At 44.7% G+C, this 66,771-nt stretch overlaps 2 protein-coding genes across 2 annotated transcripts; both read right to left on the reverse strand.

Annotated features, from left to right (window-relative positions):
- Positions 1-456: 456 nt before the first annotated feature.
- Bcas2 (BCAS2 pre-mRNA processing factor) lies at positions 457-8,241 on the reverse strand. The gene is made up of 7 exons (XM_032897603.1): positions 8,110-8,241; positions 7,934-8,026; positions 6,535-6,605; positions 5,878-6,039; positions 3,412-3,462; positions 1,595-1,675; positions 457-951 (listed from the first exon to the last, which is right to left on the reverse strand). The coding sequence occupies exons 1-7, from the start codon at positions 8,200-8,202 to the stop codon at positions 825-827; spliced, it is 678 nt and encodes a 225-aa protein (XP_032753494.1). The 5' UTR covers positions 8,203-8,241; the 3' UTR covers positions 457-824.
- Positions 8,242-10,253: 2,012 nt separating this feature from the next.
- On the reverse strand, positions 10,254-49,155 carry Dennd2c (DENN domain containing 2C). Its single transcript, XM_032897607.1, has 18 exons — positions 48,182-49,155; positions 47,117-47,247; positions 46,574-46,686; positions 44,377-44,547; positions 41,295-41,391; positions 34,178-34,222; positions 31,749-31,936; positions 28,643-28,752; positions 25,832-25,901; positions 24,911-24,988; positions 23,260-23,400; positions 22,531-22,679; positions 21,661-21,838; positions 18,027-18,068; positions 17,031-17,136; positions 14,673-14,909; positions 13,546-13,632; positions 10,254-12,189 (listed from the first exon to the last, which is right to left on the reverse strand). The coding sequence occupies exons 1-18, from the start codon at positions 48,976-48,978 to the stop codon at positions 12,158-12,160; spliced, it is 2,772 nt and encodes a 923-aa protein (XP_032753498.1). The 5' UTR covers positions 48,979-49,155; the 3' UTR covers positions 10,254-12,157.
- Positions 49,156-66,771: the final 17,616 nt, after the last annotated feature.

The raw sequence follows: 66,771 nt of genomic DNA on the forward strand, positions 1-66,771 counted from the left end.
CTACTTTGTGGGTTCTTCTTTCTCCCTTTTATCCTTCTGGGTTTCATCCCTATCACTGTTTAGGAGAAAGAAGGGGAGAGATCCTTGAATTTAATTTTAACTCTTGCTTCTTCTTCGAGCATTGACTACTAACCACAGCCACCAACACTGCCTGTCCCTCAGGGCCCTAGATTTACATCCCTCCGAAGCTTCCATTATTCCAACGTCACGCAATCCAGAAACTATCTGCAGCTGGCAAACCGGAGCTCTGCTAGAGCACGACACAAACCAGCTGCTTCAAATCAGCCTCATATCTCCACACCTGGGATTAAAATGAAAACATATTCTTATATTTCTGCATTTTTAAAAAAGAAACCATAATGAATTCCAGAATTTCACTACACCGATTTATCATAGATTCCTAGGAGGGAGCCCTACCCTTTAAATACCGCCCATAAAGTCCACAGAAGCCACACACACAAATGCTTAGGCCTTTATTCAACAAAAACACAAATTAAGGTTCTCAGCTTCCTGAACACCTTGGAAGCCTTAAAAATAAAGAAGCTTCATTACAAAAATTGAAGCCTAAAAAAAAAAAAAAAAAAAAAAGACTTCTACAAAATATGACAGGATTATTGTAAAGTCACACTCACTTTGAAAACCCGGGTTTTTATAGCTATAAAAATAGCAACATGTTGACAATCTTTATTTTGCTAAGACACACACAGAAGCAATACAACAGTTTACATAGCCCAGTCTCTGAACACTGAATCACCAACAGTCGCTTTGAGAAAGTCCGTGCTGAGTCTCTTGGAGCCCACTTCGCTTCCTTGCTGCCCACGTCATCAGAAGTCTTGGCGGATGTTTTCCTTGTTTGCCTCACCGTGCTGCTGCTTGATTTGATAGATCTCGTTCTCCAACTGTACAATAGTGCGCTCAATCTCATAGTTCTTACTCACCAGCGACACCCAACTAGGAAAGAAAGGAAAAGGAAAAAGAGAGAGGATGGGAAACTGAGCTGATGGAAAATCTCGTGCAGTTCATCTTAAACATTAGTTTAAGGGACAACACTCGGGATGAAGAGGGTGGGAAGAGAATGCTGTGGGAACAGAGGGACAGTGGAGGAGATGGCGTAAACACTCATCCCTGCACTTAAGGAAACGGAAGTCACTCTGTAGCCAAGGCTAGCCTTAAAGTCATGATCTTTCTTCCTTATTTCCAACATGAGGGGTCTAACGTGTTCATGGACACACAGTCCATAGTTAGGGATTTCTATAAATGTGTGTGTGTGTGTGTGTGTGTGTGTGTGTGTGTGTGTGTGAACAATATTTTTAAAATATGCATTAACTGGAGAAAACAACCAAGGCATAAATTAGGCACAGTATGGAGTTTTCTTTCCTACAAGATTGCTGGCCTCGAGCTGGCTGCAATGCCAGCACAGAGCAGCAACTCAGCCCGAGTCATGGTCAGTTACTCTGCATGCCTCCCCCTCAGCACACAGCAGACACACAAATGACCCTCTGGGATTCCCATAGCTGCCCATGTACACAGCAAACACAACGTGGTGGTGAAACACGTAAACCTGATGGAAAAGCCGACGGAAGGAATCACTCACTTTGACTCCATCTCTCTCAGCTTAGCCCCAGCTGTAAGCTGCATGTTCTTGCGCTGCCAGTTTAAATCCTGAATATGCTTCCTGTGAAAAGTTATTAATACAATCCAGTGACATTTCAATACGTTAAAACTCAACAGGACAACAAGGCAATAAAGTGTCTTTAAACTCTTCAGTGCCCACAAACACAAGCACGGCTAATTCTAGGAATTATCTTTACCTTAGTTGTTTTTACAATTACAAATTTCATAAAATTGTTCATTGTGGGAGGAAACAAACGAACAAAACCCACAAACATACACATAGATTACAAATTCCTCCTTCCTGGTAACAGCTATGGGGTTTTCAGTGAGTGCTATACTTCGAATGCTTACCCTGCCCAACGTTCACACTGGAGTGTAGCAGCTGTTGAGAGATACTAAGAGCATGAAACGCTGATCCAATGACAGAGGCGGACTTTAGGGTGGTGGTTGGATTAGACAGGGTTATCAGAGCAGAACTCCAAACTCTGAATACTAGTGGCTTCATAGAGACTAGATCACACACACACACACGCACAGACAGACAGACAGACAGACAGACAGACACACACACACACACACACACACACACGCAGCCCTCTTGTCATGTGTCAAGTACCATATTGGGATCTGTCCCTAACTGTCAGCAGACCCAGTTCTTCAACCTTGAATTCCCATGACTGTGAGTCAAAATGAAGGTCTTTTCTTTCCACCTTACTGAGCCTGTGGTATTATTAGCAAGAGGACATGAACTGAGACAGTGGGAGGCCTTCAAGGTTCTTTCTCCTATGTGCGTATGTGTGCAGTGTCATCCTAATGCCTGCCTGACTCACAAGGTGTTCTCCTCAGGTTTGCAGACTTGTGAGTTGTAGAGAACGTTTTCAGGTTTCAAGCTTAGTTTTCCCTCCACTTTGGTACAGCAAACCCAGTGCCAGATGCTAGACACAGTAGATCAAAAATATCACAGTAAATTCTATTAACATCACTTAGTATATTAACAGCTATTCGTTATATGGTTTACTTACTGTCTAAAACCACTTTAGAAACAAAAACACAAGATGAAGACAGTGTCTTGCACTTGTACTAATACACCCAGTACTGTATTACAGCATATGTGACGCTCGGCACTACCCGGCCACTCGGTCCTGTCAATCGGAATCTGCCAGCCCCTACTGAGCAGATGGCTCGTCAAGGGCGGCTCCTCCATGTTCTAACTATGACGGTGCGGCAGCATCTCTGGTTGGAGGCCCAGTCAATTTTGGGTGTCCATGTCGACTGCTCAATGACCCCTGCTGACTGAAGTATGTTCAGGGACAAACCCTTCAGACCACAACCACGTTCCCTTGGATGGTTTTTCAGTTTCTCTCCATGTAGCTGAGCTGTGAGCTCAAACTCCCCCTGACACAGCTTCTGAAGCACCAGGGCTACAGCTGTGTTCCACACCCCTGGTCAATCTATTAGTTGTTCCGAGACTTCCTAACCCACTCCTCATAAACCAGCAAAGCTTCAACACATGCCACAACATACAAAGCTTCCTTCAACACATGCCACAACATACAAAGCTTCTCTTCAATACATGTCATAAGATACAAGCTTTGATTTTTGCTGTTCCTTGATATCTACCTCTTAAGTATTATGAATTTCTATTTTTCTCAAAGGTAACTATTTTACACACACCAACAACATACATGATTAAAAACTGCTTAACAGAAGTGGAATTTTACTACATAATATTAATAGTTTCTCTTTCCCTATCAGAGTTTCATCTACATTTTGTTCAAATAGAAATAAACAACTTACCTTAACTTCTGAAGCTCTTTCTGTGCATGTTCAATCATGTGAACAAGGTTTCTAAGGAAGGAAGAGAGCACAGACACCTTGAAATCTGGTAACACCGAGGAAAAGTGAATTGCCTATTTATAACAAGTCAGGTTTTTCTGCTAAAAACCTAAAATCTGGGAATCTGTGTCTAGAATGTCAGATAATTCATAAACATTTGTTTAATCCAGTACTTTACTGGGTTTGATTTTAGATAATGATGTAACTTATCATTTTTCTGTTTTTCAAGACAGGATTTCTCTGTGCAGCCCTGGCTGTCCTGGAACTCACTCTGTAGACCAGGCTGCCTCTACCTCCAAAGTGCTGGGATTAAATGTGTGCACCACCACTGCCTGACCTGATGTTACTTCTTAAACTCTTAGGACCTCTGTTTTGGAGACAGTGTCCCACTATGCTCTCCAGGGTGGCCTTGAACTCTTGGACTCAGGGAATCCCTTTGCCTCTCAGACTGTGTTAAAGTAGCTGCAGAACTAAAGACAGTGCTGCCAGACAAGTCGTGACTCCTTTTGGCTATGAAGACAGAAGTCACATACCACATCGACCTTCTCTTGTGACAGATGATCACCATTCAGGTCTCCCTGAGCAACCCTGGCCTGACTGTGCCGCTCCAGACCCAGTGTGTATGGTGCTGGCAGAGACACCAGGACTTCTCTAACGATCTTTCCTCCCACAGCTGTACCTTTCTAGTTCCCACCCTCTGCTCTGCTCTTTCCAAGGCCTGCCAATCCTGCACTGGAGAGTGTCATTCTCACGCTTGATTCTGATGTTTCTGTTTGAACTTCTCGAAACTTTACTTTGGTAACATTTGCTTCCTGTGGAGAAGTAGCCACTGGGTTTGGAGGCAAATACGCTCTGAATGTTCAGAGTGCTGTCTGGCTGAAAGGCAGACAAGTGACGTGCACACAGTTGGTGAGCTAAAGACAAGCAGACTAGAGGCTGTTCTCCAGACTGTACGGTGTACTCCTTTGTTCTCCATACTGCCGGTCTCTTGTCTGACGGAACTATAAGGTGTAGGCCAGCTTACACAGTGTCACTGTGCCTAGTCCCCTTGCTGTCTTAAGAATCCAACTGTACAGATGTAAGAATGCATCTGGGTGTAGGTGTTAGGTGTCAAATCCACACTGCATGCTTGATGCACTGCAGCACCGGGCCACCCTCTGACTCCACCGTTCTTTTTAAAATCTGTTTGAGAAAGGGTCTCAATCTAGTTTGGCACTGACTCCTGGTCTTCCTCAGGGCTTTGATTAAATGTTCTACTAGGTCCAGTTCTACCAACCTTTTAAAAGGACTTTCTTCTTTTGTGACAACCACGTAGACCAGGCTGGCTAGGAACTCACACAGACCCACCCACCTGGCTCTGCCTCCCGAGTGCCGAGCTTACAGGTATGGGCATGTAGCACCAAACCTGGCTAACGGTCATCATTCGAAGGATCTGTCCTCCATCTCTCTAGCTTGTCAGCAGAAAGGGCCTCTCACTGAGCCTGGAGCTAAACTGGTGGCACCAGTAAGCCCAACTCAGCAGAACCCTTTTATAATTTCGATTCTCATTATTTGCATATTCCACACTACTCGGCTTGCCTAAACCACTGTTTACTAATTTATGAGAATCCATAAACACGTCCACAGCAGTGAACAATCTGGGTTTCTGGCCCACAACTAAGGCTACACAAGGCCCACTCCACTCTTTAATTTTAGTTCTCCAGTGAGCACCAGAGTATAGAATTTAAGTGTTGGGTATTAATCTATTAATAAGAAGGGACTAACTTTGTGGCTTGGGGAAGCTGTGTGCCTAGGCTAGCCCCAAATGTAGCCATACTCCTGTGCGTCCAGTTTACTGTTTAAAGTTGTAAGAGGTATGTGTGAGAGGTAGGGGTGTGTGTGTGTGGGTGTGTGTGTGTGTGGTGTGTGTGTGTGTGTGTGTGTGTGTGTGTGTGTGTGTATAGATACTTCCCCTAGGAGAAATGGTACAGTATCCCTGAGTCTGTGTTCGGGACTTAAGTACCATGATACGTTTATTATTTAAGCACTATTTAAGCATCCACACGTTAAGGATTGCATTCTATCAAGTGGTGCTCTGCACATCACCCCCAGAGCTCATTTTCTTATACCGCACAGTGAGCGTGGGAGTTATGTGGACGTAAGAGAGCTCAGCATTAGTGAACTCTAAGGCAGGACTCGAGGTGCAGCCTTTCACTCTGTTCTGATACAATCCCAAGTCAAGTCTAGCACAACTGCTACTATTATTTTGGACACCCAGTTTTGCTAGGTGAGCCTAGGGTGACTAAACTCAAAATATAAGCCAGGCAGGCCTCCTCCACAGCCCAGCTTCCCAGCCAAGTGCTGGAGTGATAAGCATGCGCGTACCACACTTTAAAAGACAGGAGCAACCCTGGGTGGCACAGGATAAGAGAGCCCAGCGCCTCTTACTCGTTGTATACTTTCCAGGCGTTACATCCATGCTGTGACATCAGCTCCAGATTCTCAATTCGCACTGCCTGATGCTCCAGCTGGGCCATAGAATTGTTTACACAGTCTTGCCACGCAGTGATGTCATTTTTTTGACCCGAGGAAGGGGCTGGCAGTTCATATCTGAAATCACATAACAAATAAACCAATGTATCTTGCAAAGACTCATCACCCCTTTCCACAGACATATGCCCACTACATAAAGGCAGAAACACAAATTATCAACCCCTGACCACGCATGTGCAAAAGACCAAGGACACAATGTAGACCAGGCAGTACAAAGAAACCTGTTAGTTTGGAAACTGACTGACAGATAAAACACAGTTGTATACTATAACAAAGAACTACTTCCATAAATGTGAACTAGGTAAATAAGCTGTGAGTCACAGAGACTCTCAGTCCCTTGTCCTTGTTCATCTACCATGACCCTTCTTACATAAAGTCTGCTTATCAGCTTTTTAAAAAGTTGCTTAAAAATACTGTATTATATCTGCTAGCATTTTTTTTTAAAAGTAGTAATGATGATTACAGTTCTCTCTATTCCCACATCCTATGCCCAGCAGCACTCTTCCCAACCTCTGGCAGCGCTGCGGTTACCACAGCTTAGCCTCATCTTACCGCTTCATGCTGAGTAATTCAATTGGTTGTCGAGCAGCCAGTCTTTCAAACTCATTTCTCATTATGTCTGTCTGATGCACAAACAACACAAAGAATTAGTGACAGGATCATGTTGAAAATAACGAATGTAATTTACTTATATTTTATACTTTATACTATACATTATAGTGAATCTTTTCTCCTCTCTCAATTACTTCTCAAATAAAAAGGATGCGAATATTTGAACCCAGGACCACTATACTACACCCTCACACACCCCTCATTTTGCTCTGAGGTTAACGCTATCTAGAATCTGAAGAAATAGGCATATTCTTTAATTCCATATTCTACCTAGGTACGATAGGAGGTGAACCTAGAAGAGCCCAGCTGTCAAGGATTAACCCTACATCAGCAGTCTTCAATGTTCTGCAATCAGTTGTGGAACTCTGAAAACAACTTTAACCCCAGTCCCATGTCACGTTATAATTCACAACATAAAGTAACAGTCTTGAATCATTTCAGGAAGTCTCTGGTGCTGCATGACGGTCTGACACAGTGTAACCTGTTAAGTCACATGATGTAACATGGACCAGCACTTGGATCTGGGACTTGATTTTTTTCCAATTAATTTTTGGGTTAGTACTTTTTACTCTTGCCAAATTTCTTGCAGCTCCCACATCAGTTATGAAACCCCCACTGAGGAGTCACAACCCAGTTTAAAAACCTGGGATCTGGATCTGAAAGAATCACACATCCCTGTACATGGAGCAGTCTTTCTCTCTCTCCTTCAGCCTGAAAGTATTTTAACATCTTCGTAGTATAGCAGGGTGGGGGTGGGGAAAAACTCTGAACAGGTGTGGACTGAAATTTAACAGAATTCATTAATCTAGAAACGACACCGCACATTTACTTGATTAGGGCCTAAATGGTGTTTTGGTTGCACTTTGAGGATAACCATTAAGACATACTTGTTCAGGCATTCATACACCTGCTAACTATCGGAGTCTTGGTACAAAAATCTCCCTCCAGTGGTGGTAAAGAGTACAGGCACCTAAGATTATAAATATTAAAGTCTCGTAATACCTGTTTTTGAATAGACCTTGGAGAATAAAGGGTCCTTTTGTGAAATATACTATGACTCTATTAAAACACACACACACACACACACGGCGGGGGGAGCACTCTTAAACAAGTCTGCAGAAACCAATAAAGTCATTCGCGGGTTATTGTACTACAGACCCTATGAAAAGCTCATCTGGTGGTTTTGAACCGACTGATACCTATATGGCACTCAATATGAGCAGCAAGCACCAGTTAGCCTGGAAGGTGACGTTCATTTTACACAGCTAAAGCTCTCAATCCGAAATCAAAGTCCGCAAGCCTCCTGGTCAGAGTGCAGGGCCCAGGATACCACACTTACTTCAAAGGCAGAATAATCTGGGGCTGTCAGGTAGCTCAGGTAGTTCTTGGTAGGTCGGTATCTGCGCGTTTCCTCCTCCACCAGGGCCGCAGCCTAAGAACGAGAACAGGCCGGGGTCGCGGCGAGAAAAGGGCAGCGTGCCTCCGGCGGTCCCGCCGCACATGCCCTGCACTCACCGCTTCCCGCACGCCAGGCGCTTCATAGCCTTGGTCAAAGTAGGGTAGCGCATCCACCACCACCTCCCCGGCTACCAAGCCCGTGCCCGCCATCGCGCGGCACTGTGCTCCAAGAGCGCCTTCTGAGTCTGCGCAGGCTCGATTCGGTTCTCTGCGCCTGCGCCTGGAATGACGTCACGCTGGCTCTAGCTTTTCGCTTCCGGCGCCAGTGCAGTTGGTAATTGTAGCCGCTAGGCTCTAATATTAGGTATCACATGCTGACATGCCAGGGTGACTTTCTTTGTATGGGTACCGCGTGGGTTATTTTCGAAGGAGTGGGTAGGGTAGACTTGGGAAGAGGCGGTTGCTGGACTTGGCTGGAGGGGAGAAATAGATTTCCACATCCTTTAACCTTCCATTGTTTAAACTCGCCATAGTGCTGGGCTTCTAAGAACTCCCATGTTTTATCCTCATTTCGCAGCTGGTCCCTTAAGAATGTTCTTTTATAGAAACTAGAAATCTGGGCCTATTTTCCAATCAAATTTTTAGATCTAACAACCTGAGGGATGCGGCTCAATGGCAAAACCAATTCAGTCCCTGGCACTGCAAACACCTCAACCCTCCCAGGACTGTATTATATATACAAAATGCCTCATTTCAAAAGCTCTGCCACGAAGCAGGGGCAACTCTGGAGCAAGTTAGAAATCTAGGAAAAGGGAAACTTGAGGTTCACCCTAAGACTTGAAACAACAGGAACCTGAAATGGCCACCTCCTGGAACCGGGTGAGACTTCTAATGGAGAGATAGGAACACCAACCCACCCACAAAACCAAAATTTGTCCTGCTTATAAAAAGTATGAGGATAAAGATTGACCAGAAACTGAAGGAATGACCAAGCAATGACTGGCCCAACTTGAGACTCATCCCATAAGAGAGAGCCCACCCCTGACACTATTCATGATGTTCTGTTATACTTTCAGACAGGAGAGGCTTCACTCAACAGCTGTTAGAAACATGCAAATATCCACAGCCAAACATTAGCCAGAGCTCCAGGAATCTTGTGGAAGAGGGGGAGGAAGGACACCACAAGAAAACATAGATCAACTAACCTGGTCCCGTAGGGGTTCACAGGGACTGATCTACCAACCAAAGATTCAACAGACAGACCTAGGCCCCTACAAATATGTAACAGATATACAGCTTGGTCTTCATGTGGGACTCTAACGGCTGGAGCAGGGGTTGTCTCTGACTCTGTTGCCTACCTTTGGACTCCTTTCCCCCAACTGGGCTGCTTTATCTAGCCTCAATAGGAGATGTGCTTAGTCCTACTGCAACCTGATATACCAAGGCTGGTTGATATCCACGGGAGGCCTCCCCTTCTCTGAGGAGAAAGGGTGGGGTGAGATGGGGATAGGAAAGGTGAGAGGGAGGGAGCAGGACAGGATGGAGGGGAGGCTGTGATCAGGATTAAAAAGATTAATGATAAAATCTTGTCATTTTTGTCTTTAGAGCCTATATAAAACCCAATCCTTTTGCCTTTAGGATTTGTGGTAATATAATAGAATATTACTCCCCGTTGGCTCTCAACCCCTCAGGCTGTAGTTAGTACACACGCTCTGTAAAATATCTTCCAGACTAAGAGGTAAATGCAAAAACGATTGTCAAACTACATATGCTATCCAATGTGCATTCAACCAAGGTTTATCTGTTAAGAGCTTTGGAAAAGTTGGTCACGGTTATAAGCCTAGTTAGTCTAAGATGAATTTGAGAACTTATGTAAATGTGCTGTCTATAGGGTTATGTAAAGTGCAGTATGTTCACGTGTTGTGATTTGATGAGAACAGCTTCTTGGGGTTAGAGATTTGAATACTCAGTCCCCAGCTGGTGGCGCTGTTGTAGAGTTTGGGCTGGAGAAGTCTCTGGAGATGGGCTACTTTTGCTCTTTGCTTCCAAGTTGCCATTTGAAGATGTGAACTCTCCCTGTTCCTTCCTGCCTTCATATTGGCGCCATGCTTCTCCACCAGAATTAACTCTTAGCCCTGGACTGTAGGCAGGAGAAACGCTCTTCTTTAACGTTGCGTGGTCATGTTCTAGCACTGCGACAGCAAAGCAGCCACTACACAAATTAGCTGCTTTGTCTTAAATTCTCCAAGAGATCTGTGGGATTTTTTTTTTAAAATGTCTTTATTCATTAAAAGATTTGTAAACATTTGATAGAAATATTGAACAATTCTCTTTACAAACATATGTAGAATTCACAACATTTACAAAAACAAAGTACAACAAACTCAAGGAAAGGAAGCAGCTTTAGACTGTAAGAAGGTAAGACCCTCACTCAGCCATGATTGACCACAGTAGACCCTCCTACCCCACCTTATACACAATCAGTTAGGAACTGTTCCATTGGGATTGGAGTGTAAGGAGAGCCCAAATGAGAGAGGTGTCTGGGAGGAGCTCCACGGGGCTAAGCTGCATTAACATTTTAAAAGACAGGCTCAGTCTCTTCCCTGGACCACATCTAGGAACTATATTGCACAGCACCAGTCTTAAATGGATTCATTCAAATACAGCTGCATAAGTGACAATAACAATACTGTACAACAGTCGGTTGTGTACAACACAACGTACAACACTTTCCAAGTCTGAATAAATATTTTCCATGCCAGGTAAAGCCATGAGCAAAGGCTACAGAAAACAACTGACATTTATCACAACGTCTATCACCTCTCAATGAAAACTGCACCCTCACTGACAAACTCCCTTTCCCAGGCCCTAGGACTTTAGATTTCCAGTATCTGGTTGATGAAGAGGTATAGGCTTAGGAAACACTAAGTGAAACTCACACTGATGTAAAAATAACCAGCGTGGCAGAACGCACAGAAGATGCTGGGTTTTATCACCAGCAGCAGAGGAACAAACCTTGCCTAGACACCCACAGCTTAGAGTCTCATCAGAGCCAAGAGGAAGCTCTGGTGTGCTCCACTAACTTTAAACATCACTATAAACAGTTCATTTACACCTGCAGGACTAACCAGCTTTGTATGTGTTCGTAAGTCAAGTGTTTGGCTTAGTTCTGTCTTGTATATAACCGGCCAAATTACTTAGCCTCTCTGAACTCGTTTCCTGTAAAACATCATGAAGCTGATCTAAAGCTTGAATAAGATGACATATAGATTATCACAGTGCAGCAAATTGTAGACACCAAAACTCAATAAACAGAAGCTATGTCCTTAAAAGGACATTTTCATATTGGCTCCATTCCATAAAGCATAATGCTGACATTTAAGAAGCGAGTTATCCCAGCAGGACACGTATTCTGCGGGGGCCCTGCATGGTGTCTGCTTTTTTAAGTTCTAACATGAGTGAAATCCTCCAAGATAGGACATGGGACAAAAGGGGGTCATCAATGGCGACAGTACTGGAATTTCAAAGCACAAACGGTCCATGGATTTAAAGTAACCCGATGCTTCAGTAATAAGAATCGTGTGACCATGGTGTCCTCCATGTGTCTAGTACCTGAAACTCTCAGTATTCTTATCTCTCGTTGATCTCATCTTTGCATTGTTTTTAGAAAATGCAACACCAAGTATTTCTCAGTCTTTCTCTTGTAAAAGACAACTACTTTCATAGACTAAGCACAAAGTGGAGCTTCTTGTGCTCATCAATAACCAAAGATAAAACACCACAGTAAAAGTAACTTGCCCAGGCATGGTGGCATATGCCTTTAATCCCAGCGCTTGGGAGGCAGAGGCAAGCACACTTCGTAAGATCTTGGAGATTTGTGAGATCAGGATTTGAGGCCAGCCTGATCTCCACAGTGGCGAGTTCTATCACAGTCAGAGCTATATATACAGACCCCGTCTCAAAGGCAAACAGTCCCCGAATCAGAAGAGCAGCGCGCACTGGTTCTACACTGTTCCCAGTTGGTCTGCAGCAACAGGAGAGCCCTCTGACAGTTTTTCTCCTCTTACAATCACAAGGACATCACAGGGCTCCTCAAAGCATCCAGATCCTTGGGAACATACTGTCCTTGGCACTTTCAGTTATGCGTAGAATGAAGACAAAGATTTCACTTCTTGTGAAGAAATCTCATTTTGCTTCCTGGAAAGAGAAAAAGTCTTAGAACTTACTTCATCTTATCCCTTGTACACATGAGCCATTCAGAACCACTCGGGGTTAGCTGCCTTGTCAAGTGCTAAGTGTCATCTTTTATAAGTGTCCCCCCAAAGTCCTATGTGTAAGAGCTTGTGGCACCAGTGGAAGGTAATGGAATCTTTAAAAGGCGGGACCTCGGGGGAGGACCTGGTCTCAAGTGCCTTGCACTCTTTGTCCCTTTCTGCCTCTGCTTCCTGGCAGCCATGACACAAGCAGGTTCTTCTGTCTGTGTCTTTCCACAGGCCCAAAAGCATCAGGGTCAATCAGCCATTGGCTGAAACTCCCCAAACTAGAACCCCAAATATGCCTCCAGAACAGCGGTCCTCAACCTTCCTAACGCCAAGACTGTGTAACATTGTGGTGACCCTCTAATCATAAAATAATGTTTGCTACCCCATAACTGTAGTGTTGCTCCTGTCTGAGTTGTAATGTAAATGTTTTTGTAATGTATATGTAGTGTTGCTCCTGTCCTGAGTTGTAATGTAAATGTTTTTGTAATGTATATGTAGTGTTGCTCCTGTCTGAGTTGTAATGTAAATGTTTTGTAATGTATATGTAGTGTTGCTCCTGTCTGAGTTGTAATGTAAATGTTTTTGGAGACAGGCTGTGACCCACAGGTTAGAAGCCTGCTCTAGAGCCTCCTGCCTATCACTTTCTGCTCCACTAATGGAAAGCTATTGGTTGACGGGTTTAGCCACTAAAAACCCCATGAATGTCTAATTGTAGAGGAGGAAAAGAACTCAAGACATAATCTAATACAAGTGGTTTTCAATCGGACTGGAGTTTCAAATTACCTGGCTTACTCCCTGGAGATTTCTAAACGCTCAAGAGAGAGCTTTTAAAGTCCCTAAAGATCACCATCTGATCTAATCTAAGCCACGGTGCAGATGAAATCACAGCCTGTGGCACAGCTTGCCCACAGCCTCCCAGCTAGTTAAGGGCAGGGTCCAGTCAGGGGCACACACTCCAAAGCTCGGAGTTAGGGCCATTGTCTCCTGTGGACACCACTGTCCTCACATCGTCCCGGAGAGTAAGCATCATAAGGAATTGCTTATAAAATGCAGAGTCAGGCTGAGGCTTCCTCTTCTGCTCCCAGCCCCCATGGATTTTTAAGTCTAAAGTCCATGGACATCCTAAAATTATATGCAAAATTTATCTGTATATTTAAATACATTATTTTCTGGCAAATAGAACCATTTTTTTTTAAGTATCCCCAAAGAGAGCAACCTGGAGAAGCCTCATGGTCATGACTTGGGGACTTACACCACAAGGTTAATTATCCAACAGGGCAAAGCGACTCACCAAGACTCCGTAAAATTCTATTCACCCCGCTGGGTTCCGACTCAGGAATTGTTTCTAAATACTGAAGAGCCCGGACTTCAAACAAACCTACGAAGACATCAGTAAGACTGTTCAACACTCCACACTAGAAACCAATCAAACCCTTCCTCTTTGTGACGGTTTCTATAAGCCTGGCCTGGAGAGTGGCCCTGTTGGAGTGGGTGTGTCACTGTGGGCATGGGCTTCAGACCCTCATCCTAGCTGCCTGGAAGTCAGTCTTCCACTAGCAGCCTTCAGATGAAGATGCAGAACTCTCAGCTCTGTCTGCACCATGGCTGCCTGGATGCTGCCAGGACTGAACCTCTAAACCTGTAAGCCAGCCCCAATCAAATGTTGTCCTTTACAAGAGTTGCCTTGATCATGGTGTCTGTTCACAGCCGTAAAATGCTAGAAACTAATACACTTTTCTTTCTCTTTTTGGCAGTGTTGTGGGCAAACTCAGGTCTTTGTACATGCTAGGTAGGTTCTTTACTGAACCATACCGCAAGCCTAAGATAGAGTATAGCTTTTCTTTAATGATCTTATTTTTACTTGCTTACTTACTTTTTTGTGTATGTTCATGCTTTTATGTATGTGTGTGGGATGGGCATGTGCATGCCACAACACACATGTAGACATCAGAGGTCAACATGTGGTTGTTTGTCCTTTTCTTCCATCACACTGAGCCCAGGACCAAGCACTTTTAATGGATAATCCATCTCTGTTTCCCAATCCTGTTCTTACTACAGTATATTATCCTTAAATTAAACATTACAGATAATCCCACAGTAACCCAGATGTGCCTTGGTAGTCTACATATCTTACCCATCATTCAATCCCTCTAAGAATTCACCAAATGTGGTAGCGTGAGGGAAAACGGTATGCACACGTAGAGTGGCACCATTAGGAGATGAGGCCTTGCTGGAATAGATGTGGCTTTGTTAGAGGAAATGTGTCTCAGGCTCTCCTACTGCGTGCAGATGTAGACGCTCAGCCTCAATTCAATGCTGTCCTTTATAAGAGCTGCTGTGGTCATGGTGTCTCTTCTCAGCAACAGAACCCTAACTAAGACACCAGATAAGGAGGCAGTGGTTCCTGGTAAAACCCACCTTTAACTCCACTTTGCCGAAGCTCCCGGTCCTGGACAAACCCTGCAAACATCTGTGTCTCCATGAAGAGATCTAGGAAGTGGCGGACACTTCGGGAGGTGTGGGACTTCCGGAATGGCTCCCTTAGGAACACACGCTCCCCACGCTCCGTGACAGTCATATTCAGAGAATAATGCCCCACGAGCTCCACAAAAAACCTGACAAATGCTTCTGATACCAGAGAATTGAGAGTCACATCTGTTTCAAAATAAAAGAAAAGAAGGGGGGAAATCTTAGCTTTGTGTACATAGGAACCCTGACACTAGTTGTGGAAGCCATGTCTAAAGAGTCATGAAAGGCTGAGTATAGACTAGGAATGTGCATTCCTAGCTTGCTACACAGCCTATGGCATGCAAAAAAGCAAATGGCTTCCGTCTTGACCTTCACTTTCCTCCCTCAACACTCTTACTGTATCCTGCAGCCTGGCTTCCACACCATGGCCTCATTACTCTTCCAAAAGCCATTTGTGAATATGCAACTGCAGGCTGCTTCTCCCCTTGGGTCTCCTCTGTCTCTGCACTGCTGTGCTGTCCAGGTCTCTGGCTCCTGTCCATAAAACTCTTTCTTTGCTTTCTCTTTCTCTTCTTCCTCCCGAGTGCAATCCTTTGACCATTTCTCTTAAACATTCTATTCTGCTCCTTAAAAAGTCAACTGCCAGTCAGGTCTTGGCCCATACTGTCTTCTTAGCACTTGGGAGATGGAGGCAGGAGAGGCAGGAGTTCAAGGTCTTCAGCTCTACAGTGAACGCTGAGGCCACTCTGGGCTGCCTGAGATCCAGTGTGATGCAGGAGCACCAGCACAAACAAAGCCAATGGTACAGGAGCCGGCTATGCAATCCCCAGTCCTACTCTCCAGACGGCACTTCACCCTTTCTGTTCTCAGGCTGCCTATGGCCGTCACCATTGGCTGTCCCATTATAAACTGCATCATTTATAAAGTGCATAAATTTCATTTGTCTAAAAGTCAGAAAACATACAAAACTTGGTAGGCTATGAGCCAATTAAATAAGATGTCAAAACTATATTTTTCTCCAAATCACTTGCCTTCTCGACTTTTTCACCTCATATTGCACTATGATTTATTGCAGTAAAATATTTATTGAGTATTAAGTGCATTGGCACTACACCAAGTGCTCTTTAAAAGATAAAAATCAGAAATACTTCCATTGCTCTTGAGCTACTTGTCTGTGCAAACATTTTTACTCCAATATGCACCTCTTTCTATGTCACCAGGCTGGTCTGGTCTCAAACTCTGGATCCTTTATGACCTCCCAAGTGCTGAGACTACAGGAGTGAATGTCTATGCCTGGCAAAATAACACTTCATTTGGGGGTGGGGAGCTGTTTTTTAGACAAGCTTTCTCCAGACTGGCCTAGAACTCACTATGCAGATCCACCCGTCTCTGTGTCTGTGCCAGGATGAAAGGCTTGTTACCACACCCTGCCTCAGAACAAGGCTTTCTCTAATTCTGTTCCTTCCATCCCATTCCTATCAGTAGACAGCCTTACTTCCCATCCAAATGTTCATAATGACACCGCTTTATTTTTGCTTTGTTTTTTGAGACAAGGTCTTATTTGTAGTCTTTGTTGGCCTGGAACTCACTATGTAAACCAGGCTGGAACTCAGAGACCCAGACTCTGCCTCCCAAGCGCTGAGACTAAAGGTGAGAGTCACTATGCAATGACACATACTTTATAAGTGCCATGAGGAGGGGAGGGGAAGAAATGAGCAAGTACTGGTGAAGGAGGACATTTTTTTAAAAGAACAGAACTCAAAGAGAAAATGACATATGAGACAGACCTATAGAAAGAAAGCACGGGGTTGGGGATTTGCTCAGTGGTAGAGCGCTTGCCTAGGAAGTGCAAGGCCCTGGGTTGGGTCCCCAGCTCAAAAAAAGAACCAAAAAAAAAAAAAAAAAAAAAAAAAAAAAAAAAGAAAGCATTGAGTTGGAGAGATGGCTCAGCGGTTAAGAGTACTGACTGCTCTTCCAGAGGTCCTGAGTTCAAATCCCAGCAACCACATGGTGGCTCATAACCATGTGTAATGGGATCTGATGCCCTCTTCTGGTGTGTCTGAAGACAGCTACAGTGTACTCATATACATAAATAAGTAAATAAATAATTTTTTAAAAAGGAAGAAAGCATTCTATAAATGTAATTTTCGAAGGTCCTGCGATAGAAGGGGGCTAACCCTTTGGGGATCGTCAGGAAGGGTGTGAATTTTCAAGGTGCACTACTTTGGCGCATCCCTTAGCTGAGCGCTGGGTCTGCAGTGAGTGTTCACTGCTTTAACCTTTAGTCTAGTCCTCTACGTCTCGCACCTTGCGAAAACTGCCGCTCCTGGGCCAAGACTTCATCTCGCTCTTCTAAAATCCGCACCAAGGCAGCTTGGAGTTTAGGTGGCAGGATCTCATCCTCGTCAGACACCTGAGAGAGAAGAGCTCTGCATGAGCCTCATGAGACTGTCCAACACGACCGAGCTACAGCCCCATCACAGGTGGTTTTGTGACGTCATCAGAAACCCCACCACCTCCATGGAGCCAAGACGCACGATGTTTATAGCACACTTTAGCTTTACTTTTTAAATCAAGCAACATCTTGTAAAATTCTCCGCTTTTCTACACCTCCCATCTACACGTTTCATTCCTTGCCTCCAAGGCTACGCCCCAAGAAATGGTAGTTTAAACGTGAGGAGGCAACTGATCCTCAGGAGAGGGATCCAGGTTCCATGCTCAAACAGGGAGCTGCTCTGAGACTCATCACTTGCTCTCCTCTCCCCTGGGCACCCATCAGACAGGCCCACCTCTTGTTCAGATTGTTACTATACCATCTCTACAGCATCACGATGGAAACGCCTGCTGGCCTTATTTACACACACACACACACACACACACACACACACACCGCCGCCACCCCCCACTGTCTTTCTCTCTCTGTGGTGCTGAGTTGGACACGGGAGCTTATGTATCTAGATGGTTACTCTACTACTGAGCTGCTTCTCAGTCCAATAAATTTTACTGACTTAGAGGATTAAATGTCAACTCCTCTGGAGTTGAAGGGATGGTTACTTCTTTTGAGAATGACATTTATGCTGTTTCCTCCTTCCTTCTTTGGGATGGACACCTATACACTCAAGCCAAAGTTTTCAGGACGATCTTGTATGGTTAGCTGCAGTGTCAACTCAGAGATGGGTATGAACGGGAAGTTCTTTCTGAGTCACTCTCTAAGTCCTTTCATATATTTTCGGTGTAATTGTAACTGCCTACAGAGACACCCATGTCCCCTAACATTATGTAACCATCTCCTTTGTCACTCACCTCCTGTAGGAACTTGTCTGCACAGAGATCGACTATCAGCACCTATGGAATAAAGGAGGCAGGCAGGTTAAACCAGAGCTACTCAGGAGAGACCAGGCACTGCTGGACCGGGATGGGCTTTCTCATCCTTTCAGGCCATGGGAATATTTTCAAACAAAATTTACTTAACGTTGCAGCCAATGTAAAAGTTAATCCATCGAAACAACTAATGAATTTAACAAAGAAAAAGATGTGTACAATTACATATTACAGGGATTTGCCGGGTCAGTTTGGTGAATGGGGACAAACCGCCTTTCCAGCTAGAGATGCTGAAGGTGGGTAGCTCCAGAGACGGGAAATCCCCAAGTCATCTCTACACCACACTATTTGCAAACGAATGAAGTACAAGGTGGAGTCTGAGACAAAATCACAAGCAAACTAATAGGGAGATAAGAGATAATCTTCCTCTTCATTAAGCTAATGTGAAAAGTCAAGTTGCTCACGAAAACATCAGTCATAAATAAAAATATTGGTATCTTAACCACATCAAAATGAACAACTCCCCTGCATTAAAAGATGTCATTCTGGGCTAAGTATTAGGTATGGTGGTGCAAGACAAAACAGCGGCTGTCTGAATGCTGTAACAGGATGGCTTCCAAGTTCCAGCCCAACCTGGAGATATAGTGACCTTCACCCCCAAATCCAACAACCCCCCCCAAAACAAATTGGGAACGTTGTTTTGGAAAACAAAAGGCCAAGCCATCCTCAAGGCTGGCAATGCAGCCCAGGTGGCAGAGTGCTTGCCTCCCATGCACAAAGCCCAGAGTTTGATCCTTTGCACTGAATAAACCAGGTGGGCAGACTAATGCCTGTAACTCCAGAACTAGGAGGACTGAGTTGGACAATCAGAAATCTAAGCTCATGTGTAGCGACAAAGGGAGTGTGAGACCAGCCCGAGTTTCCTGAGACCTTCTCCAAAATAAAATAAAATAAAATAAAATAAAATGAAATAAAATGAACAAACCAAGAGGCTGATTTCTAGAATATAAAAACATTGGGATGGGCTTAGCTCAACTAGGTAGCCTGAATTCCATCCCAAGAACTATCAAACAAAACAACAAAACAACAACAACAACAACAACAAATGAGGCCACCTTACAAATCACGGTGAATAAATAATCCAGGGGAAAGACAGACAATAGTTTACATGAGATGATATTCAGGAGCTGGTGAACATGCCTTCAGTTGGGACACCAACTGAACTGCAGTGACCCACAGCTGCACAGCCACCAGCCAGGGGAAGCTACCCAAGCTGACCACGGTGCTGGGTCACTCGAAGTCACATTTCCTCTCCTGTACTCTTGAGAGAAGTGTAATTGTCCCCAGTGTGAAAAAGTTCTAATTTACTCAAGTTAAAGGCCTGCTACACTCCCCTTTTATACCAAGCTTCAAAACCAAGAATGCTGAATAACACTTTTAAAATTAGTTACTAGCACTTCTCCCTCTCCCTTTCTCTCTCTCTCTCCCCTCTCCTGAGTCCCCCTCCCCCTGTGTGTGTGTGGCTGTGTGGCTGTGTGTGATGCACAAACCCCTGGCACGCCATGGTCGACAGAGGACAGCTTGCGGAAGTCTGTTTTCTCCTCCCCTTTGCTAGAACTCGGGATGGCAGGTTAGAGTGTAAGCACATTTACCTGCTGAGCCACACATATTTGGAAATACAATTATAAAGACATACAAACAGCTTTGTTGAGGTTTAATCTGTTGCCATGTATTGTAATGCTAAATACTGGCCTGGAGGTCTGGTTGCCCCTAAGGATGAGGGAATTCTCACAGACACCAAGTGATACTATGTAACCTTGCTCCTTAATTTAAAACTGTTGCTTGAATAAAGATGCTGACAGCCTGGAGCTTCAGTTACCAGGCTCTGGGAGGGACGAGAGAGGACACCATGGGGTTGGTGGATCGTGAGAGAGCATGGCCATGAGGACCGGCCAGTTGGAGGAGGAGCCGCCCAGGCAGAACACCGCAAGCAATATCTCAGGGTTACTGACAGGGAAGTAAATAAAATAGCACAGAGGGCTGATACTGCTCAGCTCTAATGCATAAGGCTTATTATAAACATAAAGGTTTTGTGTCTTTTATTTGGGAACTAAATGATCTAAGGTGGGGTAGAAACCCTTGATTAAATATTTACCACAACACAGATGAAGACTGTAAGAGTCAAGGCAGTGGGAATTTTTCTGGGGCGTGGAAAGGGACCACGAGACTAGGAGCCTTGAATCTTTTGCTGTTACGTCCCACTACAATCCAATCTGAATGATGTAAATACTCACTTAGTAATAATACTGAGATGTACTCTGTCTGAGGCCCTTACCTACACACATGCTATATTTTTTTTAGTAAACCCAGAGAAATTTTGTGTTGGTTTTAAAAAAGAAAATAGGGCCAGCAGGATCAATCTGGATGACCTGTGCTCCATCCCTGTTGCTCACATAAAAGTGAGAGAGAACTGACTCACCAAATTGTCCTCTGACCTTCATATGTGTGCCATGGTACATACTCCATTCACACTCTCTCTCTCTCTCTCTCTCTCTCTCTCTCTCTCTCTCTCTCACACACACACACACACACACACACACACACACACACACACACAGAGAGACACACTCACACACAGACACACACACACACACACTTCATTCTTTATTTTTTTTTCTTTTTTTCTTTTTCTTTTTTCCGGAGCTGAGGTCTGAACCCAGGGCCTTGCACTTGCTAGGCAAGCGCTCTACCACTGAGCTAAATCCCCAACCCCCATTCTTTATTATTTGAGTTGGTCTCTCTGTACAGTCCTGGCTGTCCTGGAACTTGCTCTGTAGACCAGGCTAGCCTTGAACTCAGAGATCCACCTGCCTCTGCTTTTCCAGTGATGGGACTAAAGGCGTGTTGCCACCAACACCAAGCTTAGAAAAAGGCAGCAGAAGCCAGAGACCTTAAAACAGAGCAATGACTCATTGCAGTGAACATTTGTAAGTGAAGATGTATGGACAGAGGGTTGTACTGAGGGACACTGTGACACACTATAGCACCCATGACAAGACTGTATAAAAATTTTTGTCAGGGAGAGGTTGCAAGGGCAGAGGGTACAAATGGACAGGATTATGACTAGGATGGGGATGCATGATGTGAAATTCACAAAGAAGCAATACAAAAATTTTTTAAAAAGACTTTTTTTATAAATAGAAGAGTCCATTGCTCACTACTGTAAAGAGTGTTAGATGCAAATGTACCATGGAATTGTTTTTATTTTAAGAAAGATATAAAAATGAAAGGGTTATCAATAATCAATTATTATATTCTTAAAATGTTCTCAGTTATTTGTTTTATTTCATAAGTATGAGAGTTATGCTCACATGTCTGACTGTGTCTCATGTGCAGATATAGATGGTTGTGAATTGCCATGTGGGTGCTGGGAATCCAATCTTGGTCCTTTGCAAGGACAAGAGGTCTTAACTGTTGAGCCATTTCCAAAGCCCAAATGATAAAATACTAAATAACAAAATAATAAAATTAACAATGATTCTACCCCTCTTAAAAGCTCATTTGATCCCCTTTGCAGACACTCTTGTATTCCTCATAGGCAGTTTGTCCCTCTTACCTCTTCAATGGGAAGATCCTGGAGTAGGGGTAAGGAACAAGACAAGATCCCAATAAAGAATGGAGTAGGTGAGCACACGATGTCAATCATGGACACTGGCAACACTGGGATGTACGTGTGCTGCCAGGTGAACGGATACAGTGTAGCCACCACGGCATGGCCACATTTTGAAAGGGTGCTAGACAAGAGAAAGCACACGATGTCATAGGCAAAGCAACACAGAGAATGAGTTTCAGATATTCTGTCAAAGAATTACACAGTGACACTACATTGGCTTCACCGAACAGCCCTGTGAATGTAGTAATTTTTAACAGAGTCATCTCATTCTGGTTCACTACAATTTATTATGCTAAAAAAAAAAAAACAATGTGTACATGAAAAACTAGTATTTTTAAAAAGATACAGGGGTGAGGGGAAGGGGGCAACCCCAGGCTGTCCTTGAACTCCTGGACTCAGCTGGGCTCTCCTGCCTCAGGCCTTCTGAGTAGAGGAGACCATGAGTGTGAATGAAAAGCTAGAAATAGAAATACCTTTTCTTTCTGTTTTGTTGGCTGTTTTTTGTTTGTTTTGAGACAGGTTCACTATGTAGCTTTGGCTGCCCTCAAACTCAGAGCTCTGCCTGCCTCTGCTGCCTAAGTGTTCAGGTTAAAGGTGTGCACCACACCCAGCCATCTTTGTGATTTTGTACACAAGTCTTTTTAATTTCTTTCTTCTCCTTTTGGAAACTGAACCTGGGTTCTTTCCAAGTACTGTAATTGCTGAGCCAGGTCTCTAGCTCTAGTTCTAGACACTTTAAATAGATTTGCACAGTAAAAGACTAAAAGTAAGCCGACCACCAACATCAGGGGACACAGACCACGAATTTCTTACCTTAGGCTGTCGGCAACAAAGATTACCCTCCGCTCGAGAAGGAGGGAGGCACAGACCCGGATGAGATGGCGCACACTCAAGCACTTAAAAAGACATTCAAAATCCACATGTTCCAGCCGTGAGTCCAGTGGTCGGCAGAGTTCAATTGACTGAAAGGCAAGGAAAATCCAAGAGCTGATGTTGGCATCATTAACTGATTGTCTTGCTCTTTCTCTAGTCTGAAAATGTCTGTTATTTGGGCCAGGTATGGTCGCACACTCCTAATTCATTAAGTCCCAGCACTCAAGAGGCACAGGCAGGTGGATCTCTGTGAGTTCGAGGCCAGCCTGGACTACAGAGTTCTAGGACAGCCAGGGATACACAGTGATACCATGTGGAGGGCAGGGAGGTCTGGCACAAGGAGTTTATGAAGCTGCTGTTAACTTCTGGTAAAGCCATTCCATTTGACAAATACAGATGTGTGTGTGTGTGTGTGTGTGTGTGTGTGTGTGTGTGTGTCTGTTATTTATCATGTTGAGACTCCCACTATAGAGGGAAACAATCTATGTCATCAAGGAAACCTGGGGCTGAGGATCCACTAACTACCTCACATATTCAGTGTTTCCTCAGAGATTCTAGGAAATAGCACACAATCTATTGAAAGGTAAAAAACGACCCCTCCCCATGAACATGCTTCTGGCACCTGTGCCTAGAGCTGAAAGGCTTGCCCGTGAGATGAAATTAACTTACCTCATCTCCAGCCCCAGGGAGGTAGCTCTTAACTGTGATGGTGCGGCCAGGAGCTGGGAAAGGGGCTTCCATGACACTTCGCATGAATGGGTAAACAAGGGCTGGGGACATTTCTCTTCTCTTCTCTACTTCATCCAGAATCTGCATATGGGCACGCACACAGAGAGGCAAACACATCCCACAAACATAAAGAAATCCAAGTATAAATAAAGTACAGTAATAGACAAGACAGGCGAGCTCTGCGACGCATGGAAGCTCAAAACACCACATCTTGGGGACATCTTTGCATCCTAAACTACTTAAATCAACTTATTTAAAAACTATAATTTTTCTTTTTTAAAAAACAATTTTTTGGGGGTTGGGGATTTAGCTCAGTGGTAGAGAGCGCTTGCCTAGCAAGTGCAAGGCCCTGGGTTGGTCCCCAGCTCCAAAAAAAAAAAAAAAAAAAAAAAAAAAAAAAAAAAACAATTTTATTACATTTATTTTGTTGAGAGAAAGAGAGACAGAGAGAGAGAGAGAGAAGGTGTGGCATGCCATGGCTGAAGTATGGAAGAAAGAAGACAACTGTAGGAGGTGGCTGCTCTCATTTCACTGTGTAGGTCCTGGGGATTGAGCTCGGGATTTTAGGCTTGGTAGCAAATGCCTTTACCAGGTAACCATCCACCGGCCTCTGGAGACCATTTTTATTTGTGAAAGGGCAGAGTAACAGTGACAACGGTGTCCTGTGAGCTGGGTCTGGAGAAGAGCAAGTGCGAGATATACTTCCGATACGTGCTCTTAGAACTGTGAGTTTGCGGGGCTGGAGAGTTGGCTCAATGGTTAGGAGCACTTGTTAGTCTTGTAAACCTGGGTTCGAGTCCCAGCGTGCACATGGCAGCTCACAATCAGCTATAATTCCACTCTCAGGGAACCTGACAACTTCTGGCCCCACGGGCACCATGCATACATGTTGTACACAGACACGTGTGCAGTCAAAACACCATATGTACAAAACGAACATAAATCTTTAGGAGAAAAAACCCAAGCCAGTGTCTGAGTGCACATCTTTAATCCCAGCACTCGCAGAAGCAGGTGGATCTCTGTGAGTTTGAAGCCAGCCTGGTCTACAAAGCGAGTTCCAGGATAGCTGGGGCTGTTGTTACACAGAGAAACCCTGTCTTAAAAATGAAAAAATCCAGACCTGGGAGTTTTTGCAAACTAAAACCATAACGGAGGAACCTGATCAGGGGTCTAAATTTAAGCCTTCCAGTCTATGGGTTATTATTTTTTTCATTTTTAAATGTATTAGGGGAGGGACACGCACATGTCACAGTACACGTATGTAGGGGACAAGTTGTTTATTTCCTTCCAGCATATGAGCTCCAGGAGTCAAACTCAGGCCATCAGCCTTGATGGGAGGGAGTCCCTTTACTGCTGAGCCATCTTGAGAGTCTGAGCCTGGAGTTCCTAACCTGCCAGAGGGGAACCTTCTAATAAGCACATTGAAGTCGGTGCCACTCAGCAGTAAAGCCTCCTCAGACCTGGGGGACATCACTCTTCCACACAGCAGTAAAGCCTCCTCAGACCTGGGGGACATCACTCTTCCACACAGCAGTAAAGCCTCCTCAGACCTGGGGGACATCACTCTTCCACACGGCCTCGCTTCACTCACCTTTGAGAAAAGATTGAAACAGCCCAAGCGACTAACCATGCAGTACACCTCAGGGAGCCGCTTCCCTCTGCCTTCTGGCTGCAAACGAAAAGCCGAGCAGAGTAAGGAGCCACCAACTTTAACTACTAATATTTATTCAATAGGTCCTTCCATGGCCGACGCTTGCCCCAAACTTCCGGGCTCAAGCCATGCTCTTACTTCAGACACCAAAGTCAATGGACTACAAATGTGCAGAGGCTGCACCTTCCGTCCTGAGTGAGCTTACAGGCTGGGGAAGTACGCAGAAGAAAGCGGGATTTACCCAGGCTTAGAGCCTAAGCAAAAAGCCAGACCCAAGAGAGGTGATGAGGACCTCAGGAGACCCAAGCGAGGTGATGAGGACCTCGGCCTCTTCTGCCGCCTCTCTGGACAGTATTCCTCAAATGTGCTGTACTGACTGACATTCAGTCTCTACGTTACTTTCTCTACTACAAAGAAACAAGTCAGCGAAAGCCGCAGCCTTCCTATTCTGAACATAGAATGTCCCACCTTCACCTTGCGTTTGTTACATAAAGCTAACATAGCTTCCTTTTTAAAAACTTCATTTTTGTTTGATGTGTACAGGTGTTTTACCTGCAAGTATGTCTATGTATCTTGTGTGTGCAGTGCTTGTCAAGTGCCAGAAGAGGGCACCAGACGCCCTGGCAGTGGAGTTACATGTAGAGCCGCCATTCCCCATGAGTGAAACCTGGCAGCGAAACCTGGGCCCTCTGGAAGACCACCAGGATCTTTAATCCCTGAGTCGTGCCCAGCCCTAATGCACTTCTCGGTTGTGCAAATAATTAAGGCGCCCTTAAAGTCATGTAGAGACAGTACTTCTCAAGTTGCTGGTTGGCCTTTCTTGTTTCTGAACCAACTCCGTGGTACCAATCTGGAACTCACCAAAAGCTTCTTACAGTAGCCAAACCACCGACTTCCATCTTCCCCAGTCAGCACGAAGGAGAACGTTTCACTGCAAACAAAATGAAACACAGCTGCTTAAGGCATTACTCATGGAACAAGTGAGAGGAGTTATTTGTGATCTAGGGGGCAAGAGAAATACCATTTATTTCAAGTCACATTCCCCTGCAGCGGGCCCAGGACTTGTCCTGGGTAAGTGAGTGGGTATGGGACAAGCTCTTGGTATTACTTTGCCCCTTTTCTTATTTATTATATTATTTTCTTATTTATTAATAGCTCACTAGCTCACTAGCTATTAATCAACCTTGTTTCCCTTTTATTGAACATTGAATTTAGCCAAGCATACAGGTAAGCAAGCTATAATAATGCTATTTTAAGTCTTGATAATGTCATTTCTCCCCTGCAAATTGTTGAGTTTGGTTCTGAGAGGCCAGATGGAACAGTGATAGAAGAAAGATTACCTCCTGGGCTGAGGAGACGGCTCACTGGACAAAGTGCTTGCCACGCCAGTGTGACCTGGACACAGACCTGCAGGTCTACACAGGCTGGGTGCATTATCATTCACCTGTAACCTCAGCACCTACAGTGAGGTGGGAGGCAGAGCCAGGATTAATCCCAGATGGGGGATTAAAGCCATCGCTTGGCATAAACAGCTGAGAATAAGAATCCCTGTCTCAAACCAGACAGAGGCGAGAACTGACACAATGTTGTCTTTGTCCTCCACACGCGAGCATGCATGTCAATACTCCTCCTTCTCATACACAAAGATAGGGAAAAGATCATCTTCTTATATATACAAATCATAAAAAAATTAACTCCTCATTATAAATATGGCTCAAGGGGTTGGGGATTTGGCTCAGTGGTACAGCGCTTGCCTAGGAAGCGCAAGGTCCTGGGTTCGGTCCCCAGCCCCAGAAAAAAAAATAAATAAATAAATATGGTTCAAAAATAAGCATCACTTACAAAATACCCAAAGATGCTCCACATGAAATTTTTATTAATAACTAAAGAATCTCAGCTTTAAATAATGAATTAATTTAAATTTATTTTTATTTTCTGTGTATAATTTCTGCCTGCACATTTGTTTGTGTGCTACTACGTACAGTGCCCGCTGAGACCAGGAAGGGCTTAGACCCACTGAACTGGAGCTTAGATGGTTGTGAGCCCCTGTGTTGGTGCTGGGTCAAGCCTGCGCACTGTGCAAGAACAGTGAGTGCTCTCTCACCTCTGAGCCAACCGTCCAGCACGGTGAAAACTATCGGAAAGGCGCATTTACAATGGTGATTTCTGAGCAACAGACTGCCTCTGCTTTTTATCTCCTCTTCTGCATTTCCTAAGTATTCTAGAACACACATAATGCAGGAAGAAGCCAACCATGGAGCAGCCAGGCCAACAGTGTGTCCACAGATAGCAGGTGACGAAACAGAGCATCAACCCTGAGGCCAGGAGATGGGGAGCTGTGACCAGGCTCCGTTGTTTCTGGGAGGCCTTGGCTAAGTCTAGAGGTGATGCGGGGTACTGTGGCAATCACTGACACTAGCAGCTAGGAGGTCATCAGCATAGGAATGGCTCATTTATATAAGGTTTCACCTAAATGGCATAATTAATAATACAATTTAGTTTTCCTTATTTATTGTTTTAAGATTTACTATGTGTTTGGATGAGGCACATTCACACAGTGCCTGTGGAGACCAGAGATGAGCATCCGATCCTCTGGGACTAGAGGTATAGCAGCTGTAAGCTGCCACGTGGGTGCTGAGAATCCAGCCTGCATCCTCTGGAAGAGCAGCCAGAGGTCTTAACCACTGAGCATCTCTCCTGACTTTTGTTTGTTTGTTTGTTTGTGTGTACACAAAGTCTCACTATGTTTCCCAGCCTGGCCTTCAGCTCCTGTTACTCAAGCGATCTTCTTGCCTTAGGACCCGGGAGTAGCTGACAGTTACAGTACAGACCTGTTTTAATTAATGCCCAGAGAAGCCACCCTGGTCTACATATCGAGTTTCAGGCCAAGAAGAGGTACATTTTTTTTCAGTCTCAAAAACAAACAAAACAAGCAGGATTTGAAAGTGAAAATGGTTTAAGAAATTAAAACTGGTAATTTCCTCTAGACACCTTACATAAATTTCTTTTTAAAGATTTCTATTATTTGTGTGTGTCTACGTGTGTGTGTGAGTGTGTGAGTGTGTGTGTGTGTGTGTGTGTGTGTTTGTGAGTACAGATGCCCTTGGAGAATAGAGGCATGGAATCTTCCTGGAGCTGGGATTACAGACAGCTGTAAGGCACTGGACCATAGGTGCTGAGACCCAAACTCAGGTCCTCTGCAATAGCACTTGTTCTTAACCACTGAGCCACCCCTTCTGTCCCACAAAATTCTTTAATGCTTCAGTTTCCCACACCTATCAGGCTGGGGTCTCCCTCTGTACAAGGCCCACCAAAGGAACAGCCAACACAGGAACACAGAATCTGGGCCATGGCTTTTTCTGTCAAATCAGAGGAGAAATAAGACAACTCTAGGTTTAACCCTGGTTACTTTGAACCATTATCTTACTGAAGGTGATATGAACCCATTTTGCAGGACTGGTAAACTAACAAGATTCACAAATTTAGTTCTCTTTAACATCGAAATTAAGGTTTTTTTTTTTTTTTCCTGAGCTCTCACAGGAACTGTTCCACTCTTCCCCAGCCCCATTATAGCTTGATCTGTTCATTCATGTGCTCCTGACTCTGTCCATTTGTCAGAAACGGATTCTATTCACGGTTCCAGCAAACTTCAATCAGAAGGAGCCGATTTACCTCTTGAGTTCTAAGGTTGGTGCACAGTCCTCAGAATCAGGAAAACAAAATCTGGGGATGACTTTGAGCCTCTCCTCAGTGTCTTTGGACTGCTTGTAGCCATGGTCACCCTGAAAGACAACAACAGAACATCAACCTATGAAAATGGAGAACAGAAGTTCCCGAGCCATGGCCTGGTCTTGGGAAGCCTGGTGTGCCCTGTAGAGGTCCCTCTCAGTGCAGCTTGTATTGCCACCATACAGAGGACTGACAATCCCCAGCTGCACACTGAGGACAGGTGCGAAGAATGAAGACTCCATCTGACAGCTCAGCCAGTGAAGGCCCCGTAACCTAGTGTAAGGGAGGCAGTGCTGAAGCTTCTCATCCAGAGGAGGATCCAGACTCAGTTTTCAAGCTGGTAGGAGGCCAGTATCCTATGAATCATGGAATTTAAGATAAATAAAAATCCCTTCTATTGTACAGCAAACACCTAGCCAGCTGAAATCATTATCTGATTAATAACCAGAGAAGTTTAGAAAAGGCAGATAAATGTTACTTAGAGAAACTATTTTTAAATGTTACCCCATATATAATCATTCCCTTAGCTTTGCTACCTAATTATAGGTTTGTAACTTCCTGTGAATTTTTAGCACAGAAGACTCTTACAAAACTCTGGAATAAGTCTGATGTGGTGCTGTCCATCTATATGCTCAGCTTTGGGGAGGTGAAAGCAGGAGAATGAGGAATTCAAGGCTAACCTTCACTACACAGAGAGCTCAACATCAGCCTGGGATACATAAAATGACCCTGTTTCAAAATAACAAACAAAAAGTCAATGTTGTACTTCAAAAGGCAGTCTAAATTTAATTAAGCAAAAGGACATTCAGAAATGAGTAGAACAGCACAGAAGTTCCATTGGGATGTTGCTTTTAAGAGAAGAAATCAAAGTTTTATGTCAAATTCTTCTTAAAAGAACATGCACCTCTTCTACGTCATGAGGATGTTCCACTGTAAAGACAGCAGGGCAGCATCAGGACTGCGGGCTCAGCTTCCAGAGCACCGGCCAAGCACGGAGGTGGCCTGGACCCCAGCACTACATTCAGGGAAAGGCACCTAACGCGATGTGTTCCCAGTTATCTTCAGCTAAGGTGCTCTACAACAATCCAGACAGGGCTGCCCAGGGCTCTCTCCATCCCTCCCACTGACAGCATCAGAGGCACAAAAACGGCAAGCAGTTTATCTGGAGGCATGTGTCTTCTTTTTTTTTTTTTTAAGATTTATTTATTATATATAAGTACACTGTAGCTGTTCAGACACCCCAGAAGAGGGCATCAGATCCCATGAAAGATGGTTGTGAGTCACCATGTGGTTGCTGGGATTTGAACTCAGGACCTCTGGAAGAGCAGTCAGTGCTCTTAACCTCTGAGCCATCTCTCCAGCCCGCATTTGTCTATTTTTATCTATTTTGTTTTATTTTAATTCTGTGTGTGCCTGTGTATCTCCATGTGCATATGAGTGCAGCTGTCTGTGGAGGCCAGGAAAGGGCAGTGGATTCTTGGGTATGGAGTGGCCGGTGGTTGTGAGCCTCCTGAGATGGGTGCTGGAACTGAACTCTGGTCCTCTGCAAAAGCAGGAGTTGCTTTTACCCACTGTGCTGTATTTCCAGCCCCACTGAAGGCATTCGTGATGCATCTGCCCGCCTAAGTATGCCCTTCTATGCTACTGCACCTATCAATTCAGGCTCAGCTTTGCTATTAAATTAACTATTAATTTCTGTGCTTCTGTCTTCCTGTGAGAGACATGGTGGGACCTGACTGTGACCCTCATGCGTGGGAGGTTGAGACAGAAGGGCACGAGGTCAGGGCCAGCCTGAGTTACAGGGGGAAAGATCCTCTAGATAAGAAATAGATTCTCAAAGGGCATCCATTTATATCACAACAGTTTTACTTGACTGCGAACTGCTGAGACATGGCACTCCTATGCAATACTCAAGAATTTTATGAAAATTTGACTTGTACAGTTATTCACTATTGGGATCTTGCTAAGGTCCCCTTCTATCCTCCCGGTTCTTCTTGAAACAATCTTTCTATGTAGCCCAGGCTGGTCTCAGATTTTTGATGCTCCTGCCTCGCCTCCTAAGTGCCAGGATTATAGGTGTGTCACTGTGCCCGGCTGTGTTGAGGCCATTTGCAGGAAATGTCTCTTAGATTCCAGTACAGTTGTGCTTAACTAGCTCTGGTGAAACACGTAATTCAGGGTTAGGAGTCCTAGTGCTACAGTGACCAAGTCATCATCCAAAACAAGAGGTATCACCAGACCACTGAGGCTCATGTCTTAAAATCCCAGTATATGGGAAGTCGAGGCACAAAGTCAGCCTAAGCTACGTAAGAAGTTCCAGGAGAGCCTGGGCTACAGAACAAAGCTGTCTCAAAACAAACGCTGCTAAGAAGTGCTGTGGTGCGAGTAACCATGGAGAGTGGAGGGTCCCTCTGCACGGTGCTGAGTAACACGCAGCTCACCGAGAAAACTCTCTGTACAGTGAGTGATTGAGTGAGTATGAAATAAAAGGGGCAGTGCGAAGGCTCAGCAGGTGAAGGTGTTTACTGCCGAGCCTGGTGAGCCGAGGCTGACCCCTAGAGACCTTATGACAGAAGGAGAGGACTCACTCTTATCTCAGAAACGTGTGAACAATAAAAAGCACCCCCAAACCAAACCAACAAAACTGACTAGAAAGAATACCAAAAGTAAGAGATTAAAACAACCCCCTTTTCCTTTCATGGTGGTCTGGGAACTGCCGTGGGTTTTACCTGCTATCTAGTGTCCCAGTGCCCAGACAAGCCCAAGGAGGTCAAGTGTAGACCCACGGACATCCAGCGCTGCACTAACTGATTAAACAGACAAATGCCTTTGAGACAGGCAGAGCAGACCAAAGAGCAGTGTTAACAACAGCAAGGCTGGCTTGGTGGCTCCCACACTTGGATGCTGAAGCAGGAGGATTGCCCATTCACAGAGAACCTGGGTAAGATCCTGTCTCAGTGTTGGTAAGGCTGGCAAGACAACAGTAAACAAGAGGAAATGAGCAGCTGTACAGGAACCATTGGAGGCCTCCTGGTCACCTTGGACCTACCTTGCTAGGGAACTGCTGTATTACCCGGGGCATGTACTCCATCCCTGATGCCTTCTTCTGAAGAGAAACCACCACGAAGAGTTCAAAAAGCTGCTGTTCCTGCAGTTCGATCAGATCCCGCTCCAAGGTCTGGTAGTGGGGGCTCCTCTTGGAGGACTGCTGCAGCTGTGCCAAGCGCTTGTGGCGGTCTGTAAGGAGGGCAGTGTCAGGTGCCCATTCCACCTCTGTCGAGCACTGGCCTCCCACCCGTGCCCCGGCTGAGGTACTGCAGAACTGCAGATCTGTAGCACACGCTCTATGTGTGGAATGTAATATAGATCCCTCCTGGCAGAGCCGCAGGGCACACACATGTCTAGGAAAGAATGTTAGACTGACAATAGATGGCACCTATGATGATGTTGTGAGAGAGGGAAGGACGGTCCCGCGTGGAGACCAACCAAACCAAAACCAAAGCCAGCCTTCATTAAAGGGCCCATCCCTTCCCCTTCCCTTTGGCACACATTACTGATAAGAGGTGTGGCTTTTATCAATGACAGTTCTTCAAGAAAGACACATGACAGCTGGAGAGATGACTCAGAGGTTAAGAGCATACGCTGTCCTTCCAGAGGACCTGAGTTTGGTTCCCAGCCCCATGTCAGGTGCTCCAGGGGACCTGTCACCTCTGCAGTCCCCAAAAAAAAAAAAATAATAATAATAATAACGAACCTAAAATAATTTTAAAAAACTAAACATCCAGACCTCTGAAATAGAAGGTGTAGCAATAAAGCCAGAAGATGCAACTCCCTGATTCCTGACAGAGGAACTAAACACATGCGGGGGAGAGGAGAAGCCTCCTTAACAAGTGACGCTGGGAAAACTTGTGGGATATCTATTCCATAAGGGAGTCTGAAACTAGACCCTACCGCTCCATAAAAACCAATTCAAATAGATCAAAGGCTGTGATGTAAAACAAAGTCTGCCTGGGCAGTGGTGGTGCATGCATTTAATCCCAGCACTCGGAGGAGAGGCAGGCAGATTTCTGAGTTTGAGGATAGCCTAGTCTACAGAACGAAACCAAAACCAAAGGACAGCCTATGCTACACAGAGAAAGCCTGTTTGCGGAAAAACAAAAACAAAGTCTGAGTCTGCTAGAGGAAGACATGGGGGAGACACCCCATGACTCAGACAATAACTTCTGAATAGAGCACAGCCAGCTCAGAAGTAAGAGGTAGAACGGGGAAAGGGACCGAGAGACATTAGGAAGCTTCCTAGCAGCGAAAGGAAAAGAGGAGAGAGAGGCAGAACAGGAGAGAACTTCTGCCCTGTACTCATCTGACAGAAGGGAGACCTAGAACACAGGAGAACAGAACCGACAACAGCTCAACCTGTAAGCAAGCAGCAGACTGAACAGACACTTTTCAAGCCAAGAAATATGGGTAGTGAAAAGAAGTATGTGAAAGAATGCTTAATATCAGACAAACACACATCACAACCACACTGAGACTGTTACCCTCCACCAGATACTTTTGTCACTAAATATGTTACACTGTGGATCAAATATTAAGAACTCTTTAAACACACAACCAGGAATGGTTCCCTAGAAACACCGAGTTTACTGGATGTTCTAGGAAAAAGGGTGCTGACCCTCCAAAGGCTGAGTTCAAGTCAAGACACATTTGTTCCCGCTTCTCATTAGCAACTGCAATAAAATCAGTCATCCTTCCACATCAATGCTGAACCCCGTGATGCTCCTGGTTTCATCTTTAGTCAGCCTACAAACTCTAAAAGCTGCGGCAGCTTAGGCCAGTGGGGAGCACAAGGCTGTTACTCATGAGATCGGGCTGCCTCAGCTTTGACACCGTGTGACTCTGCTCTTGGTGATGCTATACGTCAGCCAGTTAAACAAGAAATAAAACGAAACCTGCTACGACAATTCACCTCATGAAGACGCAGAGCACAAGTGCTTGTACAAGCAAAAGCCAGAAATGCAGGCGCTCTGTATCCTGACAGGAGCCAATCTGGCGATTATTTGGAATAAGTAGCGATATGTATCTATCTGCTTTCTTGACATCAGAGATGGAAAACGCACTTAGTAACTGTGCTTGGCTACTACAGAGAATCAGCCACGTCGGGCTAGTGCTTGCTGCTGAGGGCCATTCACACACTCTTCTGGCGTGTGCGCACGCCTGGGCATGTGGTGTTGGCCTGCTTTCTCCAGAACTCAGAACCATCCTGGTTTACCTCACTCCACTAGGGGAGATTGGCCATGTTGTCAAACAGCTGAATGTACTGTTTAGCTCCGCAAATCTCAACAGGGTCTGAGAATGAAGCAATGGCCTACAACGTGAAGTTCACAAGGAGAAAACCACTCTTAATCACAAAGGCGGCAGGCGCTGCTCCCCAGGAGCAGCCGCCAGGATCCCGGAAGGGAGCAGCTCTGACTCACTCACTCTTTGGCAGGTACTCAGCATCGCTCTCGTTCCCACTGGTTTCACCTGGAAAAGGGAAGAGAAGAGAGCTTCCATTTGTACTGTCTCCTAGTGGGAAGCACAGGAGGATGAGAACAATGGGAAACTCCGCCACCCCCAGCCCCGCCCCCATGAGGGAAGAGGGCTGAGTGAGCAAAGGTCAGATTAGCCGTGCTGTTGAAAGAGAACACAGGATCCCAAACACACTACCAAGTCCTACATACGCAAGGGGGTTTTTGCTCTAAGTGTGAGTGTGTGAGAGCATTTATAAATTAAACATAGTAAGAAATTACTAACTTATGTCCAAGTGCAGCAAGTATGACACAGCAGTGACTGGGATGATTTGGGACTGAGAGGGACATCCTGACATGAAGTGAGGGAATGGAGAAGGCTCTGTACGATGCAGCAGGCTGTGATAAGTTCAAGGGAGGCTTGAACACAGCACTGTGACTCAGGAAAGCTGCCTGCGTGGCTGCTGACAGGTGGGTGGCACGGTAGAGAGCTAGACAAAGGCCTGATTCACGTCCTGAGCAAGGAGCAGGGCAGATGGTAACCCCACCATGCTTCTCACAGCAGCGCTTAGCCTAGAGCTGGCCGACGTTTCCCTAGCCTCTTCCATTTGATACTTTCAAATCTCAGCTGACCACAGGTGAGTGCAACTGTGGACAGTGACCACTCAGTGGTGAGGAAGGACTTCAGCTCTACCTCCCGCCATGCTCGCCTCAGGTGCTCTGAGCCTTAGCTCTAGGATCAGCCAGCTTTCTGGGCAATCCTGAGTGTAGTTCAGAGTGAGGTCTACTTTCCATTCAAACATCTCTGAGCAGCTTTACATACACTAGGATGGAAAGGAAAACCTGAACATCGTAAATGTAAACATGCAGTGTGGCCACTGTGGGAGGTCACCAACTGGGCCTGGGAGTGCAACACGCCTGTCTACCTGTGAGCGCACTGCTTTCTTTTGCCCTCAAGCCCACAGTATCAGCTCTGCTTTTAACTGTCCTTATTGTCCCCAATCAAATGGCAGGGGACTCAAGAAGAGCACAGCCCTTATGCAGTGTGTGCAGATGATCCTCAAAGAGGATTTTAACTAAGTAAATTAAAACACTTCACTGGGTGTGATGGTTCATGTCCTTGATCCCAGCACTCGGGAGACAGGCAGGTAAATCTCTGTGAGTTCCAGGCCAGCCTGGTCTACACAGAGTTCCAGGTCAGAGCTGTTCTTATGTATAGTGAGGCTCTTTCTCAGCAAAAAGGAAAAGGCTGGTGAGCTAAGCCCCAGGGCTGTGAGGATAACCTTTGCCTTCAGTTGCCCTCTAACCTCCAAACTCACACACCACAGAACCAACACATCACCCACCCTCCATGCACGAATGAATAAAATGTAACACAGTCTTCTTAGAAAATTCTAGATTAAGCCTAAAAAAAAAAATTAAAGCAAACTAGAAACTGCAAAAGCAAAGAAAAAAAAAGTCTTTAAATGTATCAGGAAAATCAGAGCCTAACATTCCCAACTTTAAAACTGTAAATTTGAAATACATTTTGAAATTCAGTCAGGTGTGGTGGCCACGCCTGTAACCTAGTACAGGTTGACCCAAGAGGATCAGGGTTTAATGCCAGCTTCAGCTATAACGAGTGAGTTCTAAGACAGCCAGGGCTACACGACCTGTCTCCAAAACCAGAAAGAAAGAAATGAAATTTTCTATCTAATAAAAATCAAAAAATCTCAGTAGTAGATTCAAAAACTGAAAAAGAAATTGGGAAAAGAAGTCTGTTTACTGAAGACACAGAACTTTCTTTCTCCTTTTTTTGGTGCTTTTAAAGACAGGTTCTCATTCTATAGCCCAGGCTAACATGAAACTTCATGATATAGCACAAGCTGCCTCAAACTTGGGGCAATGCTCCTGCTTCAGCCTTCCAAATGCTGGAATTGCAGACATGGGCTACCATGTTCAGCAACTTAAAACTAGGTTCCTTTCTTCTTTTTGTTGTTTGCTGTTTTTTTTTTTTCTTTTGAGCCAAGGTATCTTTGTTCACTATGTAGATCATTCTGGCCTCAAACTCACAGAGATTCTCCTGCCTCTGTCTTCTGAGTGCCACTCTGTCTGGCTCAAAATTAAATTTCCCAATAGTCAAATAGCTACTGCAAATCAAATGGGAAAGGGGCACACGGTCTAGAAAGATAGCTCAATTCATAACATCCTTACAGCACAAACATGAGGTGGACCTGGGTTTCCTCCCAGAATCCATATAAAAGCCAGCTACAGTGGCCTGTGCTTATCATCCCACCACGGGACTCACTAGCCAATCAGCACAGCCCACTCAGTGAGCTCTAGGACAGTCAAACTGTGTCAAAAATCGAGGCAGACTGGACCAGCTAAGACCAGTCTCTGGACTCCACACACGTGCACGAACGTACACACACACACACACACACACACACACACACACACACACACACACACACATGAAAAAGAGCACATGGCAGAAAAAAACGATAAATGGTTATGAATAGGCAATTCACGAACAGATTTATAAATTATTGATATGAAAACTTTCCCAAGTTCATAATGAAAATAAAAAAGTTAAAGCAAAAAATAAGATAATACATTTTAACCATAACAGAAATTATTTCATTAATCAACTTGATGAAAACGATGGGAAAGTATACTCATGCTATTTGCAGAAGCAGGCTATTACCAGCCATTTGTGGGACAATAGATATAAAAATGTTTATTTAGATTTTAAGACAGAGTTTTAAACAGCTCAGGCTGTTCTGGAACTCACTAGGTAACTTAGGGTGGCCCTCAGTTTGCATAATCCTCCTGCCTCAGTCTCTCAAGTACTAGAATTGCAGGTGTGAGCTGTGCTCAGCTGCTCTAATAGTTTTAAGGCCATACAGTCTTTGGTCAAGTGAGACTACTACAAGGAAATTAGTTTACAAATACAACACACTAAGTAAGCACAAAAATGAGCACTGCAATATTGTTGCGTGCGTGCGTGCGTGCGTGCGTGCGTGCGTGTGTGTGTGTGTGTGTGTGTGTGTGTGTGTGTGTGTGTTTATAGCCAGTTTATCTCCATAGGATAAGTATGTAAAAAACATCAAAAATGTCTACCACCTAGATTTTTAAAAACTGAGGTGCTGGGGATAGGATGAGGGTCTCAGTGAGCAGCTCAACCATCCACAATGAGACTTCCATCTCTATACTGTGAAGTACAGTAGAGCTTTCCGGGTCTCTGTGTTGACATCGAAAGAGCTTTGAGGTGTGTTAATTAAGTCTTTTCAAAAGAAAAGCACAGGATAACAGTCTGGGTAATATAAAACTACTTAGACAGAAGTCGTTAGGGCTGAGGAGATGGCTCGGTGGCTATGAGCACTTCCTGCTCTTCTAAAGGCTCCGAGTCTGGTTTGGTTCCAAGTGCCCTGTTAGGTGACTCACAACCACCGATGACTCTAGCTCCAGCGGAGCTTCGCCCGCTTCGGTCTCTGTGGGAATCCTAAACACATGTGGCACACATAAAGACACAGAAGTAAAAATGAAGTCTGTTTTGTTTTGTTGGTTTGAGACGGGTCTGACTATGTAGCTCTGGCTGTCCTGGAACTCACTAAATAGACCAGACTGGCCTCAAACTTCCAGAGATCTACCTGCCTCTGCCTGGGATTAAAGGCATACCCTACCATGTCCAACTCAAAATAAAACCTTTAGAAAAATTATTATCCTTAGAATCGAGTATTCTTGCGAGCTTGTGAAGTTTATAGAAAGAAAGCCGAAAGGGGAGAGAGAGCAACTCAAGTGCCAGAGGTCTTGTCAAAGGTCACTTAAAGGCTTGAAGACCTGCAGCCATCACAGTGAGCGTGCATTTCAGGGCCAAGGAATGAAGCACCGAGAACCTTCGGGAGTAGAAAAGCCCCGGGCTGTCTCTCTTCTGATTTCAACACATGCGATTATAACCAAGTTGAAGAAAGGCAGTGTCATTTTGTAACTGAGACTGGAAGCTAAGAAGTGTCCAGGTTGGAGGTAAAGGCACCGCTGAAGTGCAGAGCGGGCACATACAATTCTCCAGGTCCACTGGGCGGTGCTGACACAGACAGCAGCAAAGAGAAATGAAACCCAGAGGTTCTGCTGACAGAGTTAGGAGCGCCTCACACGGAACTCACACCCCTCTGGCTCACTGGAGGGACTGACACAGAACCTGGAGGAATGCGAACTTTCCTCAGGTTCCTCAGGATGTCTAGGGACTGTCAGTCTGTTTGGTTTTGGCTTTGGTGCTAGAAGTTAGCAATTTAAGCTGCTGAAGAAATTTTTTTCCAATGAGATATATATATATATATATATATATATATATATATATATATTTTTTTTTTTTTTTTTAAAAGAAAACTGTGTGGGGTTGGGGATTTAGCTCAGTGGTAGAGCGCTTGCCTAGCAAACGCAAGGCCCTGGGTTCGGTCCCCAGCTCCGGGGGGGGGAAAAAAAAAGAAGAAGAAGAAAAAAGAAAAAAAGAATGAGTTTTTGTGAACTATTTCTCTTGTTCTACCTTGTTTTGTTCTTTGGGGACACAGTCTCTCATGCTGCCTGCCATTGCACTTGATACTCCAGGCTAGCTCTGATGGCACTGTGTACTGCAGGCTAGCTCTGACCAATTGTCCTGTCTCCCCCCTCCCAGGTCACTGTCAGAATGCGGGCACTGCAGACAAGCACCACTGCATGCAGCTTTCGCAGGATATACTGGAACACACCTTTAATCCCCGTTCCTGGGAAGCAGAGCCAGGTGGATCTCTGAGTTCCAGGCCAACCTGGTCTACAGAGCAACTCCAGGACAGTCGAGGCTATATAGAGACCCTATATTTAATATCCATAGGTTGACTTATAGCACCAGCCTTTATTTCTGTGGGTTCCAGGAGTCACGTTCAGGCCATGAGGCCTGTGTGGGTAGCACTTTCACCTTGTACCAAGGCTTCCCCTCGGCAGGGAGAATGGGGGTGCTCCACAAGCACTCATCCTGGCCACAGTGTGCTCGAAGTTTATATAACTTGCAGCTTGGATTTTACTTCCTTTATCTATAAATCAACATTATCGTCACACAAAATTTAGAAAGCCATAGTAATACATGAGAAAGCATCTAACATGTGTCTTGTCTCAGTTCCCATTCTCTGTATCCATGTCCGAACTGTATTAATGAGAAACCCTTTGGTGAGGCCTTTGCTTGGGGTTAGGAGACACAAGAGACAGCTGTCTGAAACTCAGTGTCACTGTGGACATTGGGAGACTGCCACCGAGGAGAGTAAGACTTCCTGCAGTCGTGGCTCTAGACTCCCTCCCCTGGTTCAGCGTCTCTCTCCGTCAAAGACACAGCAGTGCCTAACTCCTAATGTGCTGTTACAGATCACACAGATGAGATAAAATCTTTATATTAAACAATTCTTTTATTAAGTAAATACTAGGTGTTATTGATAATGATAGCCTATGAGGAGAGGCCATGCCCAGAGGAGAATGAAACATGTCTAAATATTTCCCTTTGAAACAGGAAAACACCGGCTGGGGGGATCTGGCTCAGTGCGGAAAGCATCTGCCATGCAAGCGAGAGGCCTGGTGTCTGGATCCCAGAACCCCTGCTAATGCCTGGTGGTGGGGACAGAGCGCCTGTGACCTCGCCTCAGAGGGTGGAGACGGATCCACGCCCTATAAACCCCCTCTGCATCACAGGTCTTAATGATAGAGGAAAGTCATCACTATGGGACTTCAGCTGAATGCACATACACGTGCACCCACACATGCGAACACACATACACACATGCTCAGCACACATACATGAAGAAAGAAAAGACACTGGGAAAACACATTAACATGGTAACCAGTTCATTGTGTTGTTCTATATCAAAACCAGTCTTACACAGCAAGAACTGAGTCTTTGGAACCCAGATGATTCTATTTTTACACAATTAAGTTGTTTTAACGTAGAGTAGGTTGTAAGTGAAGGTAGGGCATTTCTCTGTAAATCTGTGACAACAAGAACATGTCTGTCCTCCGACAGGGCCTTCTCACTTAGGAACTGTATGAGCAGAAACTGAAATTGCTAAGGTCCATATTTCTGTTACACAGCAAAGCTGTGAGCTCATGAGGCTGCTTCACTGTGGCAGTGCTGGGCCCCAATCCCAGAGGCCACAGGGAGGCAGGCAGGGGGGTTTGCGAGAATAACACCTTCCTAGAGAGCCTGGGCGGGCCTGGACTGCATCTTCCTGCCTCACCCTCCGAGCGAGTGAGCGAGCGGCAGGATTACAAGTGAGCACCTCCATGCCCAGCCGCTCGTGTGAGTTTTTATGAAAACACCTATTTGCTGTGAATACTGACCATTTCTGAACTAAGCTATAGTATGTTTCTATTTATTTTTTAGCCACCTGCATGATAAACCACTGAACTTCAGAGATGTGGTACAAGTTGGGTACTGCATGTCTGCTGACCATGCTGGTGCACGTCTGTACCCCTGCATCTGCTGAGGCAGAAGGACTCCAAGTTCCTGACCAGCCTGAGCTACTGACCAAGATCCTATCTCAAGAAAGGAACACACAAGAGATCAACGCTGAATGGCAAAATAACTACTCTGTCTCATCACTTATAATTGTTTTATTATTCATTTGCATAATGTTTTTACTTTGAATTAAATAAGAAAGAATTGAAAATGGCCTTGAAGCACTTGGTTAGAATGTGATGGCTGTTGTCTGGAATCCCCTTAGCTGGAAGCCTCAAACAGAAGGCCCATCACAAGCTCATGGCCGGTCCAGACCAACTAGAACCAGAGTGAGAGTCTGTCTAATCAAACACTAAGTAACATGTAACAAGTAACAACGTACATGGTTTGAATCCAAAATGGCCTCAGAGGCTTCTGTTCTGAATGCGTGTTCTGCAGCTGCTGGCAATGTTCTGGAGAGCTTTGGGAACTTTAGGACTCCCGCCACCATGAGTTGAAATGACTGACAGAGCCCTCAGAAACCATAAGCCTCAACCAATCTTCCCATCCCTAAGTGTTCCTATGGGATCTGCTGCTCCCAGCAGTACGAAGCTAACACAGACAGCTACAAAAGAAGGGCAAGCATCCTTACCTTTCGAGGAGGGGGCTTCTTTTCCGGTGTAAGGCTGTAACTTTACCCTCTTCTTCCCTCTCTTAGATTCAAACGTATCATTGATTTTCAAAACAAGCTGTTAAAAGATAAAGGCAAGAAAATTACAAGTCAAAGCCACCACCAGCAAGGCATTGTGGCATCTGCATGACTGGCATTAACACATTAATTCTCCTTTAGAGGAAAGAGCCACCGAGTAATAAAAACCTTCACATTTTTCAATTTTGGGTTAAATTATCATTAGATGATGTGTGTTCTCATACCAGTGTCTACAACCCAGGAAAGAAAGGTGCAAAGGACCCCACCCTTCCAGATGAACCCAATACAGCTTCTCAGAGAGTCTGGGTCACTCCTGCCACAACATGTAGGGAATGCGGCTACTGCACTCCCTACCGTGATTAAGCCGCTCAAGTTGTCACTTGCTGAGAACAGGAAGGGGAACAGTCACCCACTGCAGGGTGGGGCTTAGTTATTTCTGCTCTCAGGAGTTTCTCCCAAGAGATAATCTTGCTCACAGAGCTTTTGTCAAAAGAAGCGCACTGCCTGTCACTGTGGGCATAAACGTCACAACTAATTTTAGAGCTGAAAATGGGAGATTCAAATTACTCCATACAAAACTACGTCTCCTCCCGCCCCACTCACCGATCCGCACCTCAAGCAACTGCAACCAGATCGTTTGTTTTTAAATTGTTTCATCGCTGTCTCTATTTAGTAAGCGATACTCAGACTTCTTTCCTAATGCTGAGGAAAAGGTACGTGTGTATAAAAGAGACAGACACGCTGAGGTGCAGACTGAGGAGACATAGCTGTGACATCAGCGGACATTTTAAAACAAGGGGCTGAGTAACCTCTCTGTGCCTACATTTCTTTTTCCTTAAGGTTCCACTCGTAAGTATTCATCTTGGTAACACACTGCCCAGAAAACTGTTAAGCCCACTGCAGGATGAGTCAACAGACTGTGAGGAGAGCGCTCACTCTTTGTCCATGCCTCTTTATGGATCCAGCAGGCAAGCCAGTCCACTAAAGCAAACAAGCACGGGAGAGGCACGTGCAGATTTCACCACATCTGTGGTGAGTTTGTTCTCTTACAGGATTTCTGTAGCTGCCATTCAAGTAAAAAAATTGCCAGTGTCCTTCACTTGCTTTTACAAAAAAGCAAGCAGGAGAATCCAAAGGAAAAGGGTGCTCCTATGGAGTACAGAGAAGACTTTTGGGAGCAAACAAGTTTAGGTGCAGAAACACCCAGGATAGCATAAACACTAAGTGGATTTACAAAGCAGAATGAAAAGTACACCTACACACTTTGAAGGGAACTACTGTTCTGGGAATAGAGCAAGTCGCAACCTAAAGTTCCAGTTGTGAGGCAGGAGTAGGAGCCTACGCTTACATTGCAGCTGCAGTGAACACTGCAGAATGCTCTAAATAGCAGAAAGCAGCTGACGTACTCGACAGCCACAAACACAACAGCATCAGGGAAGCCACTAGCAATCGCACACAGGCTTCCAGAGCAAAGAAAGGAAGGAAGGGCGGGGACCAGGCATATGGACTAGATCTGAAAGCAATTTCCCTTCCAGGAACAGCTGGAGCCATCAAAGAGGACATAAATGAAACTGCTTTTCTTATGGAATGTTCCTGAAGATGCTCATAACACCAAGATTTGTACTGCAAAACGGGACATCCTAAAAGAACTTAAAACGTTTTTGTAAGATTTTGTCTTCATTATTTTTAAATGTATGTATGCTGTAGCTTTAGCAGGGCATAATGGTGCATGCCTTCAGTCCCAACACAAGGAGGCAGAGGCAGGTGGATCTGTGAGGTTGAAGCCAGCTTGGCCTACAGAACAAGTTCTAGGGAACAACAACAACGATAACAACAAAAACCTCATCTTCAAAGTGACTTGGAAACCAATGTGTGCTACACTCTTTTTTAAAGAAAAGGAGGAGTTGAAAGAGCAGACTCAGCAATGCATAGTAAAACAGCAGCCACTGGGAAGAAGCACCCGGAGTCCCCTCAGAGCTCTTACTTGTCCCTTTGTGATGCAGAAGGCTAAGACCAGGGCCTCCCAGCTTTAACACTGAGCCACACCCCAGCCCTCTTCTGTCCCATTTAACCCTACTGCCCACAATCCTCTGAACCAGCTGCCATTTCAAGGTCAGAAATCTTAAGCAGAATCCCTTCAGAGTCCGCATCCTCGATTTCTGAGCACATGATCTGCTGGAGTCACACGGAGGCCTCAGTGGGAGCCTGCGCCATCTTCCTGAGGAGAAACCTCCTGCAGGAGGCCTGCTGAAGAGGCAGAGCAGGAAACAGACCAGAAGGATTAAATTAATTATCAAACACAAGACTCACCAAGGGACCAATCTGCTGGTAATCACTAACCCGTGAAACAGTTCGACTTTTGTTTACGTGAAAGTCAGGTACAAAATGTGTGTGCTAAATGAATATATGACCTAATTCACCACCCATTATGGAAGGAAAAACTTCAATCATCTGATTTCTTCATTATGTATTCATCTGCTATTCTCTTATGCCAACCCTGAAAATATCTTCATGTAACCTCATAAAAGTCTCTCCTAAAAGAAGATATAGCTACAAGTAATCTCATTTTAAAAACATTCTGCTTAGGAGTTCCCGTCAAGATGGCGGAGGGGGCACTTACTTGCCTGAGGGCAAGGTCTTTTACTTCAAATGGTTTTTGATAATCTCTAGTACTAAGGTAAAGTCTGGTTTCCTTTTTTCCACCTCTAAGTAGACATTTTAATCCTAATAAAAGGCACATACTTCATCATTACTGAAAACCTGTAAACCCTGGCACAAGGCTGCACTCACTCTGGTACATAACTGGCATAAACAGACTCTCCTGTTGTTTGAGAGTCTGCTGTTTCCTTGAGGTGGATTAACAGACGGCGGATTAACAACCATAGCCAAGACAACAGAGGCCTTTCCAAATCTGATTCCAACAGGTAAATTCTATCCTATTGGTCACTTCATCCTGCTGTGTATTCATTCCCCTTTATTAAGATGCTGGGGTAAATCTGAAGACTAAGTGTGCTGGGCTCCTCACCCGTGGGAGATTTCTCTTTTTCCTGTTAGCCACTTCTCCAGCTCGGAAATGTTTCCATTCCGTTAAGGTGACAGGCAAAGTGGTATCCTTCGTGAATTTTGATCGCAAATACGCCTGAGTGTTCTTCAGTTCCATAGTCTTCCGCTGAAGGAACTGGGGTTTGGGAGGAAGCTAGAACAGGAGACACGCAGGTAAAATAAGATCTGTAGGTAATGCCTATGCTTTCAAACAATCTCAAAGCTCCCCTGGAAAATACATGTTTATCTTTCCTTTAAACTTACCCCAAATGGGGATTCTACAATTCCTTCTCATCTTAGTAATGCAGTTTCTTTAATCCAAAATTCTACCCTGTGCCATGATCAAATTCTCACGGGATAATAGCTCATCACTTCAACCAACTCAAACTATGGGTCTCAGAGTTTCAGGGAGTGGTGAGCAACTGAGGCCGAGGCTGACAGGAGCTTAATAGCACTGGGAACTACAGAGGACTGGCCTGGCTGAAGCACGGCTAGATACCTAAGCCATGTGACTCGATAATGGGACTGAAAGGGAAGTCATTAAAAAAGTCAGTAATAGTAAAAGGTTTCTCAACAACCAAAAGTAACTTAAACCAGGCCGTGAAGAGTCTGGACTGGGTTTGGCGGTGCTCAACCATGCTGCATGATGGTGACTCTACTGCAGCCTTCGCTCTGAGTGCACAGCATGTGTTATACAATGTCAGCACACGCCTGGCTCAGACTCAAGACTACTGCACGTTATAAATTGCAATGTTCACATTTTACACGCTCAGTGTTCTGTCTTTGCAAACATGACGGTTTAATTACAGAAAGTAAAGACTTTAATATATTCCTGCCTTTGTGTGTGTTGTTAGTGGATTTTATTAGGTTAGAATATTTGACTTTAAAATTCCTATTTGAGTCAACAACTTCAGTTTCATAAAAATTATTAAATGATGGGGCTGGAGAAATGCCTCAATGGTTAAGAGTGCTTATTGATGTCAAGAGGACCTGAGTTCAGTTCCCAGCTCCCCATGTTGGGGAACTCACAACACTCTGTACCTTCAGATCCTGCTGCCACCCAAAGACACTGCATTTATGTGCACATACCCATGGGCATATCATAAACACCCTTATAAATAACAAAAAATGTAAATATCATGTAGTAAATGTTGGCTTTAGATGAGGACAGAATTTCCACTTTCTGAAATGGCCATAAGCGTCTGCCATTCGGCATTACAGAACCAAGTATGCAGTTAAGATGTGGTCCTTTTTCGGTGGGGGTGGGGTAGAGGCAAGGTTGAGACAGGGTCTCTCTGGGTAGCCTTGGCAGATCTGGGCTCACTACGTAGGCCAGGCTGGCATCGAATGCAGAGCTCCACCTACCACACACCCTTAGGAGTCAGTTTTTTATAAAATATAAGCACACCCATTTCATTAGTATGCATATTTGCTCTTTATGTATATATAGTTGTAAAATATATTTCTTTGTGGTTTATTGTCTGCAAAGATTTAATTTGTATACCAATTACACATCTATATATCTGTGGTCATGTAAAAATTTCTTGGGTGGATGGGCATGGTAGCACACAACTTTAATCCCAGTACTCTGAAGACAGAGATGAGCACATCTCTGTGGGTTCAAGGCCACCCTGGTCTACAACATGAGTTCTAGACCATTAGGGGTTACATAGAGAGACCTGTCTCAATTTCCACGCCACCCCAGGTGAAAAGCGATTGGTTGCAAATAGAAAAGTATAAGGAACTCTGGCCTAATCTTACTCATAATAAATTGTCTTTTAAATACTAAGATAACACAACCAATAGCAAAGCAATTTTTTTTTAAAGATTTATTCATTTATTATCTATAAGTACACTGTAGCTGTCTTCAGACACAGCAGAAGAGGGCATCAGATCTCATTACAGATGGTTGTGAGCCACCATGTGGTTGCTGGGATTTGAACTCAGGACCTCTGGAAGAGTAGTCGGGTGCTCTTAACCGCTGAGCCACCTCTCCAGCCCAGCAAAGCAATTTTTAAAAAAATACCTTTCAAAGGACACCATCTTTAAGAGAAAACACCCCACCGACAGTAAAACCTACTTCCAGTGCCTCTTAGTTGGGCCCAGCCAAACCGCTGTAACCTCTTATGCACCATACACAAGAGCCTCGGTGCTCTCGGCGACACAGCCTCCGGTTATACCTTGGGTGTTCGGAAGGCACTCTTAGCAGGTGGCAGCCTCCATGCTGAAGGGGATCTCCAAATGGGGAATGACTGCACTGGGATATCTTCATAGGGATTTTCCTTGGCTGGGTCTTTAAACACATATAAACACTTATTAGAGGAGCATAATTAAGTGGGAACGGTGACTATAGCTACACTTATTAGAGGAGCATAATTAAGTGGGAACGGTGACTATAGCTAATGAAAGAAACGATTTTCTTCTACATTCTCAGGGGGATGCAAGGTTGTAAGACCAATGGCATTTTAAATTTATACATCACGCCAGTGTTCATCCAAGCTAAAGAACTTTCAAAACGTTATACTGCAAACATTTACTTCTCGACTGAGTCATCCACAATACTATTGTAAAACTCATTAACGATGAGAAAATGTATACATCAAGTGTTTTCATATTAGAAAAACAAAGCTAAAACAAGATATGTTTGATTGTAACAGACCCCTATGCAATGATGAACAGCACCAAACATGCATTACATTTAACCTCGAAGCATGAATACCTACATATAATATCCTCATAGATATTATCCTCCGACTGTGTGTAATAAAGTGCTGAGCCAGCATTTCTCTCAAGTTCTTCATGAATCTTCCGTGAGTTCCGAAAGTGCTGAATATCTTCAAATTCAAAAGATTTCCTTAAGAAAGAAGATATGTTTTAAAGTTACACCTTCAAAAGCTTCAATCTCTAAATGATAAGACAGAAATTGAACAGACTTGTGTGTAAGGTTACAAAGACGGCTGGGGTGGTACATGCCTTTAATCCCAGCGCTCAGGAGGCAGAGGCAGGTGGATCTCTGTGAGTTTGGGGCCAGCCAGGTCTACAGTCAAGTTCCAGGACAGTCAAAACTACACAGAGAAACTGTCTCAAAAAAAACTAAAAATAATAAAAATTGTTTTTATTTTATATGTATGTGTTCTGCCTACATGCATGCCTGCGTGCCTGGTGCCCACAAATGCCAAGAGGGTGTCCGAGCCTCTGGAATGGAGTTACGGGTGGTTGTGACGACCCATGTGATGCTGGTAATCAAACCTGGGCCCCCTGAAGAGCATCCAGGGCTCTTACCTGGTTTAGCTATCTCTCCAGCCCCATGAATTACTCCCATGAATTAAAAGTGAGGCTGAGGCTAGCATGTCCCAAATGATGTCATGGAATGGACCTACTAATCAGGAAGCTCTTTTGGTGGTTGGGCAAAGGGGATAAGACAATATCTTGCTACAGAGCTCACCCTGGTTTCTATGTCACTATGTAGCTCAGACTTGCCTCAAAATTGTACTGATCCTCCTGCCTCGCCTTCCTGGTGATGGGAATATGGATATGCACCACCCTACCCAACGTTAGGAATTCTTGAAGATGTCACTTGGGAAGTCTTCTGCTGCTCTTAGGTGGATGTCACAAGTGTCACCTATGCGTCTACACTTGTGCTTTCTCCTCCTACTTTGACTCTGTGCTGTCAATACCTCTGCTCAACTGAAGGCCGTATGCCAAGGCAGGAAAGGAAACTTGGACCGAAGGGCAGAGCCGCTCAATGACTCATGCAGTACGCATCGCGGACTGAGAGGAACACATACCTTTTGGACCTCCCTCTGATCTTCCCGCCATATCTCTTCGGCTCGGGATCCTGAGAAGAGGCCAACGAAGAGTCTGCACAGGAAACACTCTCACAGTACTTTTGGTCACAGTTCCTTTCTTTATATGGCATGCCATCAGATTCAGATAAATACCTGAATGTCCTACGGGGTTTGGGCAAAGGATTTATAGAGGGGCCACATTCCTGCCCCTCAGGTTCACAATAAATATTTTCCAAGCTCTTGGTTACTCTGTAAGAACTATCCAGAACACTGAGATCCGGTTCCTCTTCTGTAGAGTCACAAGGTGATAAGGCCACAGTGAAGACTTTATTCGGGGTAAGCCCTTCTATGCTTTTCCACGGTATCTGTGAGGTATAGAAGTTTCCTGGAGGTAGCGAAGCCTCTGGATCCACAGCAACAGCTTGGCAGCTTTCTATTTGTTTGACCCGGGCACACATGCGGCTGGAGTCTGGTTCAGCTTCCAAGGGGTGGGAGTTTTTACGCTCTCGACTCTCGCTTTCACCCTCACTTTGATCATGGCTTTTGGCATCTGTGTTTCTGGGTAAATCCCCATTCCTTTCCTCACCGGTGGGATGCTTATGAGGAGGACGCTCCTGGTGGCAGTTATTATATCTCACACCAAAATCCTTTGGGTGAAACTTGGCTGGCTGAGTTACACCATTGGCTCTTCCTTCCCACTGGGAGATCTTTTGCTTGATGTTTTTGCAGTGGCTCCTGGACAGGGTCTGAACAGCAGACCTCGTGAAGCCCACATCCATGGTCCCAGTGGGGTGCATGACAAGAGTCACTCTTAGCAAGGTGCCATGACAAATTAGCTGGAAAATGCTGTACTCGTCACCTTGTCAGAACGGAAACGGTCCCAGTGTTTTCCTTTCATCTTTAACTTGGAGGTTTCTCGCTAAAAATAACAATTTTCATCACTGAACTTTGTTGGAAACAGCTACAACTGTATCATGAATGGTCCTATCAAAACGAGACAAGAATATTAGCTTAGTTTTGTGATTTCTCACTTTAAACTCCACTGAACACTGCCTACCCAGCACTAAATAATTTAAATCGCATTTGGAAAAACTGTGCCTGTAATTCCGCTCGCTCCATGAAGTCAAACCTACTATGAAAACATTCCTAGTGCTATTTCTCAAGCTGCCAGCTTTAATACTCTGCTATATTTAATATTCTGCAAAAGATATACATTATTTTGTAATGAATCAATTCTTTTTGTTTATGTATGGTATGAGACGTGTGCTAGGCAGGCGCTCTATCACCGAGCTACACACGACTCCAGACCACAAATCTATTCTTTATGAAGCGTTTTCTTAATAAAACAATAAACAATGTAATATTACAAAAATCACACATAAGGCTGGGCATAGTGGTGCACTCCTTTAAGCCCGGCACTCAGGAGGGAGGCAGAAGCAGAGGATCTCTATGAGTTCAAGGCCTGCTCTACAGAGTGAGTTCCAAGACAGCCAGAGCTACAGAGTGAAACCCTGTCTCAAAAACAAACAAACAAACAAGAGTCAGAGCAGCACCCCATAACTAAAGAGTGTATTTACAAGTCTAGACAGGAACCAATTCACAAACTCGTCAGTAGCTAGTTCCCTCCTCCTGTCTGTGTCAGCCCATCACACATCCTTACTTATCTCAGCTGACCTATTAGCAAACAGGTTTTCACCCAAGCCACTACAGGGACTCAGTTCAAAGGCATAGGCACCCATTATCCTGTCCTGGCTGGGTTTCCCACATCTCTGCCAGTCTTGACTCAGATCTGCAGTCACTTTTCTCATCCTTCCTTCCGCAGAGCTTCAGTCAGTCAGCTCCATGAACTGCTTCCTCATATGTGAAGACTGGCTGGCTGAAACTCTTCCGCACTAGGCAGAGGCCTGCTCTCCCACTCTGCTGCATACTGGTTATAAATAACAACCGACTCAAACTTCCTGAGGCAGGGTCATCCTTCCTCCTGCTTCATCTGCCTAGCCCTGATTAACACGCAGGAAACTGTCTTAGCCTGGCTCTGTCAGTACAGCTGATCAAAACTGGACCAGTGCACACGCAGACACAGACACTGACACGGACACAGACACAGACAGACAGGCGCGTGCATGTGCACATACACACACACACACACTCACACACACACACACACACACACACATACACATGCACACACACACACTTTATTCTTGCTAGAGAAGCTGCTCTTCAGGATTTCCACGACTTTCACTTAAGCCACGCCCACAAGGTTTTGAAGTCATTTTTCCTATAGTACGTTCATTGTACAATGGGTTTCCCGTGACATTTCCATACACACTTATAAAGTACTTGATCATACTCACCCTCTACTCTTTCTTACTTGCACCGCCCCCCAGCTCCCCTACTTTAGTTTCATGCCCTCCTTTTCCCCTCTAGCTTCCACATTAAGGAAGTCATGTGATATTTGTCTTTGTGAGCATTCTCACTAGTTTGTAGGAAAATTAGCTTTGCGGGAAAAGAAACTCTGGTCTAATGCAAAAAAAAAAAAAAAAAAAAAAAAAACCCAACTTTTTTTTTTAAATGATAGCAAAAACCTCACAGAAGTTGTGTCTGTTTCTGTGTGTGTGTACACACGCTCGCCAAATTTCACTCTGGGGCCCAGACTGGCCTCAAACTAGTGGCAATCCCTCCTGTCCAGCCTCTAGAACAGTGGATACAGGCATGGCCACTGCACCTGGCAAGAGCTCCTGATAAGACAGTAACACCAAAGCATGACAGTGCATGACGGTGCGTGACAGTGCGTTCAGCTCCTGCAGGTCAGGACTCCAAACGTCCTCTTCTTGCTTTGATACTTGGGAGTGTCTTTGACACTTGGGTTTTCCAAGTTGTAGACAAGATGGATCTGGCTTCAGAAAGGCTTCTAGACTCTTCCATTCTTGTTATTAACCTTTCCCTACCTTTCTCCTGGTTAACACAGGTAAAACTGAGGGGAAGAAAGTGGAAAATTTCAAAGCTACAAGTCCTTGAAACCTGAAAGTGTGACTGGCAACAAGTGGCTAACTTTGTAGAATTCTACCAACTGTCAATGAGGCACACTGATGGTGTTCAAGTGGCAGCAGGCAGCCTAGTAACAGAGGAGAGATCTTCCTGTTCTCATTCTACTTATTGTATTCCCTTTCAAGACGTGAATAAAATACTTCAGAAGAAAGCTGAAAGCCAAGAACAGTGATAATCCCAGCACCCAGGTTGAGGCAGAGGACTGTGAATTTGAGGCCAATCTCTGAGCTACAGAAAGACGAAATCCTGTCCCAAGGTAAAACACACAAGTTTTGATGCCTTTTAACTACATTTATGACTGCACTGATAGTTAATTTCACAGTCCTAATATTTCTTTTTGCAAAATTGAAGGTTCTATATTTCTCTTTTTACTTGCTTTTTGAGACAGGCCTCCTCCTATAGCTCGTGCTGGCCTATGCTTGGACGGCAGGTGCAAGCTGCCTGGTTCCCAGATCCATTTATCCCTTTTATACTATGACTCGTTTATGCTCACACACAGACTACTTTCATACAGTCTCATTAAAAATAATAACTTGTCAAACAACTCGCTGGAGAGATCTCATATTCTGCGCCATCCTCTTAGTACTTCCCCCAGTCTCTCCTAGCCTGCAAGAACCTTCAAACCCCATTCCCAACCCGCCAGTCTCTCGTCTTGACCTCTACTATGAAGAAGAGATCTCCTACCCCATAAACCATGGCCAGTTTTCAAGGTCTCTTCCAACCTTCATCTTTTTAAAAACTCCCCAAGTGCAGCCAATTTGTTCTCATTTTCCACAGATTGCTATTTTAAGCTTGCTTAGGGAATTCTTGCAGAAGCACGTGCACTGAGAACGTCCGACAGTTTGAACGCTGCATCTCTCTTAAAACCACAAGAGCCAAGGACTTCTATAGCTATTAAAGAGGACTGAAGTCTGGCAGGACTCGGGAGCGTATAGAGCAAGATGGTCACAACAAGTGACCCCACAGGCGACCCCACAGGTCAGCATTCCTTAGGACAGCAGAAATATGTCAACCAAGCACTGTCAAAGTGTGAAACAGAACGTTTGGAGGGGATTTTAAACCAGGCGCCTTTGCTTTTGATTTTGTTGCTCTGCAGTGTATTTACTTGAATCGAATGCAGTTATCAACTTAAACTATCGTGTGTGTTCATCATGTTAAAAAAACCTATCTGATCAGGTGACTTTTGGACAAGAGAATATGGACGCTCAATTTACTAAATTAGGTCTCATACAGAGCAAGTGTCTTCAAATCCTTTACAACAACTACACAAATGGATGGACCCGCTATAATAATTCAGAACACTCTTTCTTCTTTTCTTATTTTTTCCAAGTGTACATGAGTGGAGTAGAAGCCTGTGCTTGACACCTAGAGTCTTCAACTGCTCTCCACTTAAACACTTAGCGAGGCAGGGTTCCTCACTTGACCCTGGAGTTCACCCACTCAGCTAGTCTAGCTTGCTTGCTTGCTTGCTCCAGGGATCCTGTCTCCGCCTTCAGAGTACTGGAATTACAGGCTGGACACCACACCCACCCAGCATTTACACAGGTTCTGGGACCAGGCATGCAAAGCAAGCATTTTCCCCTACAGACATCTCTCGAGCTCCAATTTAGACCACCCTACAAGTTGACTCACTAGGTGATAAAGGACCCAAATGGTTAATTTTATGATATATAAATTTCACCTCAATTAAACAGAAACTAATGAAAGGATGAGGGAAACTCACCTGTAGCCATGATGGTGTGGTCTTGCCTTGCTGATGCAGCTACAAAACTGTACAGAAGACCATGATTTCAGATATTACACAGCAGGCACAGAGTACTATGATCCTGAAGGAAAATGGGCCTCACTTTCTCCCTGGAGACATTCTATAAGGAGGCATAGAGCTGAGAGCCCCAACAGGGTGTGGTAACCTTGCTAAGTTGATAAAGACACGGGAGCCTGACAAGGTTAAAGCAAAGAGAACTTTCCAAGTCAGGTCACCAGAAAAAAAGAGGTGGGGGGAAGGGAAGCTCCAGCAATTTACATCAGACCCTCTGAAGCCTGGGCTAAGCACTGAGTTGCTAATGCAGAGGAAATAGGTGGCTGAACAATCAACCACTGACGTGCAAACAGCCAGGAGGGAACTGAAAACTGACTAACACACATCCACGCAGGCCCAGGAGATGTTCAAGTCTCTGACAGGGCTGAAGAGAGAGAGCTAGTGGTCAAGCTCAGTTCCCAGCAACCACATGGCAATTCAAAAGCACCTTGGAACTTCAGCTCTGGGGAATCCAACGTCTCTACCTCCTGGTGCACCTACACACATGTATACTACTCATACACAGTCATAACTTAAATAAGCGTTTGAAAAATGGCAAGTCGAGTCATAACGGTAGCATTACTGTTGATTATATCCATTGCCAAAGCATAAAAATTTCTAAAAAGGTGACAGACATGAATACAGTCAACACTTGAAGTCAGCTATTACAAATATTATTTAGATGGAAACGATGACAATTGAAAATGGAAGAAAACAAAGGCCTGAGGCCTCAGTCAGCAAACCACTTGCCACACAAGCATGAGGACATGAGTTCAATCCCTGGCACTCATGATTTAAAAATGAAAACTGGGCATGGCAGTGTATGCATATAGATTATATATAGATTATACACACACAGAGAGACACAGAGACACACACACACACACTCACACACACAGAGTCACACATACGCACTCACACACACAGAGACACACACACACAGTCACACACAGACACACACATACACTACATACATATATCCTAGCACTGAGCAGGCAGAAACACAAAGATGCCTGAAGACGGCTGGCTGGCTGGTTAGCTTAGGTAAGCTCCAGGGTCAGTGACAGGCCATGCTTCAAAACATAAGACTGAGGGACTAGAGAGAGGCTCAGTGTTAAAAGCACTGGCTGCCTTTCCAGGCGATCTAGGTTTGATTCCCAGCACCCACAAGTGGCTCACAACCATCTGTAACTCCAGTTCCAAGGAATCTGATGCCCTCTTCTGGTCTCCAGGGATACCAAGCACACAAGCAGTATACAAACATATATGTAAAGCAAAACATCCATACGCATGCAAAATAAAAATCATTTAAAAAATAAAACTAGGGGGTTGGGGATTTAGCCCAGTGGTAGAGCGCTGGCCTAGCAAGCGCAAGGCCCTGGGTTCGGTCCCCAGCTCCAAAAAATAGAAAAGAAAAAAAAAAAAACAAAAACTAGGCCTTTAATCCCAGCACCTGTTGAGTCAGGGGAAAGCTGATCTCTGAGTTTGAGGCCACCAGCCTGGTCTACAGAGTGAGTTCCAGGACAGCTAGGGTGACACAGAGAAACTCTGTCTCAAAAAACCAAAACATAAAACTGAAAGCCATAGAGGACGATGCCCAGCGTGGCCCTACGGCATGCACATGCACACACCACACACTGGAGTAGTATTAAAGGCAGAAGAGCATAAATCCAGCTAGGTGCTCAGAACGCTCAGACAAGGAAGCGAAGAGTCATGGGGCCCAGTGCCTAGCTCCTTCTTGGATGGTAACAGCTAGCTCATGACTACATTTAAAGGATCGCTTAGTGGTGGTGGGCCATACCTGTAACACCAGCACTCAGGAGGGAAAGGGCCAGATGCAGACGAGAGGACAGGAACAAGGCAAGAAGGAAACAAAAGAAAAAGAGAAAGAGGTTCTCTCTTCCCAAGTGACTGGCTTGTGTTAAGTTGACAAACTATTAAGCTCAATATATCTAAAAATTATGCAGAAACAAAAGCAAATACACTGCATGATTCTAATTTAATCCAAGTTCATAACAGTCAAAACTGATGTTCAGAGAAAGCAGGTCAGTGTGGCTGCCAAAGGCAACTGACCACAGAAGACTGGGAGATGAAAATACATAGGATAGAGTGGGGAGTTACGTAAATGATCACGTTTGCCAAACCGGCTGAAAATAAGAAAATTTAATCATATGAAAAATAGAGGTAGTATTCTCTGAAATGTCTACACATTTTTACTTTTAATATGAATGAGAAAAACTAATTTTTCTTTGAGATGGGGGTCACATTTACGCAGGCTCCAAATTCAGTAATCTGGCCTCAGTTGGCTGGGTAGTTGAGACTAGGCATGTACCACAACGCTCAAGTGTGATACACACACACACACACACACACACACACACTGTCTCCCACACACACCCATCTCTCCACACACACCCGCCTCTCTCTCACACACACACTCTCACACACACACACACACACCACCGCCTCTCTCTCTCTCTCTCACCGCCTCTCTCTCTCCACCGCCTCTCTCTCCCCACCCGCCTCTCTCTCACACACACCCCCTCTCTCACACCCGCCTCTCTCTACACACCCGCCTCTCTCTCTCCCACCCCGCCTCTCTCTCCCACCCGCCTCTCTCTCTCTCTCTCTCACACACACACACACACCACACACCCGCTCTCTCTCTCTCTCTCTCTACACACCCCTCTCTCTCTCCACACCCGCCTCTCTCCCATGCCTCTCTCCACCCCCCTCTCTCTCCCCCACCCGCCTCTCTCTCTCCACACACTGCTCTCTCTCTCACACACTCTCTCTCATACACACCCCTCTCTACACACACACTCCCACCCCGCCTCTCTCTCCACACCTCTCTCTCACCCACCCCGCCTCTCTCTCTCCCACCCTCTCTCTCTCACACCCCTCTCTCTCTCACATTCCCCTCACCATTCTTTTTTTTTTTTTTTTCCGAGCTGAGGACCGAATCCAGGGCCTTGCTTGCCTTGCCTACCACTGAGCTAAATCCCAACCCCACCCCACACACACACACACACCCCACACACACACACACACACACACACACACACACACACACACCCATCTCTCTCTCTCTCTCTCTCTCACACACACACACACACACACACCCACACCCCTTTTCTCTCACACACCCTGCCCTCTCTCACACACACCCCATCTCTCTCTCTCTCTCTCTCTCTCACACACACACACACACACACACACACCCTTTCTCTCACACACACCCCTCCCCTCTCACACACATACACCCCCTCTCTCTCTCTCTCTCTCTCTCTCTCTCTCTCTCTCTCTCTCTCTCTCTCTCTGCACACACACACACCACGTCTCTCACCCTCCCTCATACACCCCCGCCTCTCTCTCACACACCCTGCTCTCACACAAACGTCATTATTATATGTGCAGTAGTTTCATTACTAAACAGGGCCACTTAACTTTTGTACTCATTGCACACAGGTTGTCAGATATTAACTCAGAAGTGAATGAACTGCCCATGTTAAAACCCCAAGATCCTTCCTTTATTCAACAGCAACTATTAAAAACAAAAGCAATTTCATCATTTTTTCCTCTGACACAGCCAAAGCTACTGAACAAAAGGACTAAACTTCCCTCATCTAAATGCTTAAGGGAAAACACTCCCAGGATCAAATTTAAAGGAAATGGTTTCCTCTATGTTAAAAGTTCAGCCCCCAGAATAACAGCCACTGTTGTTTCTAACTCATAAAAATAAAGCAAAAATTATTCAACAGAACTAGCAGATATGTTGCTGTAATCAGTGAATGGCACTCTAGAGCCCATTTTATTCCTCCTAAAGTAATCACCTGCCTGCCCTGGAGACCTCCTGAGTGCCCTGGAGACCACCTGACTGCCTTGGAGACCACCTGACTACCCTGGAGACCACTTGACTACCCTAGAGATCACATGACTACCCTAGAGGTCACATGACTGCCTTGGAGACCATCTGACTACCATGGAGACCACCCGACTGACATGGAGAGCACCTGACTGACATGGAGACCATTTGATTGCCTTGGAGACCACCTGACTACCCTGAAGACCATGTGACTACCCTAGAGATCACATGACTGCCTTGGAGAACACCTGATTACCTTGGAGATCACCTGATTGCCTTAGAGATCACCTGAGTACTTTGAAGACCACTTGACGACTTTTGGAAAAACCTCTAGAACCTCAATTTTCATACAACTTCACTGCTTGGACAGCAAAGAAAAATGTGAATTTAAGATGGCTTCACATTTGTAAGAATTCAGACCCTCAGGAAGAAGTGACTGTTCTAGACAATGTGTGTTAACTATTCTAAACTACAGTCACTCTTTGTACTCAAAATTCTACAGAACCTTAGTATCTTCAAAGGACAGAGACACTTGGATGATTCTTCCTCTGCACAGCTGTAGTTGAACCCCTGGCCTCAGGCAAAAGTTCTAGCACAGGGCTGCACTCCAGCCAGAACACACACATTCATTACACCATCTACCACAGCACCTAAGCTCTCAGTTCTTCTTGGTCCGTGGGAAAGTGGGGAATTAGGTGTAGATGGCTATTTTAATAACAGTTGTTTTATGTTTAGAGCCAAAGTAATTGTTTATCTGAAGAAAAGAGCTGCCAGCTACTTAGCTATAGAAGGAACATAGCCAAATGGAAAAGAATTGTTGTCGTCGTCTTGAGAGTGGCATTTCAGGAAAAAGGTAAGAGATTTAAAAAACATCTCTGGGGGAAAAATGTCTACCTCAAAGAAAGAAGGAGCAAAGCAGCTCTCCATTAATGACTTTAGAAGGAGCATGGTATGGAGATGATATCTATTCTGTGTCTCCTGTGGATGGCACTTTGACAGGCATAGACACCACCTGGTCACAAGGTGTGCCTGAATCTCTCCCTGCCTGCCACATTTTTCCATTATGCTGGAGATGAACGACTCTTCCTGATGAAGGACTCTAGAGCTGGTGACACTGGGTTCAAATCCTCATGTGCAAACTCTGCTTGCTTCTACTGTTCTAACCACAGAAGGAGGAACCTGAAGGGGTGAAACTCTGGCACCACCTACCCTGCAGGCCCCAGGAAAACGGTGTTTTTGAAGCTTCAGCTTTCTCAGCTGTAAATTAATTAATCATGGAATCCCTACATCCCCTCAGCGATGCCTGCGGTTCAGACCTGTGGATTCCTCTATGCCTTAGCGATGCCTGCAGTTCAGGTCTGCTGGTAACAAGACTTTTCCACTTTCATTTGTTTAAAACAACTTACTTTCACCCTTCATTTCAGGAAAATAATTTTGCTGGATATACAATTCTGAATTGGCAATATTTTCCCTTAATTCATTTTTTAATGTGTACGGTGTTTTACCTGAATGTATGTCTGGGCACCACTTGCCTGCTGCCCACAAAGGTCAGAAGGAAGTGTCAGATCCCCTGGAATTGGAATAACAGGCAGTTGTGAGCCACCAAGAGGGTGCTAGGAATCAACCTGGGTCTCCTGGAAGATTAGTCAGTCTTAATCACTAAGCCACACCTCCATCCCCTCCTTAATTAGGTTTTAAGACTATCATTCCTTTATTCAGACTTTCTTCTCCCCCTTCCTTCCCTCTCTGGTCCTCCCCACTATGTGTGTGTGGGTGCGTGTGCCTGTAGGTCATTAGGCTTGGCAATACCTCATCCTCCAACCATCTTGCTGACCCATAAAAAGCTTTTGGAGCTGAGCATGATAGCACACACCTTTAATCACAGCACTAGGAAGGCAGAGGCAGGCAGATAAATCTCTGAGTTCAAGGTCAGACTGGACTACAAAGTGAGTTCCAAAACAATCAGAGCTACATAGTAAGACCCTATCTCTAAATACATACATACATACATACATACATACATACATACATACATACATACGTACATACATGTATTTATATATAATGTTCCATATACAGGCTGGAGAGATGGCTCTGCAGTTAAGAGCATCTTCAGCTGTAAGATCAGCTTCAGGAGATCTGACTCCCTCTTCTGGACTCTGCACATTGCACTCCCATGCACATATGGTCTGTTAGCCCATCAGAGTCTCTGTCTGTCTGTCTCTGTCTCCACACCCCCACACACAGAAAGAAAGAAAAAAAGGAAAAGAGAGAGAGAGAGAGAGAGAGAGAGAGAGAGAGAGGGAGAGAGAGAGAGAGGAAGAAAGCAAGCAAGCCCAGGTATAAGACGGAGGGAGGCAGCCTGGGCTGTCAGGGTACAGGCTCTGCAGTGCTGCCAGAGGAGACCTAAAGTCAGCCTCAACCTCAGGTGCCACCCCTACACGTCACCAGAAGATGCTGAGTCATGTCTCAGAGAAAGGCAAACAAAATCTGCTTGGGAAGCATCAGGGCATTAAACCACTAAGCCTGTTTCTTCTTCCTTTCCTTTTTTTTTTTTTTTTAATTCTATTAAGCATACTTATGTTGAAATATTAGTATATATTATTTAACCTCTAAGTTCTCTGGGTAACTTTTTTGAGTCAAGGTCTCACCATGTAGGTACAGCTGACCTAGTATCTGCTCTGTAGACCAGACTGGTCTTGAACTCAGACATCATCTGCTTCTGCCTCTCAAGTCCTGGGGTTATAGGCCTGTGCCATATTTTTGATAAAATATACAGTAATAAATTACAGAAAATTCCTCAGTGAATTTAGCAAAAAAAAAAAAAAAAAGATTTCTAGCAAATGTAAAATAACCAAATAATTGGAGGAAAAGAATCAAACAAACAAAAGCAAGTGTCACCTGGCTTCTACTCTCAAATGCTTACCATCTTGGTGACAGTCTCTTGAATAACAAATCTTCAAAGAAGCACACACAGGATTTTGGCCTTTTGTCCCACTCCCATCAGAGTTATAAGTAATTAAAAATGGCTCCCAAAATAGCAAAGAAACTTCAAAAACAATCTTAGTAAGTGCTCATAATACACAGCATAAATGGCTCAGTTACTGTATCTGACTGCAGAGTAAGAAAAATGAAAGATGCTTCAAAATATAAATGTAATGCCTCGCACTGACATACATACACAACAATAGATAACTTTAGGCAAGGCCTAGAGATGTGTGCCTTTAATCCTAGCAGCCTGCTCCACATAGGTATTCCAAGCAAGCCAGCCACCATGGTAAGACCTTGTCTCAAACAAAACAAACAAAAACAAACAAACAATAAATAACTTTGTAAGTGAAGTTTGGAGCTGGTGAGATGGTTCCAGGGTTAAGAATGTTTACTGCTCGGGGGCTGGAGAGATGGCTCAATGGTTAGGAGCACTGACTACTGTCCCGGAGGTCCTGAGTTCAAATCCCAGCAACCACATGGTGGCTCACAACCATCTGCAATGAGATCCGATGCCTTTTTCTGGTGTCATGAAGACAGCTACAGTGTACTCGCATACATAAAATAAATCAATTAATAAATAATTCTTTAAAAAAAAAAAAAAAAGAATGTTTACTGCTCTTCCAGAGGACCCAAGCCTAGTTCAACCACACACACTGGGTGGCTCACAACTGCCTTCAACTCCAGCTACAGGGGGAGTCCTCTTTGGCTCCCTCATGAACCCCACACCCTTGGCATTCTCTCACACACATAAATGTAGTTGGCCTTTACTACTTTGTGGGTTCTTCTTTTTCTACCTTCTATCCCCACCCCTCCCCCATTTCATCCCCTATCACTAGATAGAAGAGAAAGAGGGACAGAGGGGAGAGAGTGAGGGTGGGTACCTGAATTTAACTTCTTTCTTTTTGTTTGTTCTTTGAGCATGACTACTAACAAACCACAACCAAACCCCTGAATGACCAACAACCACCCACACTGCCTCTTGTGGCCCTGGCACTTATATCCTCTGAAAAGTTCCCAGAATTCTACATGTCACACAATTGTAAAAACTATCTGGAGCTGACAAAACCATGCCTCTGCTACAGCACAAGACAAACCAGAGTCAGCTGCAGTGGACAGTCCAAAGCAGCCCTACATGCCCACACTGGGGATTAACTGCGCATAAAGTTAAGTTGGGGGCAGTGAGATGACTCTGGGTAGAGAGTGTCTGCTGTCAAGCCTAAGGACCGAGTGTGAGTCACACGGGGCCCACACGGTGGGAGAATGAGGAGGATTGAGAGTGTGCCTGGCTAGAGGAAGTATGCCACTGGGTAAGGCTGAGTTATCTCAGTGGTTTGAGACGTGAGCTGCCCTAGCCACCTGACACCCGCTACCTCCGCTCTAGCACCAAGGACCTCACCCTCTGGAACTGTAAGCCCAGGTAAATTCTCTCTTCTGTAAACTGCCTTGCTCATGGTGTTTTACCACAGCAATAAAAAAGTAACTAATACTAATGAGAAAACATATTAGAGTATTTTAGTAAAAACAATACCAAAATTGCTCATTTAAATGATAATTAGCATCAAAACAACAAGAACAATTTTCTGTGTGTGCTGTTGGCTCACAGCAGATGTACAATTTTATCCGATGCTCACAGTTCCTAGGGAGGGGCTGGACAGGGGCTCAGAGCTTCCCAGCACCAACACTGGTTAGCGCACAATCGCCTGTTACTCTGGCTCCAGGGTATCTGACATCTTCTGGCTTCTATAGGTATCCTTACGATGCAGGTGCATGCATACGTGTGAGTTCCTGTGTGTGTGTGTGTGTGTGTGTGTGTGTGTGTGTGTGTGTGTGTGTGTGTGTACTCTCAGACAGACATAAATAAAAACAAGTCCTTAAAGGGAATAATGATGTATAAGTATGAAAACGTCACAAGGGAACCCATTAGCTTGGATGTTAACAAAAGTTTCTTTTTAACTTTTATTTTTATGTGTATGTCTTCATGCATATCTGTGCCCCATGCCTGCAGATGCCATGTGCAATGCCTGCAGAGGTCAGAAGCAAGAGTTAGATCCCCTTGAACGGAGTTACAGACAGTTGCGAGCTTCCATATGGGTGCTGGGAATTGAATCTGGGTCCTCTGATGCTCTCAACTGATGAGCCCTCTCTCCAGCCCACTGATAGGATTTGGAAAGACATTCCTCTCAGTCTAGATAGCACAGAAGCCAGAAAACACAGTCATGATTCATAGCTAACCAAGCCTGGATACAGAGTTCTGTAGTACCGGGACACAGCTCAGCAGCATGAGTGATGCCCTGGGCTCCACATTTGTGAAACAGACACCAAAGGAAAATCCTTCAAAACCCCCAGGAATGAACTGGCTCTTCATCTAACTGCCAGTTAGCATTTGGAGGACAGTTCTGATTTCTCAAGTGCACTAGAACCTAAAGCCCAACACAGCTTCAGGAATTAGTCCACTGGAACCCAGAGGCCAATGTGTGCCAGCAAAGGATCATTGCCAGAAGACGCTCTGACCGCTCTTGCTTTCTTGGTCTCCTTCACAAGCAAAGGGATTTGTTTAGTTACAGATTCCCTTTGTGGTGTGAAAGGTATTAAAAACTTTCATTCACGGAAAATGAGATTATCTTAGAAAAAGCAACACATGGCATGGGACAGTTTAATTTACACAGTGACCACTCTAATAGTCAAGGTATCATAAGTAACTTCCAGGATGACTGGTTATTATTCCAACTGAATATTCCACTAGCTTTGCAAGCCATTGGGTTATTTTCTAAGGTACCTCTCCCTGCTGCTGAGAATTTATAAAAAGCAATGCAAACTACCCAGGTTTGGAGGGACAGACCTTTGATCCCAGCAGGCAAGGAGAACTCTAAGTTTGAGACCAGCCAAGCCTGCATATAAGGACTGTTCAGAGCGCACGCTCTCTCTCCCCTCCCTCCTCTTTGTCCCCCTTTTTCTGCCTCTATCCTCTTCCTTCCCAGGACCTCTTCCTTTCCTGCCAATAAACCTTCTTTATATTAGTTCTGTCTGTCGCATGGCTTGATTGTTCAGGGGGGACACCTTGGCAGGGCCTGCTAAGGCGCACCCTCCTAACCAACAGAGTTAAAAGGAATTCCAGCTAAGTGTCTAAGGCAGATGCCCTCTATGTGCTAATAACAAGCTGATCTAATCACTTCCCTAAACAAAGTAATTACACTGAATAAAAGACTCATACAATAAACAAGCCTATAAAGTCTCAATTTACCAAAATACCAGCATTTTTAAAGACATTCAACTAAAAATACCTAAGGAAACATGAAGATAACTTTCTAAAAAACAAAACAAAACAAAACAAAACAAAACAAAAAACCTCTCCAGGTCATTTTTGTTGTGCAGGAGTGCTTTTGTTTGTTTTGCTGACACATGTCTTTGGCCAGGCTGACCTCTAATCACTCTGCACCCAAGACTGCTCTTGCTTTTTTGCTTTGGATCCTCTCGCCTCTACTCCCAATCCCACCCAGGGTCCCTGGTGCTCAGGATCCAACCAGGGCTTTCTGCCCGTTAGTCAAGCACTTGAAAAAAATGGCCTATATACACAACCAGAAAAAACCCTCCCAAAGTTTAAAATTGTTTCCAGCTAATCCAATCATACAATTTATTGCCAAATTATTTATTCTTGCCCCTAAAGGAGGTGATAAAGAGCAGCGATCGCCCTCTGGCAGCACAACCGAGGATTGGCAATGCTCAGACTAACTTGACCTATGCAGGATCTGATCAGCCACATAAACAAACTTCCACAATCCCCTAATTCTCAGCAAATAAAAGAGAAAACCCAAGATGGAGGGGCTGGAGAGATGACTCAGTGGTTAAGAGCACTGACTGCCCTTCCAGAGTCCCAAGTTCAATTCCCAGCAACCACATGGTGGCTCACAAACATCTGTAATGGGATCCGATGTCCTTTTCTGGCATGCAGACACATATGGAGACAGAACACTCATATGCATAAAATAACAAGTAAATCTTTAAAGAGTTATACAGAAAAGAAGAAAGAGAGAAATTCAGTCAGTCAGTCAGTCAGTCTGAGGTGGAAAGGGTGTGTCTGCAAAGTAGTGTATTAAGTGACAACGGTATAATGTACAGGTTACGCACTACTGTCATTACTGCATTTAATCCTCACAGCTGTCTTGAGAGATGATGATTATTACCTATCATAGTTGTTTTATTAAGGAAAACAAATTTTTAAGTTTTAACTGCTAAGTTACTTTTGAAACTGGGAGGACATTAGTGGTCTGCACACCACTATCATCCTGTAGATGAGCTAGCTGTTCACGAGACCTTGACTATGAGAGTCCCCACTGTTATGCTCGCTCGCCCTATGGATTGCTATTCTAAACCCCAAAGAACCCCCTTTGCGAGGATAAGGCAAGAGTGCTGGGGTGCACCCTCCTCCCTTCCTGACTAGGGAATCTGATGGTGGTGGTGTGCACCCCCCCCCCCCCCACCCCCACACACACCACACACCCCACACCACACACACACACACACACACACACACACACACACACACAAAGCCCCCTAGTTTCCCCGTGAATCTTATTTCCGATCTGTATTGGTTTTCTTCTCAGCCAAGGAAGCTGAGACTGGCTGAATTGGTTAGAAGTCCGGGCTCCTGCCTTAAGCACTGTGTATGTTGGCTGTAGACATAACAATATGGGTTAATGTAACAGGATGTTCTATGCAGCCTTTCCTGTCTCCTCTGAGCCTCTGCAGGGTTCTCCAAGGTCCAAACCCAAACAACAGGAGTCGAATGACCCACATCTAAGAAGGCACAAGGCTGACTCTGCATTTATCGCCTCCGGATCCTTCTCAAGAGTATCAACTGTGATAATCACAGGGACAACAGTGAGGCCTTTAAAGGTCCAAGGGGGGAGGGGTGGAGTGAGAGCACAGTTGGCCCAGAGCCCTGAGGGTCAAGGGAAGGGAAACTCATGATAACCATTCAGTGTTTTAACTAGGGTCCCGGCAACGTGTGACTAGGAGAACTTGATATGCCTTCCTAGCAGATAAACACAGCTGGTTCATAGCAAGATTTTAAAGCCAGTGTGGCTAGAGAGGTGGGCTTAGTGGCTACGGCCACTGGCTGCTCTTCTGGAGACAGTTTGGCTCCCAGCATCTGCACTGAAAGGCTCACAACTGTCACTGGCAGCAGAGGATCCAATGATCTCTTCTGGCCTCTGGCACTCATACACATAAATAAAAATGAAATCTTAACAATGGCTCAGGCAAGCTAGGTACCACGGTGCATACCTATAACCCCAGCACCAAAGTGACAGATGCAGAAGGATTTCCAGTCTGAGGTGACCCAAGGCTACACGTGAGACTCCATCTCAAAATGAAACAAATGGGTAAACAAAACTTGTCTCAGGTAAGGCAACCAAATGGAGTTTCAACAGGGGAAGTTTTACAAACTACCACAATGTGGGAAATTATATAAAAAGTAGCTTTAGTAACATAACTTTTAAAATTTCATTGTATTAATTCAATATTAGAAAAGATAAACAAGGGGTTGGGGATTTAGCTCAGTGGTAGAGCGCTTGCCTAGCAAGCGCAAGGCCCTGGGTTTGGTCCCCAGCTCCAAGAAAAGGAAAAAAAGAAAAAGAAAAGATAAGCAAATCTTAATCTTTTTATCTAATTACCCTAAAGAAATCTTATCTGAAGCCAGAACTGCCCTCCCTAACTTTCTGCACACCATGAGAAAGCTAACCAAACCGTCACTTCCCAAGTGTTCAAAGACTGCAATCCCCACACACACTCCAAAGACGCAATTTAAAAAGTTATAAAAGTCACATCTCGGGACTGGTGATGGCTCAGCAGGTAGGGTGCTTGCTGCTAAGGCTGACCGCCTGCATCAGAGGCTGGGCTCACATGGTGGAAGGAGAGACTGACCCCCACAGAGTGTCCTGGAATCACATGCACGCCATGAGAGGGCCCTCTGAAACAAACAGGTAGATAAACCAAGTACGCCCATTTTAGAGTCTTAACAGGACGCTAGCCTTATTCTTAGAAAATGTGGAAGTACTGAAGTCAGGGGACAGCTGTGGGTCCACCCCCGCCTACATAATCACTGGTATAATTTGGTGTTTCTTCCTGGCCTTTTTTTATGAGTATATTTTTATGTAGCTGTAATTAGCGTATAATTATAATTGTATCTTCTTATTTTTCATCTTAAATCTATATAAAAGGATGGCAATTTTCAAGAGCTTAGAACATAAATCTATACACATTGTGACAGGTAACTTCCTGTCTAGTTCTAAGCTAGGAGCTGGAAGATGGAATTCTGTTTCAACTCACATTCCCAAATTATTCTATATGCTTTGCATATTTCATCTCACCTGTTGTATGTATTGGTTCATTCAGGGTTTTTTGTCTACTTGTCACAAATCTAAACATGTCTAGGAAGAGTGGCCCTCCTAGAATTCCCTCCCCAGACTGACCTGTGGGCATGTCTGTCTATAGGGCGTTTTCTTGAGTAATGATGGCTTCAGAAGGACCAGGCCTCTGTGAGCAGCACCATCCTGGGTAGGTGGTGCCCGGGTGGTATTAGAAAGCAGGCTGAAGGGTTGGGGATTTAGCTCAGTGGTAGAGCGCTTGCCTAGGGAAGCGCAAGGCCCCTGGGTTGGTCCCCAGCTCAAAAAAAAAAAAAAAAAAAAAAAAAAAAAAAAAAAAAAAAAAAGCAGGCTGAGCAAGCCATGGAGGGCAAGCCAGTGAGACGAACTCCTCCACGGGCCTGCCTCTGCTTGAGTTCATGTCCTAAATTCTGTAGACGATGAACTGTGACCAGGACCCATTTGCTAAATAAACTCGTTCTTCCCCAGTCGCTTTTGGCCACAGTCTTTATCACAGCAGCAG

The sequence above is a fragment of the Rattus rattus genome, chromosome 3 (genome assembly GCF_011064425.1).
Source record: "Rattus rattus isolate New Zealand chromosome 3, Rrattus_CSIRO_v1, whole genome shotgun sequence".
In the NCBI taxonomy this organism is placed as follows: domain Eukaryota; kingdom Metazoa; phylum Chordata; class Mammalia; order Rodentia; family Muridae; genus Rattus; species Rattus rattus.

Coding starts and splice junctions, on each gene's coding strand:
- Bcas2 (XM_032897603.1), bottom strand. CDS start 8,202: ATGGCGGGCACGGGCTTGGTAGCCGGGGAGGTGGTGGTGGATGCGCTA. Junction 6,040..6,534: donor GAATTACTCAGCATGAAGCG/GTAAGATGAGGC, acceptor ATGTGATTTCAG/ATATGAACTGCCAGCCCCTT. Junction 3,463..5,877: donor GCCTGGAAAGTATACAACGA/GTAAGAGGCGCT, acceptor TTCCTTCCTTAG/AAACCTTGTTCACATGATTG.
- Dennd2c (XM_032897607.1), bottom strand. CDS start 48,978: ATGCACCCCACTGGGACCATGGATGTGGGCTTCACGAGGTCTGCTGTT. Junction 28,753..31,748: donor TACAGCAGTTCCCTAGCAAG/GTAGGTCCAAGG, acceptor GTTGTCTTTCAG/GGTGACCATGGCTACAAGCA. Junction 13,633..14,672: donor TCGGCAAAGTGGAGTTAAAG/GTGGGTTTTACC, acceptor ATGTCTTCGTAG/GTTTGTTTGAAGTCCGGGCT.